This window comes from Mchenga conophoros, linkage group LG17, assembly GCF_057382185.1.
Source record: "Mchenga conophoros isolate Kocher_MC1m ecotype Shallow Benthic linkage group LG17, M_conophoros_male_GT1.1, whole genome shotgun sequence".
NCBI lineage: Eukaryota > Metazoa > Chordata > Actinopteri > Cichliformes > Cichlidae > Mchenga > Mchenga conophoros.
The window spans coordinates 34,438,585-34,510,673 of record NC_140542.1 but is presented as its reverse complement, the minus strand read 5'-3'; the positions used below and the strand labels follow the sequence as shown (position 1 = coordinate 34,510,673).

Genomic DNA, 72,089 nt, shown 5'->3' with positions numbered 1-72,089 from the left:
CATAAAAAATAAATAAACGCTAAGTAAAAGCTAAATTAAAAAGGTGGGTCTTGAGCCTGTTCTTAAAAACATGTACGTTCTCTACGGCCCTGAGCTCCTCCGGCAGGCTGTTCCACAGACGAGGACCATACCACTGAAAAGCTGCCTCTCCGTGAGTATGTGTCCTGACTTTAGGGACAATCAAAAGGCCAGTACCAGAGGACCTCAGGGTCCGCGAGGGTTCGTATGATAAAAGCAGATCTGAGAGATAAGAAGGCCCAAGACCATTAAGACATTTAAAAACCAATAAAAGAACTTTAAAATCGATCCTGAAACACACGGGGAGCCAGTGCAGCGATTCTAAAACCGGTGTAATGTGGGCCCGCCCTCTGGTCTTCGTCAGCACACGAGCTGCCGAGTTTTGCAAAAGTTGTAAAGTTGAAATATTCTTCTTAGGAAGACCAGAGAGCAGGGCATTACAGTAATCAATGCGACTGGTAATAAAAGCGTGCATCAGCATCTCCGTGTTGGCCCGAGAGAGAATAGGGCGGACTCTGGCTATATTTTTTAGATGATAAAATCCAATTTTGGTCACATGTTTAACATGTGGGATAAAACCAAGCTCAGAGTCAAAAATAACACCCAGGTTTTTCACTTGTAGCGAAGGACATAGTGAAAATGCCTCTAATTTAGACAAGAGTTTCTCTCTCTGAGCCTCAGGACCGACAATTAAAACTTCAGTTTTGTCCTGGTTAAGCTGTAAAAAGTTTTCTGCCATCCAAGATCTTATATCCAAGATACAGTTAAAAAGGGCATCCATTGGTCCGGTGTCATCAGGAGACACGGAGATGTACAGCTGCGTGTCATCAGCGTAACTGTGGAAGTTCACTCCATGCCTCCTGATGACACTGCCGAGAGGCAACATATACAAATTAAAAAGTACAGGGCCTAGAACCGACCCTTGAGGCACACCACATGTCATTTTATGGATCTTAGAGGAGCATGTATCCATACTCACCATAAAAGATCTGTCAGAGAGATAGGAAGTGAACCAGTTGTGTACAGCACCAGAGAGGCCCACCATGTGTTTTAGTCTGTTTAAAAGAATAGCGTGGTCTACTGTATCAAAGGCTGCGCTTAGATCCAGTAGCACCAGGACTGAGAGCTTTTGGGCGTCCCAGTTACATCTAAGATCATTTAAAACCTTTAGGAGAGCAGTCTCTGTGCTGTGGTTCACCCTAAATCCAGACTGGAATATCTCCAGGATCTGTCTATCATTGAGAAAATCAGTAATCTGAGTAAAAACAAGTTTTTCTAAGACTTTACTTAAAAATGGTAAGTTGGATACAGGTCTGTAGTTATTAAAATCATTACAATCCAAATTGCTCTTCTTCAGAAGGGGCCTCACCACCGCCGTTTTAAAGGCAGCAGGGAAGACACCCAACTGAAGAGAGCAATTCATCATGTATAAAAGCTCAGCCTCAAAAAATCCATAAAGTGTTTTAAAGAGTGAAGAAGGAATTGGATCTAAAAGACATGTGGTGGGTCTCACTGTGGAGAAAACCTTCTGAAAGTTCTCAGCATTAACCAGGACAAAGCTGTCCAGTGTCTCCTCAGGTACAATCGAGCCCTCAGATGTGTTTACAATCATATCGCGATTAGATAAAATATCAGATCTGATGGCGCTGATTTTTCCCCTGAAGTGGTCTGCAAACTGCTCACAGAGCGAGTCTGTGGGGGTTCTTTTGGAGCTTTTAAAATCAGGGTTAAATAAATGATCTATGGTGGAAAAGAGGACCTTGGGATTATTTTTGTTAATACTGATTATTTTGGCGAAGTATGAATTTCTTGACTTCCTTAATATATTATTGTACATTTTAAGTTGCTCGGAAAATATTTGATGGTTGATATTATTTTTATTTTTCCTCCACCTCCTTTCTGCTGCCCTGCAATTTCTTTTGAGTTTTTTGACTTCTTCGTTTCTCCAGGGTGATGCATGTTTTACGTTAATCTTTTTGGTGGTGAGTGGAGCAACGGAGTCAAGGCTTTTCTTCAGTTTGCTGTTAAAATAACTAAAAATCAAATCGCAGGGTGCAGGTAAAATCACAGGGGGGCATTTGACTAAAACCCTGGTAAAATTTGCAGCCACTTCAGAGGTCAGATAGCGCCTCCTCACAGTTCGCACTGAGGTCTTCCGCTGAATAAAACCGGTGATGTTAAAAAACACACAGTAGTGGTCAGAGACAGCCAAGTCAACAACAGAGGACACGCTAGTGGACAGCCCATGGGTGATGACCAGGTCCAGAGTGTGTCCTCTGTTGTGAGTCGGCTGCGTGACGTGCTGGGTAAAATCCAAACAGTGAAGAATGTTTAAGAATTCTTTTGCTGCAGGGTCAGAAGGATTATCTATGTGCAGGTTAAAATCACCGGTTAAAATTATCATATTATATTTTGAATGTATGTTTGTTAAAAATTCTGAGAATTCCTTGATAAAAGCAGCGCTGTCTTTAGGTGGTCTGTAAACTGTGACAGATAAAACTGGAGGGCTGCTGAAAACAATAGCGTGGAATTCAAAAGTGGTAAAATGATCAAATAAAATTTGTTTGGTGGTGAGTGTGTTGTTGGCTAAAGATGCAGTCCCACCACCTCTCTTACCACTTCTAATAGAAAAAGAGAAATTAAAATTTGGTGGGGAGGCCTCAGTGAGAACAGCTGGTGCATCCGAGCCCAGCCATGTTTCAGTTAAAAATAAACAGTCAAGTTTATTATCTAAAATTAAATCATTAATAATAAAAGACTTGTTCGACAGAGAGCGGACATTTAAAAGTGCCATACTGATTGAGACTGGTGGATTATTGACAATAGAGTTGAATGGATGTTGATATTTTTGAAGAGGCCGGAGGTTATTAATGTTTTTGGGGTTACTGGATTTATGATAATTCTGTTGCTCTCTGTTTGTGATTATGACGGGTATTGTGTTGACTGTGGGAGAGAAAGGTCCTAGTCCAGAGTTTTGTGTATTACTGTTAAAAGTGGAACAAATATAGGAGCTGGGACCAGGGGAACATCAGTCAGTGGCAGACAGTGGCGATGTGCGGGAGTGCTGTATGCCAAATGCCAAATTGGCGGACAGCAAACGGCGTCCCCAGGCGTTGAGGTGGAGCCCGTCTGCCCCAAAAAGATGCCTCCTCTCCCAGAAGGCATCAAAGTTGTTAATAAAACCCACGCCGTGGGAGATACAGGCAGAGGAAAGCCAGGTGTTAAGGCTGAGCAGCCGGCTGAAACGGCCTATCCCTCTGCCACAGGTGGGGGTGGGCCCAGAGATAAAAGCACTCACCTGGAACTGACCAAGGAGGCTGAAGAGTTCGAGAAAGTCCAACTTCAGCAGCTCAGATTGCTGTTTGGGGATGTCATTGGTGCCGATGTGGATGATGAGCCGGTTAACCTGTGGGTGGGATGCCAGAATGTTGGGAATTCTGTCCACTATGTCAACAACAGTGGCTCCCGGGAACGACAGCGTGAACGCCCCCCTCATCCGCACGTTCCTGACGATGGAATCCCCGAGGACCAGCGTGGAGAGAGGAGGTGCCACCGAGGGCTGTTGGCCATCTGAGACGCCCGCGCCGCGACACCGGGGGTGTTCAGATGGAGATGCGCCAGCCGGACTGTGTGAGTGACTCCCAGGTAGCCGCGCCGTGGGTCCTCTTCTCCGAGGAGCCGGGGTAAAGCACAGCTCTCCACGGTGAGTTTGCACCACAGCGTCGGGTTGCCCGCCGCGGCTCCGGGGGCGTAGTGGTGGAGATGGCGCAGACCTCAGCGACACAGCGGGATGGCGAGGGCTAGCGGTCAGAGGAGGAAAGTCCACAGGATCCAGGACATTGAATTTATTCTCCAATACTACCGCACCGGAGGGGGTAGTATTGGAGGGGATCCTCCTGCCCCCTCTGCAGCCACCACGCGTCTCAACCACGGTCCATGGCGCTGGTTGGAGTGGAGTGGAGCTGACCAGAGCCTTGGGTCTGGCCCCTAGCTGAAACCAGGAGTTCTCGTCCTTGGCAGAAGCACCAGCGACGCAAGTTGAGAGCCTGTGTTGACTGTTGGCGGGATCTTGGGACACAGCAGCTGGATGGTGCACTGTGTCGGCTAGCTCAGCGCTAGTAGCGGTGGTTTGAGCTTTGCCAAGGAGGATCGTGTCAAGTTCGCATTCAGCCCCCTGGATTTGGTAGTGTCAATGCTTTCCTCTGACGTATGCAAAGAACAATCAGAGTTTAGCATAACTACTAAGAAAACATTCAGTGAGCCAGACCTTATGCTGCTGCTGATGTTTAAGTGATATCAGATATCAAACAGATAATTGTATACACTGAATCTGGTGGCTGAGTTTGATTGGATGAATAAAACAGGCCCAACTGAAAAGTCTGGGAAAGTTATAGCGATTCATCTCGAGGGGAGCATCGATATCTGCGCTAAACACCATGGCGATTCATCTAATATTTGTTCAGACGTTTCACATTAAGCCACAAATGTCAAAATCACTGTAGTGCGAGAGAACAAATCAGAGGATTTTCAACAATGAACAATGAACTGATCAATGAACTGACAGACCAGTGTCGGCACCCCTTGAAATATGCACCTATTGAATTGCCATTATCAACTGTAATTGCTCCCACAGATAATCCTTGATTGCACTCTGTTGCAGACACAGACACGGACAGGTGGAAACACCAAGGCCGAGCAGTCATTCCTGATATACTTCTTTGAAGTTTGCTGTCTTCAAAGGACCCTTGCACTCACCATACAATAACGTCACTGACCCAGGTGGACTCAAGGCTGCAGGTGCCCTGCTCTAACTAGTCATAAAAAGTGCATTAGCATCCATTCTAAACAGATATTCACTAGCTGGGCCCATGTCCTCATTTTAGGTTTGACAGTGTTTTATTGGTAAAGGTGATGGCTTGGCAATGAATTGAGCTGCGGTTTGGGAAAGGCCAAACCGCAGCTTGGGAAAGGCCTCAAAGAGGACTGGTGGCGGCTCCTGGGCCTGCCAGATCCCCACGTACTAAATAAGCCAATAAAGTTTAAGAATTGAAAAGGGGAGGGAGGGGAACGTAAACGAGCATGAACAGCTTGTAGAACTGGGGGAACCTATATAGATGAGAACCGGAAAGAGCTTGTTTTGAGGTGTGGTCCCGATCCTGAAATTCCAATGTTTAATCTCCAATAACTGAAGCAAAGCAGATTGTGTAGGGGGAAGTTAAGAATAACTGTATGTGTGACTAAGTCAATCAAGAGGCGGAAGGTTAGGAGACCGGCAAAACCATCTTGCAAAAAAAGCACCAGGAAAATACTACCTTAAGCCTACCCTGAGAATCTATGTTTTACTGCAACTAATAAGAGAGACATGTTTTCAAAGTAAGCAAAATATTCGAATGAAATAACTGCGTAAATCAGTTGGTAAGGGGTTTGCAACTGCTGGGAAGAGAAGCAAAACAAAAACTACAAATACCAACAGGTGAATTATTGATAGTATGATAGTAAAACCGGTAGCCCCTGAAGTACATTTAAATATGGAGTGCCCACTCATCTCACCTCACCTTATTTCACCTCAGGTGCAACACTGTTATCCTTCCAACAAACAGAGTGCAGCAATCTAAACTCGTTTCTCAGTGAGTTTAAACACATAACACAAAAAATGTGTGGAGACCATACCAACGATGTTCAAGCTCCCAACAGTACGGCACTCCGTCTCACTGAATAAAAGAGATAAACAGAACAAAAGAATTACAAATAAACAAGCCAGTTGGTTAAACTATAAGGCGAAATAATGAGAAGATGAGCAAACAAGCCGGAAGGCCAAACAAAACAATAAAGAGCAAAGCAGCAGCGGCAAACACACTTGCAGGTGAATCTACAAAAGAGAAAACAGGCATTAACTGGACCCACCATACTGCATACTAAAATTGTACATTTTGATATTGGAAAGCTACACACTAATGCACACAATCACTGAAACTGGGCAGGACAACAGTGGAGTTCCACAAACAATATGCTGAGCCAGAACAGCAGATCAATGCCAAAATGCAAGGCAGTCAACCACGGTACGCAATAAAAACAACACAAACTTGTGCATGTTAAACCATCTCTTTCAACTACATACCCTGAACATCAGACAATACCCGCGACACAAAGGTAAAGACCAGAAGGCACAAAGTATTAAGATAACACTGGCCACAGGTTGCTTGTATAATTCAGTCTTGATTAGGTAAATAGATGAGATTTCCTTTTAAAATGTTTAGTGCAAGCCACACCGTGTCACATGGAATTGATAAACTTGTATGTAGCCTGTACAGTGATAATACCTGCTGATTTGTATGATACAATCCCTCTGCGGTTTCTTTTCATGCTGCATCCTCAGTGCTGCTGGAGGACACATCATACAAACAAGGCTTCTGCAGCCGCAACTCAATTGGACTTTCTTCTTTGTCAGAATACCAAAGATTTTGTTTTCCATATTTACCTCCATCCATGTTGTTGTGTTGTCTCACTGCTGGATGGTTATGTTCAGTTTACAACACTCTTTTATCCCTGCCTGTCTTTGGTTGCAAGATCATTACAATAGCCAAATCTGAACCTTTTTTACCGTACAACACAGAGCCATTGTTGTGAAGTCATGGCCGAACGTGTTCTCACAGTTCTTTCCACATGGGTCATTGTTCAACTTGGACAGTCCAAAAATTGCAGTTTGTGCCTGGCATGGTACAAGTCATGTTTGTGTATTTTACCTGCTCCAGGGGAGTTCCTACATGTTGGAAAGGATTTTTAAAATATAAACTAAGTTACCAAGCAGCACAGAGAAACAGAAGTAAAGAGAGAGTCCATATTAAACTCAATTCCAAATGACAGTTCTCTAGCATAACCACCCATTCTACATACAGTGGGGCAAAAAAGTATTTAGTCAGCCACCGATTGTGCAAGTTCCCCCACTTAAAATGATGACAGAGGTCAGTAATTTGCACCAGAGGTACACTTCAACTGTGAGAGACAGAATGTGAAAAAAAAAATCCATGAATTCACATGGTAGGATTTGTAAAGAATTTATTCGTAAATCAGGGTGGAAAATAAGTATTTGGTCACCTCAAACAAGGAAAATCTCTGGCTCTCACAGACCTGTAATGTCTTCTGTAAGAAGCTTTTCTGTCCCCCACTCGTTACCTGTATGAATGGCACCTGTTTGAACTCATCATCTGTATAAAAGACACCTGTCCACAGCCTCAAACAGTCAGACTCCAAACTCCGCCATGGCCAAGACCAAAGAGCTTTCGAAGGACACCAGGAAAAGTATTGTAGACCTGCACCAGACTGGGAGGAGTGAATCTACAATAGGCAAGCAGCTTGGTGTGAAAAAATCAACTGTGGGAGCAATCATCAGAAAATGGAAGACATACAAGACCACTGATAATCTCCCTCGATCTGCGGCTCCACACAAGATCTCATCCCGTGGGGTCAAAATGATCATGAGAACGGTGAGCAAAGATCCCAGAACCACACGGGGGGACCTGGTGAATGACCTGCAGAGAGCTGGGACCAAAGTAACAAAGGTCACCATCAGTAACACACTACAACGGCAGGGAATCAAATCCCGCAGTGCCAGACGTGTTCCGCTGCTGAAGCCAGTGCATGTCCAGGCCCGTCTGAAGTTTGCCAGAGAGCACATGGATGATACAGCAGAGGATTGGGAGAATGTCATGTGGTCAGATGAAACCAAAGTAGAACTTTTTGGTATAAACTCAACTCGTTGTGTTTGGAGGACGAAGAATACTGAGTTGCATCCCAAGAACACCATACCTACTGTGAAGCATGGGGGTGGAAACATCATGCTATGGGGCTGTTTTTCTGCCAAGGGGACAGGACGACTGATCCGTGTTAAGGACAGAATGAATGGGGCCATGTATCGTGAGATTTTGAGCCAAAACCTCCTTCCATCAGTGAGAACTTTGAAGATGAAACGAGGCTGGGTCTTCCAACATGACAATGATCCAAAACACACCGCCCGGGCAACAAAGGAGTGGCTCTGTAAGAAGCATTTGAAAGTCCTGGAGTGGCCTAGCCAGTCTCCAGACCTCAACCCCATAGAAAATCTGTGGCGGGAGTTGAAAGTCCGTGTTGCTCGGCGACAGCCCCAAAACATCACTGCTCTCGAGAAGATCTGCATGGAGGAATGGGCCAAAATACCAGCTACTGTGTGTGCAAACCTGGTAAAGACCTATAGTAAACGTTTGACCTCTGTTATTGCCAACAAAGGTTATGTTACAAAGTATTGAGTTGTATTTTTGTTATTGACCAAATACTTATTTTCCACCCTGATTTACGAATAAATTCTTTACAAATCCTACCATGTGGATTCATGGATTTTTTTTTCACATTCTGTCTCTCACAGTTGAAGTGTACCTCTGGTGCAAATTACTGACCTCTGTCATCATTTTAAGTGGGGGAACTTGCACAATCGGTGGCTGACTAAATACTTTTTTGCCCCACTGTACTTAAGTGAACTCATTATTAAATAGGTTATTTTTTTTAGTGCAAGTCACAAGAACACATCAAATTAATCAAATTAATATTCAGCAAGGCATGCTGCTTGTGCAAAAAGACCAACCCCTCATTTTTTCCAGGCTTTCTAAAGGTAAAGATTGTTCTGGCTGCTTTTTCACTCATTTTTCAGTCCAGTCCTTATATCTGAATATATTCAGAGGAATGGTTTTTGTTTGTGTGTTGAGCTACTTAAAACTGTCATATGAATTATTGAAGCTTAGAAAAAGGACCTAATCTAACAAAATGCCTGCATCTTCAGGTGTTTTGTTGGTAGCAGCCTGTCACAATAAGATAATTTGTTCCCTTTCATTTAATTGAATCTTTGGAAAATGCCAAAGATAATACAGTTTGACAGATGCAAAGCAATATTTTTTGCTGCAACAAGGTGATCCCCAAACAGCTATTAGAAAAAAAAGGCATGCAATATCTCAGTGCGGTGTGCAGTATGTCCTTAAAAAAAACCTGAGGAAGCTGGACAAGTGGGGGACAAAATAAAAAGTGGCAGTCACTGCAGAAAGAGGGATTCCTGAGGGAAACAGGAAGCAAAGGCTGATATATACCAAATTACACAGGACCAGTCAGTGGAAACAGGTCTTGTGGAGTGATGATCCAACCTTGAAATTTTTTGGCTCAAATCAGTTTGTTTTGAGGCATCTTTTTTCTATTTTTCATTTTTGTCGATTTCGCAGATACAAAAACAACCAGAAAGCATCTGATTGGCTCTGACTGGTTTATTTTAAGCATGAAAATGATCCCAAACACACTGCCAATGCAATAAAAACATACCCGTATAACACAGGAACACTATCAGTCATGGGTTGGCCTTCCCAGAGCAACCCATGACCCAATTTCCTTCGGGGTCAACCTTCAGGATCAATAAAGTTTTATTGAACTGAATTGAATTGAATTGAACATTGTCGAATCGGTGTTGGATCATCTTGACAGCCAACATTCAAAGAAGAGCTTTGAAAGTCCTTCAAGAAGCCTGGAGAAGTATTCCTGAAGACTACTTAAAGAAATTACATGGAAACTGCCTAAGAGAGTTCAGCTTGTATTGAAGAATAAAGGTGGTTATGCCAAATATTTGCCTGCAAGGTCATTCAAATTGTACAAACGCTGTTTTTGCCTTATATACTGTTTTTCTTTTAATGTATGTTTGCACACACTTCAGTAAATCGCTGCATCTATTGGGCATTTTCCTAGCAATATTTAACACTTAATCCCCCGCGGAGTAGTGGGGAATAAGATATTGTGGGGAATAAGATAAGTAGTGGGGAATAAGATAAGAATAAGATATAAGGCAGGGCTGCCCAATCCCAGTCCTCGAGAGCTACTATCCTGCAGCTTTTAGATGCATCCCTACTCCAACACAGCTGAATCAAATGGTTTGATTACCTCTTCAGCATGCCATCATGTTTGGCAAAGGCCTGATAACAAGCCATTCATTTGATTCGGGTGTGTGGGAACAAGGATGCACCTAAAAGCTGCAGGACGGTAGCTCTCGAGGACCGGGATTGGGCACCCCTGATATAAGGGGTGGACCAAGACTTTTGCACAGTACCATGTGAAAGGGGTTTTGAGCCGACACAGTCGGAGACAAAAGTTAATTTACTAGTGCTAGTTATTATAAAGCGCTGACATTCTCTGCTACTTCAAACCCATTTAAGTTGGGTGAAAGGATCGCCAAATGTTCTGCCTCTTCAGCTTCCTCCATTTAGCTCCTCATCCTCCCCCTCCTCCCTCATTATTTTCTCCCATAAGAACTGCAGCTGAGACAGCCCTGTAATTATGCGTTTTAATGGTCCTTAGACCTGCTGCCTTTCACACAGGTCTCTATATGCAGTGCTGCCAGCTCCTTCTGATGCCTTCACGCTGCCTTTGTGACAGCTTCATACAGAGTGATGGGAAAGGAAGAAGAGACAGACATGGGCCAAAGAAACAGACAAACAAGAAACCGCATGTCGTTATAAGAAAGAAAGTGAAACTGTTTCATGTGAATAAGAGTGTGGCCTATCTGTGTTTCTAAAATTGTTTTAGTTTTTTTTTTTTTTAATTTTTGCACTGGGATAAAAAATCGAGGGAGGTGAGGAGGTGCAAACACAGACTTGATGACTTGTGTGTTTTTAGGCATGGTCAATAAGAGAAAGGTTTGCAGTTTTATTGGCATTGATTAGAGCGTTATACCATACATTGTTGCAAGATAATTACATTAACTGGTCTCGCTTAATCGCATTAGGAATGCGAGAGAAGGGAATGGAGTATGTCATATCCTCGCACATACACACATCATAGCCTCGGCCGTTCTGCTTAGTTGGTTTATCTGGCAGGAGGCCAAGCACCTATAAGAGCTGTAGGAAATTTGCTGACTTCACTGACAACTGTGCTTTTTATTTTTTGAAAGGGTAAGGCAACATTTTTAGGGTGATGATTTATGTTGTTTCTCTGTCCTCAATGACTGTGGAGACAACGCCAACCCAGAGATTCTAGTTTCAGCCTATTGTTTGGATCGCTTGGCAGTGACATGCCTTTGTTCCCCAAAAGCCAAAATTGTACCACCTCTTAACTTCGTTCAGAAGTTGTCACAACACCTGACCTCTGGGAAAGAATAATCCCTGAGAGAAAGTGACATACCGCGCCAAAGTAAGGAGCAGTTTTAGTTGAAATGCCTCCTACGCCTCATTGCCCTGTGACCCATTTTATGCAAGCACCTTCGCAGTTTGTGTCCTGTCAGTATCTATAAAAGCCAGTGTTCCTTAGAGGCCAGCTCAGGCTGCTCTTGAGGTTAATTGACCCCAGGCAGTCTACCTCCCTTCACCCAAGTCATGGGGGGACCACTCGGTGTGTGTACAGAAACTAACAAAGCTGCCCTCTGTGAGAGCTTGTGCCTTTTCCATTCTCCTCTTAACCAGAGGCTTTTAACTCTAAATATACTCCCATCCCTGTACCTCTCTCAGTTTATCACTGTATACCCCTCAATGCATAATGAGACATTTCACACCTCAGAGAGACACATTGAGGTCTGCTGCCAAGACCACACCTGTTCACCAGGGGCTCCTGCACCTCCTAGCTGCCCTCATTAGTGCCTGAGTGAACGCTGCTGGTCTGCTTCCATGTTTAGCACACCAGGCAGCAATTAAGGTTGCGTACAGTTAATGAAAATCTGACTCAGTCTGTTACTAGATAAATGATGGGCAGACCGTGCAACGAGCTTGAACGTATTCAAGAAACGCAACAGCTGGAATCAGCAAATTCACATTTTAGCTTCCTGTGCAGAAGGAAAAGCTCCATGAAAGATATTTAAAAAAACAAAACACTCAAAGCACAAAGCTTCTAAAACACTCTAAAGGCTTGGTAAGCAACACAATCGACCATTACAAAACCCATTGCTTTCCCAAACTGATAAATATACGCTCTCAAACACACCGACGACTCGTGGTTTTCTCTTCAGCAGTTAGAGAATTTCAAAAAGACTCATTCTCGCTGTGATAATTACCCAAGCTGCTCTCTGATGGCACATTTGCATAATCATCATCAGCCATTCACAGAGGACACACAAAGGATTATAATGAGGCAACAGAGAAACAAGAAGCATTTCAGGGGGCCATTGAAGACTCACACTGAGAGGGCAGTCGTCGCCTGGTTTTTGCACACAGAACGCCACAAAACAGGAAGAGGATCATCTGTTTAGAGCAGAAATGCTTTGGCCAACGTGCCCCTGACTATTCACGTTGCATAAATGAGAATTTAAGCTGAGGTGAGCCAGAGAGTGGAAAATGGAGAAGAAAAAGCTCCTATCCTTAACAAACTTGCTTTTGCAACAACCACAGTAGGAAGACACAGCAGGAGCTGTCAGTTATACCTGTCTTTAAATCCACAGTTATTTCTTTACACTTTGTTCTACCTTGCTACAGCTTGAGCGCATTTGCAAAGCAGCAGATGTCACATAAACTTTATTTTATCCTACAATGTAGATTAGCATAAGGTCTGCAGAAGATATTGCTTACACAAACACACACACCTTACCTCAGATACACTAAGACTTTTTGACCTGAATGCTGGGTTTTATAACAAAAGTTCTGAAGCAGCAAAAACAAAAGTATATGATATTGTGGTAGACCTAAATGCCAGAAATAAACCATATTAGCAGCAAAAACACTACGATTAGAACAGACGCTGATGCTGATGCATCTTTATAAGGATGGTGCTTTGTCTACATCAACAGCTGTGTGCAGTGGCTCAGGTGTGTTTTGATCTCTCCCGAGGCTCTCAGATCTTATATAGCCTTTTAATGAAAGGGTTGTAAACAAAAAAAGGGCTGAAAAAATTCCTCTTGCAACTAAATAAAAGAAATGGCAGCAATACTGGCTAGTTTATTAGTATTTTGGTATTTAGGCAGCAATTTGAGAACCTATAGGCTAGTCTGCTGACTTTGCCCCTGGGAGCAGTGGCTTGTTCTTAGGGCTTTGTTGTGTATGAATCCAAATACATTTTTTAAAAGGTTAATAAAAAGCTAAACTGCCATAACACAATTGCCAGTGGTTTAGAGATTGGTTTCGACACCTACATTTTACTTTTTTGCACGCAATCAAAAATCGCTCAAACATAGTTAATATCACTTATTACAAAAGGACAACAAACAGTAACCAGAAAGTTTCTAGCTTAAGAATCTTGTTCCTTGGCTACAGAATTTACATATTTATGTGCTGATATCCACATTAGATGCTGTATTAGTAAAATATGCCATAAATTCACTTCTACCCATTTAAATATTTCTAGGTTAACTTGTGTTTTTTCTGTATTTATTAATTAGTTGACAAAGAAATTTAGAGGCCATTTGTAACAAGAGAGCTTAATGTCAAAGGTTCAGACATAGCAACAATAATCAGGTAGGCTGCGGTCTTTAAACTCAGTTACTCACTTGGTACTACAAATCCCAAAGTCTGTCAAAAAAACCCCAAAACAACTCCTCACCAGTCTGAGGAAAAGGCAGGGTGGATCAATGCTTTCATATTGTTTAGACATGATACATTTGTACCATTCAAATGGCCCATCAGAAATTGAGACGCATAAAACCAAGCAATGCTTTTCCAATTTTCTGTTGTCCAATTCTGAGCTCTGTGCAAACTGTAGCTTCAGTTTCCTGTTTTAAATTGACAGGATTGATTTTCTGCTTCTTCTTTGTCGTCGTCTGCTCTGTGTTTCCAGAGATGCTCTTCTGCATACTTGGTTATAACAATTGGTTATTTGAGTTACCTTTACCTCCCTCTCAGCTCAAAACAGTCCAGATATTCAAGGCATTTAAAAAGGCATCTTTGCCCAGACAACTGCCCCTCACTGGACAGTTTCTCTTTTTCTGGTCATTTTCTGTAAACCCTACAAAGGTTGTGTGGGAAAATCCCAGTAGATCAGCAGTGTTTGAAATAATCTGGTTTTTGGTGTCAGGCCATGTTCAAAGTCACTTTAATCAACTTTCTTCCCCATTCTGATGCTCTGTTTGAACTTCAGCAGATTATATTCTGTATTAATCCTACAATATGAATGCGGTATTTGATGACCTTAGAGCACATTTTTAGCCATTTTCCATCTAACATTGTATAACCTGATCAGACCAGCAATACTGGATGATTAGATTATTAATTAATCTTCTCAAGATCAATTTTTCTCTATTACTCCCCCCCCCCCCCCTCTTTCTGTTAAATCCATGCGTAGTAATTAAAATAGTGCTAAAGTTTAAGTTAATAGATAAAGTTTAAAAGTTTCCAGTAAAATACTCGGGAAGGCATACCTTACTTTTTAAATATTGATGTTTAATTAAGACCCTCCAAGGGTTAACTGAGAACAGACCATTATGAATCAATAATTCAGGTAAAGTCAAGAAACAGTGTATGCCTACTGCGTTTGAAGTACCAAAACATTAGCCTTACAGACTATAGCACACAAACTCACTGAAGAACAAACCACGAGTTGTGAAGCAAATGCACACGTCTCAGCAGAAGCCGCCCTTGTCTCTCTTTGACTTGATAAACCCGTGTAGCATGAAGCTGCATGCCCTTCAACTGATGGGTGAGATTTCGTTTATGTAAACAACAAGCAAATTATGCATTCTGCTATCGAGCTGGATGTGAGCAACATCTGCCCACTGAATGAGTTCCATCCCTGAGCTGTTTCTCCTCAAAAAACATCCTGCATGCCTGCTGGTGTCCCTTTCCCCTCCTTCCCGTCTCTCTCTTTCTCTCTCCCCCTCTTTCCCCCCTCTCTGCAGCTCTCTCACTTCACAAAACTCCCCAGTGAAGGGACTTGTCATCTATACACCTCCTCCGTGTCATGTTTTTCCTACCCCTCCTCTTCTCCTCCTCTTCTCATCTCTGTAACTTTCACTTGCTCTTCCTTGGAGCCTGTCCATAGTGACAGTGCTGCCTCTTCCCCTGGATGCTGCCAGGCTGACAGGGAGAGGAGGTGCCCAGAAATGTTCTTGCAAAGATGGGCAGGAAAGAGGCGGGAAAAAGAACAGAAAAGGACACATGAATAGGGAAAGTAGGAAGTGGAGGGAAGTTAAAAGAATTAGAGGTGGGGAGAGAAGGGGACTGCAGAAGGAGACGAGAGAGGTAATTCTTTGAGAGGCAAAGTGGGAGGGAAAGGGGAGAGATACAGGAAGATAAAGCGAAAAGATGACTGATTAAGAAAACAAGATGAAGAAGGTTGCAAGGAGCAGAGATTGTGCAGTCAGGGCTGTGGGGATATGAAACATCCTCGGGCAGTTTTCCTCTGCCTCAGCTCTCTCACGGTGAAAAGACAAAAACTTAGCTTTTATGCCGTAAACTTTGCTGCGTTGTAGACAGGGCTTAGGAGTAAGTGCAGCAGGGTAGGGATGATGAGGAATACAAATGTTAGCTTTTCTGTTACTGCAAAACATGCTCATTATGGTGGGGCATTAAGCTGTTACTTCTGGTTCATGATCTTTCTGATGAGGGAAAACTAGACAACCACTGAGGGTTGTCAGAGAGGCTGAGAGGAATCAGCTTGTGGCTGAGTTGAACCGTTGACATGGACACTATCATTATATCTGCTGCTAGCCAGCAGCTAGCCAGCAGCTAGCCAGCCTGCTCAAGAACTGTCTGCCACGTTAGATGTGATACAACCTGTTGACAGGACCTTTGACAATGTCACAATGCCTTTATTGTGGTTGTGGGCCTGTGTAACTGGGCCTGTGTAACTGGGCCTTTATCAAATGATTACACGGTGTTACTTGTCCAAAATAGCAACCAAGTTAACATTATGTGGTTAGCAGTCATTTGACTGCAAAACTTGAATTGATTTTTATGTTCCACTCCCCCAAAACAGCTACTGTCCTTATCAAAGCTTATCAATTCTAAGTAGCCAGTCTACTTGTTAGGTATGACATAATTAACCACTTCTACTAAAATTCCTAAAAGCAAAAAAATGCTGACGCCTTCCTGAGTGTTTAAAATGAGTCAGATTTATTCGGCTAAAAAAAAAAAAAAGAAGAAATCTGCGTGGCTGTTCTCACAGGTGTTAAACATCCTGGTATCTACAGAATAAAGGATTGATGAAGTCTAGCCTAATTATAATACTGCAGTACGTTAGCTAGCCAGCTGACATCTAAAGGTTCTGGCTCAAGTATTTCTTAAGAAAAGATCTGACATAGCTGTGGATATAAATTCACACAGAAATGTTTTTTGGAAGGTTAGTTAAGTTGGGCTATTTATATATAATAATTGTTAACTTGTGACTAGCTAGAAAGTTATATTTAGGTTAACATAATGTAGAATCAGGGTCAGAATGTTCTCAGTAAAAGTACACGTTGAGGGTTACCAAATATGCAGAGTCAAATTACATCACAGGGAATGAAGAAGACACAAAAAAGAAACAAACTAATGAACAAATAAATAAATAAATAAAAATAATACAATACTTATATAAAATTACTTGCAAGCCCTTGGCTATAGTGTAAACTGTTCTAGTTAAAACCTGTATAAGTGAAAAAGAAGACTAGGCATATATAATTGTTATAATGGCAAGAGCATCAGGTATTTAAGTACTTTAGAAGCTTGGACTACAAAACTGGATCATTACATCATCACATCATTCACTTAATAAGTGAATATAGACAGAGTGTAATTAAGTTCTGCCCACTATGTAGGGGAAAACAAGTTATGGCTCTCTATCTACTTTATATAACATAAAGATATCTATCTGTCAACTCCACCTGTCAAAAAAAACCCCAAAAACAGTGAGGTGGGTTTGCACTTTTTCAAGCTGCCAATCTGAAACAAACAAAAACAAACAAAAACTGAAGACTGACAAGTGAGCAAATGGACAGACTATTCAGTTTGACTAAACCCCAGTCACAGAGACCTAAACATTAGCTAGCAACACTCCGAATCCACCAGCATTTAGGTGTATGTTCTGTGGTTGCTTGAGATTGCTTGTTGCTGCTAGGTAAACTTGATCAAAAGACTTATTTGGTACCTTTCGATTGCTTTGGTCGATAGTAGATTACTGCAAACAGCCACTGTTTATGCAGAAGATGCTGACTTGTCTGCAAACATTCATTAACTACTTACTAAGTGGTAGTGAAACTGAAGAGTGTGATACAAAACAGAACAATTTTGGCTATAGCGGTAAGACAGTGGTTCCCAAACTTTTTTGCTAGGCCCCCCTTTGTTTTACAAGAAAACCAGGGGGACACACTGTGGCAGGATCAGCCTGATATTATTTGTATCCCACCGCAACTTAATTGTATAAAGAGCTAACATCGCCAAAATTTCATTATAAGTAGTGTTTGTGGACTAAAAATCAAGAATATGGGATACTGTTTTTGATTTGGACAGCCCAGCGTCTGCTCCTGACACAGGGGAAACAAATTCTGTCGGGGATACCTACCTTGGCACCGCTATTGTGCAGGTGAAGCCAAAGGCAAGATATGCTTCATCATTTTTTCTATTCTTTGGCTTGGAAGGAAGTTGGTTTGGAAGCATATTGGTGATGGTTCATCTTCTGCTTTGCGTTTGTGTGGGAGCCCCGTCAAAAACCTGTCCATTATGCTAGCAGTGTCCAAGCGTTCTTTTTTTTTTTTTTTTTTTTTACTCATAGTAATTAGATTACATTAGAAATTCTGTTTGGCTAATGCTATAAGCTGTGCGTGTTGCATTATTTTATTTAAAGAAGCTATCCCAGTCAAGTATAGAGATAACTTTCCAAACAAAGTCATATTACATGGTAACACAACAAAACCTATTATCAGTTTTCAACTGCAACTAAAGGTCTCCTTTGTAGATGCACCTTTAATTCTCTCAGTAGCATCACACTGGCAAAAAAGCTTTTACCACCACTCATACTAAAAAAGAGCCATTGTAACATAGTAACTAAAGTTTTCTGAGCATTAATCAGCATGATCAGAACTTGATTTAATCTACTGAAACATGAAATAAGAGACGTATATTTACTTTTATTTAAACCCACTCAAACCCTGATGCTAATCGGACTATCTATGGACCCACATTTGCAGAAGCCTGCAGAACATCCTGAATGAAACTTGAACCACTGAACAACGAGAATGAAAATCGCAACTGACAGAGCAATGGCAGGCGGGGCTTAGCAAACAGTCAATTAGCAGACAAACAGGCCCTCACAAAAAGAGTTTTTGAAGCCATTTCACTTCAATTTCAAAATCTCCTGCATATTGATTGTCTCTTGAAGTACACTCTAGGCTTTTTTTTCTGACCATGTTGGGTAATGGTGCTTTAGGGCTGTGAAGTGTGTTTGTTTCTGTGCGCTTCTGTAGGAGGTTCAGAGAGATGTGTGGGTGCAACTGAAGCATTTTGACTGCTTCAGAAGAACAAGGTCTGTACAGCTAAAATGGCACATCTCTCACTGTCTCACTCATTCTTTTGCTCCTTGTCACTCTTTCTTCTTCTGTCATCATTATAATATAAATTGGCCTGCTGCACAACGATCAGATAGTCTTTTAATGTGAAGTAGGTCATCACATACTGAGGTGTGAGTCATTCAAAATGCTGCATACTGATTCCAGGTCGGTTTTATCAATAGATAGGCCTACTTGCATTTACTATGACCATAAAGCAAACTGATCAGCACTGTCCAAAAGCTTGTTTACTATAATCCATTACATACACAGGTATATCTGATTGATCCTAAATTAGGTCTGCAGCATGAGAGTGACCCCAAACAACCTTCCTGCCAAGTACTTTTAAAAGGCATATTACTCTTAGTTTTTAAGTAGTATTGTATGAAATTATTTTTTTCTGGCTTTTAACCAAAGCACAGCATGCCTGCACTGTCACAGGCAGATGCATTGAGCACAAACCTGCACTGGGGTCTTTACTCTTATTTAAAGAAACACTCATGGGGGCTATTGTTTGATGTCACCATTGTTGTAGTTGGTGTCTAACTATACCTGGAATCAGAGCTAAAGGTGGCTTGAAGAGAATATGATTAGGGCGTCCCTAACAGGCACTTTATCACTGGAGAATACAGATACATTTAAAAAGTTACAATTCTATGTTGCTATATTTGACATCAGATTTCAATTTTCCTAGTTTTCACGGCCGATTGTAATAACACTGTAGAGAGAAATAACTCAGTCTATACCAATCTTTTATACTTACTCTCATAAACAATACGTGTCTGATAAAGTCCCCTTTTAATCTAAATTAAATTGTAGCACAGTGTTTTAAATCTAGGGAGGTTTAAAGGTGCTTCTGTGGGTTGTTGAGTTGTCCCCAAATTGGGTTTACACTAGACCATGTTTCAGCTAAAAACCACAACTTCAGACTTGATGGTGCAAATTTTCATTTCTGCCACTTAATGCTCGGTTGCAAACCCCTCCAGTGCAATCTGGAGGTCATTGCTTCATGAAGATAAGTCACACATCACCCTAATCCTCAGGCCATCAAACACAGACACAGACGACAAACACCCTTTGCCACTTGGCTACACTGAGAAATTTTGTCCACAAAAGTTTATTAAGTGAATCAGTAACTCAGTCCTGTCAGAGTTCAATTTACACCTGGAACAAGTTTGTGGTTTATGTTTATTGTTGTGTGGGGAACAAATAACCCATATCAGCAAACCAGATACCCTATACTCCTGTAACACCCCTCTACAGGACACCTCAAGGAATGCAGCTAAATGCCTTCTCCAAGTCTGCAAAACATGCAAATTGGTTAGGCAAATGCCCACGCACCCTCAAATATCCTTAAGAGGATAAAGAGCTGGCCAATTATTTGACAGCCAGTATGGACTGGTGCTCCTGAATCTGAAATTCAACAAACATATAGACTTTTCTTTTCAGTACAAGAGTCAAGAGTCAAAACCTGTTTCCTGATCCCAAGGCTCAGAGAAACAAGCCACTCATCCACTGGGGACCATCTCAACATCCAGGCATTCAACCAAAGGGATGCGACTATTCGAACCCCTGTTGTAGCTTGAGGCTGTAGCTCAAGTATTAGAGCAGGTTGTCTACCAGTCAGAAATTAAGTGGACTGACCCCCAGCTCCTCCTGCTATTAAGGTATCCTTCGACACATAGATAGGATTGGGTGAAAGGAACTTGAAAGAAAAGTGATTTATGAGTACCAGTGCATTTAATTTTGCCACCTGCCACTGACTGGGGCAACTCCGAAGTGAAACGGAGTCCAGTGCCTCTTTAGGAGACTGATCCTAGACTCTTTGTGCAATAAAGTGATCCCAACTATATTTAGTTGGTATCTCATAACCTCATGCACTAGTTCAGAGTGAGATGGCTTTCCATGTCCCTGTAGCTTGTTTTAAAAACCACAAATTGGACCATTTTCTGAATTGCTCTTAGTTTGGCCCATGACTAATTTGACTTAGGGCAAATTTCCCCTGACAACATAGCTCTTTGAATCACTCAGGCACATAGATCCATCCACCATGATTAGGCATGATTGGCCTCATGCAGGGGGACATAAAACATTATTTTATAACTATAAGTGCTCAGTCTGAATTGACTTTCATTAGATACAACATGAAAGTCACTGAAAGACAATGTCACTTCAGGCTCTGAAGTTGTTTAATGTGCTCTCCAAGTCTGTAGAAAAGTAACATTTTAAAACTTCATTCCAGGGAAAATTGCGAATTAACTGTATTTTTCAACCCGTAGCAGACTAAGGAAAGACATTAGTGCCTTGGGGTGGTTTTGTCAGGGATATGAGTTTTTGCAGCAAAGACAACGATGTCTTTATGAGTGGCTTTTCTCCAGAGACCATTATTTTTCTGGATGTCTCCCCATAGAGTGTCTTAAGTTGTGAATGGAATCAAAGGTTTTTGCAAAACGTATCAAACAATGATAGTGAGCTCAACTGTACGCTATACAGTTATGCAAATATATGTTGTTCAAACTGTGCCTAAGGAGATTTAACATTGTGCTTGGAGACAGATCACAAATAACTGCTTGGGTTTTCCGTGCAAGAACTTTTTCAGGTGCTTTCACTACTTCATCTTCATCTTCGGTTCCATGCGCAATATTTACTTGAATCAAAAGTAAAGTCTATTTGATAAAACTTCGTCCAGTACAAGTGACGGCTGCCATTACTGTTGGCAGTACACAGAACAAGTTTACAGATCTCTACCACCTCAGCAGAGAACAGATCATTTTCTTTATGTCACTTGTAAACGACCCATTTATAACTGTGAAATTCAGTCAATAAATTCTACTGCCCTCTGCAGCCTTTTCTCCCTCCGTGGAACACATCACAAAATGTCACCGCAAAACGCCTTTGGAATGTTCCCCAAACTCTGCAATAAACAAGAATGAGCCAGAGCATTACTCACATTGTAAACACCTCGGGCTTTATTTTTTCCAGGAGGCAGCTCCCCTTCTCAAAATAATATTTTATAATATTAAATTTGATCCACATTTTACACAGGGGCGTGATATTCTGTGTCTTGCCTATGAAAATTCTTGCTTCCTCCTTGACACTGCCAAACTCTTTTGGATGGGGGTTTATGATGTGCTGAGTGCACTCTTGACTGGTTTCATGAGGTGTGAAGTCACCTCAGTCAGCTTCTAGAGGAAAGGTCCAACATAAAGGATTAATAGAAGCCTAAAATGCAGAATCAGCTCGAGGTGTAGTACCTTCAGTGCCCCTTTTTTTTTTTTTTTTTTATTATGGACATCCAAGAAAGTATAGCTTAATTTAGAGGGTATCTTCACGCTGTTTAAAAACATGTTTTTTCAAATTTTCAATTAATGGAAGTTTTATTACTGCAGCTACATATTGTCACAGACAATAAATGTCACTTCCACAATTACATTAACCAAGGTTTTTGATATTTTAAAGGTTTCATAATTTATCCCTTTTATTTATTTTTCAGGAAGCAGCCTGTGAGTGATAGAGAAGAGCAACAAGTGCAAACAGCACATTTAGTTCATAGCACAGTGGTCAATACAGACCAAAGTGAGACATTCTGTTGCCTTTTTCTGTCAGCGATTAATTTGCACCTAAACACAACATTTATGAGAAAATCCTAAAACTGTGAAATGTAAAGAAAGAAAAAAAAATGAACACAACAGAAATAAATGAATAAACTATCATACTCAAAAATTAGAGCTGGAAGATATATTCCACCTCTTTGCTTTGACGGCATCTGAGCAGAGAAAATTACTACTGTCTGTACAGCTCCTCATTCATTCTCTTGCTTCTGTCAGCAGTGAAATTATTAATAAATGCCAGTGTGCCAGTTCCAGTAACAGTCTTACATATTCAAGCCATAACAAAAGCACTACTGTGTTTGGCAGAAGAGAAGGAGCTTTGGGTGAAGAGCTGTTCCTTTTCTTTTTCTTCTTTCCATTATTTTGAAAGGACTTGATTTTTATCTCCTCAGTTCACAGAACTTTGTGCAGGTTTTGCTTATAAAAGCTTCACTTGATTGTTGACAATAAAACATCCCTACATGTCTACATCCTGGATTGCATTTGTGACTGTGCAGACATAAAGGGCTGGATCCCTTCATTCATGCCATTTCTCTAACACTCCTGACAGTGGAGGTTTTTGATACGGGCAACACGGGCGGTTGCCCGGGGCGGCATCGTGGTTGGCATCATGGGCATCGGCAAAAAAAAAAAGAAAAAAAGAAAGAAATGCTCGTACTCATGCAGCCCGTGCCAGTGCATATTGGGAATGGCATAGGCACCGATCGGTTTTCTGCCGCACATTTGCTAGGACTAAGGGCGCCCTCCGTTTGCGAGGTGCTCCTGCTTGCTGCACAGGGAAGAGGGCAGGGTGGCGGGGGATTCTCTGGCTGGCTGGAGCAGCATCTAATAACCAACTCGTGAAATAAAACAAAATAAAAACAAACCAACAAACACGAAAACACCAGACATAATGATACAGTCTTAAAATTTGCACCGATGTTTTTTCGAAATTCTGTATGGGAAAAGTGAGCGCGAGAGCCCTCGGTGCGCCTGCTTGCTGCTGTGCTGAAGTCAAAGTAAACTTTATTGTCATCTCCGCTATATACAGTACAATATATAGAGACGAGATGACAATGCTCCAGTTACAGCAGTGCAAGTAAACAAACATCTACCCATCGGTACATCTACCCATCGGTATGAGAAGAGTAAGAAAATAAATATACACTTTAGGTCTAGGGGTAAAGGGACCAATAACAATTTAAAATTTATAATTCACAGTTTGATGATTTAAAGTCTCACACACATAACCCGTCGAAAGGGGAGGGGGCCAGCTGCTTCCAAATAGAGCGCATTTCATGTATAATGTTGTAAATCCAAGTCCATTATGTATTCATGATTTGAAGCTGGGTTGTGTGAAATCCCAGAAATAAACTCTAGACAAAGTGAATCTGTGAATTAAGGTGTAGGTCTATTACGTTATGTTGTGGTGATCCTCGAGTTGGGGGATTTGTGTTCATACTGGAGTGCAAAATCAAAACCAATGAAAGATGGACAAGAAAGGTTCAAAGTCATCAGGTGCTCAGTTTAGAAAAAAGAGAAAAGTAGAGGAGGAGAAACGAGCAAAAGATACAGGTAAGAAGATGTGTCATTGGAAAATGGCAGGTCATCCTGAAACAATCAGAATACTTTATTAATCCCTAAGGAAATCATGTGGGTTACAGTTGCTCCAAGGAGACATGGTAAAACTAGTAACAGTAACAGACTAAACTCCGAACAACACATTATGTTACAGCTTTTAATATTGTGGTGGCGCGAATGAGGGATAACCGGGGACGATAAATAAGATGTTGACAACGCCACCGGGGGGAGGGAGTTACACTCCAGGAAAGATTTCTCTAGCTAATGTAAGTGTTACACTGGCTACCAAAGCCCACAGACTCGTTATTAACAGCAGAGGTGAGACAGATAAATTTTACAAATCAAAATTGATTAAGAAGAACTACTAAAAGCATAGAATTGTAAAATCAGAAAGGTACCTAAGGTAGCAGGGTTGAGACGGCAAGATAGTTAATTAAAACACTTTATTAACAACCAATGATTAAAATGACCAGACTCCCTACCACGATGGTACCCTAAAATTATGAATTTTTATGAATTATTATGTCAATTTTTTTATGTTTAAGGACAACAGATGGAAATTTGCCTTTGGCTATAATCTGGCATGTTTACATTCATGTAATTTTTTTTTTTTTTTACATTTATGTTCATTAACATGCACTGTCCTAAATAAATAAATAAATAAAACAATCACAGCTTGATTAAAAGAAAAAAACTAACTAAACAAAATAGTGGAGACCGGCCACTTGAGGAGGCAACCTACAGGGAGGAGTGCCCAAGGGTGCCACCAATTACTCACCCGTGTAATTCCACTGCAGACCTCACTGTCACTCACACTGAACTCTAAATGGTGCAACCTACCTATGGCCGGTGTGTACACTCGCTTGCATCGGGGAGGGGATTCCACCTCACGTGCCTAGCCCCTCAACAGGCGGCCGCACCTCCACTAAAGCAATAAAACAAAGCATAAAACGTTAAATTCAGTGTGGTTCCGACAACAGTTTTATGTTAATGTACAATCCTTAATATGTTTTTTTTTGTGTGTGTGTGGGGGGGGGGCAGACAAGGGCCAGAGGGAGTGTTCGCCCAGGGTGCCAAATAGGCTAGGACCGCCACTGACTCCTGAACAAGGCTTGTCATTTTCCCCTTTTCAGTTTCTTTTAGAATAAAGTCAACATTTGATACCAGCTCCCACTGATAGATCTGTTTAATTCTTCATTAGATTAATATAAGGAATAAAGAGTCAGACGTGTAATTGATGAAGATAACGACCACCAACTTCAACTAATTGGAACCTCCAGGTCTATGCTTAGTTTTTTTTGTGTTTTTTTTTTTTATATTTGCAAATGATCTGAGAACACATTGATCTTCACACCAAATATATAAAAAGAATAACTAAGTAATACATTTATTTATTCACTTTTCAAATTAAAGTTTCAAAGTGCTTTAGAGGACAACGTAGGAAGTAAACAACAAATAAAACATTCAAGAAGACAAAAGTGAAAACATATAAAGGATAAGGTGTACTGGAAGCAGAAGGAGACAAAAAGGGAGGGGGCAATTACAAATGAAAAACAGACAAAATTAAAATCAAATAATAAAAAGAAGGAAATAAATTAAAAATAATTTCTAGTGGAAGATGATAAAACAGTAATGAAGGGCAACACTGAAATAATTCAAAGTGGAGAAGAAGAAAAAGCCTGCTTATAAAAACATGTCTTTAAGAGACATTTAAAAGATGATAATGAGCTAGTCTGTCTTGTCTACTCGATTCCAAAGACTATGTGGCCTGAAAGAAAAAGTCAGATTGCCATTGATTCTCAGCTGAGATTTTGGGATGGCCAAAAGAGCCTTGGCTTAGGACCTCAAGTTATGACCATAAGCATACATTAACAGATAATCTAAAATACACTTTGGAGCCCCGTCTTAAAATCAAATATAATATGAATAGATAACAAAGGAAGGGAGGCTAAAGAGGGAGCGATATGCTCCTTTGTGAGGAAAAAAACCATGTATAACAATCTCCAGATTTTTTTTCTATTTTTAATATAATTGAGCTGAGTTTACTGAATCTCCGTAGCTACATAAAACAAGACTGAACAGCTGAACTCACATGCTTATTTAAACTGAGGTGGTTGTTAAAAGTGACACAGAGGCTTTTACAATATTGGCCCAACTTTATAGATGAGGAGCTCAGGTGTGTTGCACTGAGTGTGCTAGATGCATCAAAACTAATAACAATCACTTCTGTTCAGTTTTGTGCTGTCCAGCATATAAAATTTTATTAGCTGTGCAATTTTTTGAGCAAAACTCCGTTGTGAAAATATACTTGTCAGCTTAAATAACCTAAAATGGAAACACAATATATAAGGCAAAGAACAAGCTTGTGGGATGACCACCTTTATTCTAACTCAACACAGTCTGAATTGTCTTTCTTGTAATTCCTTTAAGTAGTCATCAGGAATACTTCTCCAGGTTTCTTGAAGGACATTCAAGGCTCTTCTTTGGATGTTGGCTGCCTTTTGTTTTGTTTTCTGTCATAATCCCACATTGCTTCAATAACATTGAGGTCCGGGCTCTGGGGAGGCCAATCCAATAATGTTACATTATGTGCTTTTCTATCCAGGTATACTTTTACTAGACTGACAATATGTTTGGCATCACTACCATGCTGTAAAATGAAGCCTTTGGTAATGAGATGATTGCATGGTGGATCAAAATCTGATGGTAATTTTCAGTGTTCATCATTTTTGAAAAGATCCCCAACCCACTGGGTGAATTGCAGCCCTAAACCATGACAGAGCCTCCACCATTTATTACAGATTGCTGTAGACACTCACTGTTGTATCTCTCTCCTGACCTCAATGCCAAATGTCAAATCTGGATTCATCACTACAATGCTACAACTTGTCACTGATTTTCATTCCAGTTCTTGTGTACTTTGATATATCTCAGCCTTTTCTCCGAGTTTCCTTTACTGAAGAATGGCTTCTTGACAGCCTTCCTCCACTGAAACTATTTCTGATGAGACTTCAACGAACAGTGGATGGATCAACTGAAGGGCCAGATGCATGTGTCAGGTCTTAACTGGATTTCCTATTTCCTAGCGACATTTCAGACTTTCAGATGCTATTCATTGGGTGTAGATAGCTTTGTGGGTCTCCCACTTCCTCTTTTGTGCTCCACTTGTCCAGTTTTCATCAAATTTTTGAAGGACACGGTGCACACCATGCCGAAATATGCCAAGTTTTTCAGCTAATAGCTCTTAGGAAATTACCTTGTTGTAGCAAAAATACTATTTTCTGCCTGTCAGACTGTTTTATCTTTGGCATTTTGTAGATACAGCTAAAGAAATTGGAACAAATGTGTTTTTGGACAGACTGCTTCTTACATAGGAGTCTAAAAAACTGGTTCTTTGCTTAGTCTTCACTTGTGCGTAGACACAACACAGGTTCCTCTCATTCCTCTGAGTATGGCATGCGGAATGAATCAAGAATGAGTGAAAAAGCAGCCAGTGCCCAAAATACACTTTGAAAGGCCTTCAGAAACCTTGAAAACCACTGTTGAAGACCAAAAATGACAAGAAGGCCTAGCTCCTTGGGAGCAAAAATAAAGAAATCAGGGGTCGCTCATTTGCACAGTATCATAGATATTGATCATATAAGCTATATCACTCTGTGCTGTGAGGCAAGTCGAAGCATCCCTTGGGATTTTCTGTCAATCATATATTATGATTGTGATACAAAATCAAACAAAAGGTAATGACTGAATTTTTAATGTACTATATTAGTATGTTGAAGGCCCTCATTTACCAACACAGTCGCAACATACGCTACATTACAAAAAAACATAAAACCTTCTGTCAAAGAAAACCCGAGTCTGTTTTCATAGTTACCAGATGGTGGAAATTATTACAGAGTGACACATCAAAGGCCCTGGATTGATAGCAAGGAGGATAACAAAATTTGTAAAGGGGTGGATCACTTTTTTGTGTGGAGTAAACAACTAATCAGCAATATGAGTCACCACCCGAGGAAAACAGGGAAAAATGTTGGTAGAAACTATTGGGAAAGCTCCATGTCTTATGGCTTCAGCTGGACTGAGGATGTCCACAGGCCTCAGCATGAATGCGCCATCTGTCAGGAGATGTTGGCTAATGCTAACATGATGGCAAGCAAGCTAAGAAAGCACTAGAAAATCAAACATCCCTTCCGAGAGAAACTAGGCCTACTTCAAAAGAGGACTGCAACTGAACTGAAGGGAGCAGGGCTTTTTGTTGGACTGTGTAAAAGTGTCTGATAAGGTTATGGAAGTGAAGTATTTACTAGTGGAGCTTAGTGGAAGGAAGGAACTGTAGGTGTCATGCAAAGTAAAATCAAATGGGCCTTCATCTAGAAAAAAAATCAATCAAAAGAAGAACCGATGACATGTCAGACGACAAAGAGGCTGTTTCACATAGATATGAATACACCTGAGCCTTGAAAATTTGGTTTGCCCTTGGGCGTAAACTTTGCATTATATATTAATGGTTGTTTACTATTCGTCAGAGGCTTTGAGGCTTCACAACACTACGCCCCCGAATTAAATCCGTATAGGAGTTGTATGGTGTATAGATGAGTGTTCTCTTATCTGCTAGATTTTTTTGATTCATCACTCATCCCGCTGAACAGCAGGGTGTGCACATTTTTGTTTTCTCGTTTTTAAAGTGGAAATGCCACACAGCTGCCCAGGTAACACTTGGTAGCTAGTGTTCAATTACTTTTGAACACTTGTAATCTGGGTACTTTGTGTTAAGAGGGCTCCATCTCATGCACAGTTCTTTAAATATTGGCATAAGCCTGCTTAAATTAAAGCCGAGACCTTGCATTTTAATGTAGTTTTAGCTTGCTTCCAATTAAATGTGCTGAAAGCCAGAAGAAGGCTCGAAGAACAAAAGGTATAATTTTCCAATTTAGTGTGTGTGTGTGTGTGTGTGTGTGTGTGTGTGTGTGTGTGTGTGTGTGTGTGTGTGTGTGTGTGTGTGTGTGTGTGTGATTTTTTTCCCCCCCCCCATCTATAACATAAATTAATAAAGTCAAAAACAGATTCGTTATTAAGTGTGGACACTTATGATTAGCCATGAAAAGTGATCTGTTCTGTCTCTAAAACATAATTACAGACAAGCACAGTCTGATTAGCTAATAACACTTGTGCAGTTGTGGTTTTACATCTTGACTAAATACTGAATAATTCCTAAAAGTGCAGGCTGGAAAAAAGTGAACTCTTGAGTCAGTAACATGTAAACCTTCTTTCAGTGAGCATGAGGGGAGATTTGGGATTTGGGTTGTCGGTATAACAGCCCTCTTAGAGTCACAATATCTATCAGGAGTCCAAAACATGCATACCCCCCCCCCCCCAATCCTTCTTTTACTGATTCACTTGTGTGCTTTAAATTATTGTCTTGCTATGTTATGCTATGTGTTGATGAAGCATGATGCTTCCTCCACTGTGCTTCAGACTGGGGTTTTGAGGCAGTATCTTTTTTCCCCCTCAAAAATAGTGTTGAGCATTTTTCTGAGAATTTTTTTTTCTCCCCTGACTATTTTCTGGTCTCTTCAAAGAACATCCAACTGTTCTTTGCAAACTGGAGTGGTGCTGCAATACTTTTCTTTCTTTTTTTGTTTTCCTTTTCCTTAATCTTATTCCATTTTTTTTCTTTAAAGTGGATGTATGAAAAAAGATTTCACAACTTCTTAAAAATCTGCAACTTCTTTGCTGTTACCTTGGGTTATTTTTTTTTAAACATATTTTCAGGATTGCATATTTAGCTCTTGGTGTTGTTATCTTTGCAGGACATCCACTCCTGGTGAGAGCAGCAACAGTTCGAACTCCTTTCAGTTTGTAAACAGTATTGCTTTATTGTGGACTGATGAACATCCAGATCTTAAGAAATACTTTGTAACCATTGCCAGCTTTGTGAATCTCTGCAACACTTCCTCTAAGGTCCTGTCAAACTTGTGATCAAGGCAAGAGCCGTTAGTCGTCAGTTACCAGACTTTGTATGCATTTATTTGTAGGGAGGGGCCTTCTACAAACCACACTTCCCACGCCTGACTCCAGACACCTTTTGGAGAAGTCAGAGGTGACTTTTTCCAGCCTGCACTGTGAGTAAATAATTAGCAAGTACGACTGCATGAGTGTTATTTATGTACTTAGGTAGTGTTTGCCGATCATTTTGACTTCGATGAAGATGAGAGAACATTGTGAAGAAGAAATGTAGAAATTCCAAACAGTTTACCATCCAGTGACAACACTTTTATGCTTCATAATTGTAGAGATGAATATGTTAACAAAACAATGTCTGATCCCATCAATGAACATGAGAAAAATACAAACAAATAAGAACATAAGAAACTAGCTTCTCTCAAGGTTCACCATTGTTACTTGTTGTAAATTAAAATGAGTCTGGTGTTGTTTTCCTCCTATCATTATACATGCTAATGTTTCTTGAAAAGGGGATTTGTACCATTATCGCAGGTGGTGGGTGGTTTCCAAATTCAAAAGGTGCAGATTTCTCAACTACTATCATTACAAATGCTGAATTAACAGTAAACGGAGAAATGGGGGATAAAAATGCACAATTACTCGAGTTTGAGTAAGCCGCACCTTTGGCACAATGGGATCTTCTGCATTCTGTTAAATTAAAAACCGTCTAAATAGTCCCATGGCATAATATTTCTTCATAAAGGTTATGCATTTGTAAGTAAACTTTCGTAATAAATTATTTTGTGCAATTTGCATTAAATTTGAATATTTTTACTTAAAATTTAAAAGAGAATATTGGGGATATTGACCCAGCAAAACCTCCTCCAAGCAAAAGTCCCTGAGGCTTTACAGAAATGTAATTGACACGCCAACGGATATAAGAACACCATAATGTGCAGCACAGTTGTATATATAAGGATGTAGACCCAGTGAAACCAGGCACAGCTGTTGTGAAAACATCCTCCAGTAGTACGGTTTCTTGGATCAGAACCCTTTCGGCTGACAGATGAAGTGTGTCTCTTTCTCAGAGTCTGTGGATAACCCTGTCCGACCTCCAGAAACATCAGTTTGTAGAACATTGTGTTAGAAAATCCTCCTGGGATGTGAGTCGGGGAGCTCTGGAGCTAATAGGTACAGATATCCATTTTCTTCCCTGCCTGCACTTTCTTCTTCATTCGGCTGCACTGCAAAAAATGTCCATCTCAAACGTACTTGCACAAATAAAGTGGCAGCTGCTGGCCAGGGCTGAAATGGTTTGAAATGAATGGCACTGTACTGCAGCCAAAATAAATTAATGGCTCACTCACACTGCAGTAACAACAGGACGGCAACTTCCTTGCAACTACAAAAAAATGAGTATTTGCCCGGTGATTATTTTAATTTAATTTAATTTTTTTGCTGTGGGACACAGATTGCAAGCAGTTTTAGTGACTAACTGGTCACCCTGTGTTTAAGTATTCAGCATCTTCAACCTCCGCATGACCACTTTGGATCATATGGCAACACAATTTTTTTAAAATTTAAAACTTGTGTATATGTAAAAATTGTGTATGTTTCTGTTCTGTGTCTTGTGTACTGTTTGTTTGTATATGTGTCTTTCTTGCTGCTGTTACACCCAAATTTCCCCTTGTGGGACAATTAAAGGATTATTCTATTCTATTCTAACTGCACATGTCACCTGGTGAAATGCTACATGTCTCCAAAACAACTGACTGACTGCAGTCACTCTCAGACAGACTGGCAAAGGTTGGCAAATAACGGCCACCTAATTTATAAATGCGACCAGGTTTCCAACATGTTGCAATCAACGTGTTGAATCAAGCTGCATCTCATCTGCAACATATCTCTTTGCAATATGGGTCTTCAATCCTTTGGTTGCCAGTGATTGTATACGTGTTATATTCCTATACAAAAGTAACATTGCCAAGTGCCTATTTCATTTTGCAGTTAACTCGCTGTGCCACAGCTTCATTATTTTTTGGAGGAAATTCTGTTTTAAGTCTGTGGATTTCTGGCTGGACTCTGGATGAAGGTAGTTAATTCTGTAGTTAAGTAGTTAAGTTCTGTTTAATGTGACTTTCTGTGTCTGTAGACAGCAACAGATTTTCAACAGACGGCAAAGGATTTGTGATTTTTTTACAGACTTATTGCAGTTTTATTGGCATACTATTACAGACAGATTGCATATAATTGCTAACTTTGCCCCATTCAGTCACAAACGGATAACAGACTGACTCTGTCTTATTGCAGTTTATCAAGTTGCTTGGAAGACAGCAGCAACTGTGAGTCGTTGCACATCTGGTGCCTGTCTTTGAGGAGGCTTTTTCAAATGCAGTGAGATCACAAGTCCACTGCACACAGTTGCACGGTCAGTTTTGGTTGTAACACAGTCTCCAACCATTTTTCCCTGGTCTGACATTGGTATATGGGGAGTTGCTGTAATATATGACTTTATGAATACACACACAAAAACAGACTAGCATGTGGCAGTGACTTACGGAATGCCAAGGAAATTCAGCAAGCTATAGTGATGACACATGCAAAGCAGGTCAAAGCTCGTCAATTTTGAGGTGAGCCATTAACAAGACTACCAGTAAGAGCTAAGAAAACTCCTGACTTGAATGTAATTTTAAGATATCCACAATGATGGTGATGAGCTAATTTTGAGAACAGTTCACCAAATGATTGGAAGCCAGTTGTGGCTGAGCAAAAACTTTAAATGAATCCATATTCATGGATTCTAAGTCTTCAGCAAAGGAGAGACAGCGTGTGCATTTTGTTTTAGTATTATATATGCGTATTTGTATATATGTGTGTGTGTATTTTGCCATAGTTTAAATTTTCTTCTATGTAATTGAAAATATAAACTAAAAGTGCTCATAGAGTGACAGAATTAGTTTGTGTGTCAAAGATGGTGTTTTTTGGCTGATTATTGTAAATTACTGTCCGTTACTTTTTATGTTACCACAGGAAATAACACACATGTACAAATCTTTGACATAAAAGGAACCAAAAATGCCTGTTAGCAGTTACAAATTAATGAATCTTTATGAAAGCTACTCTTTTGAGTTTAGCAAGTCTGAGGAGGAATGTTGCAAAGTATATAAATTTAGTGGTTGAGGTACAAAGACTGATAAAATTTCTGCTCTTGGTACTCTATAAATGGCGCACACTACAATTCAGTGAGAAGTTTCTTACTGCAGTTACCTTTGTTATACATCAGTGAATGCTTTTTGATATGATTGCACATTTAGGTTTCTAAACATTACCAATTCATTCAAATATTCTCTCAGATTTAAAATGGAAACGTGGTTCTGCATTTGTGCTCTATTGCGGATAGAGGGAATCAACCAGTGTGGTAAATGGTAAATGGCCTGTATTTGTATAGCGCTTTTACTAGTCCCCCCTAGGGACCCCAAAGCGCTTTACACACCCAGTCATCCACCCATTCACACACACATTCAAACACTGGTGGAGGCAAGCTACAGTTGTAGCCACAGCTGCCCTGGGGCAGACTGACAGAAGCGAGGCTGCCATTTCGCGCCATCGGCCCTTCTGGCCAACACCAGTAGGCGGTAGGTGAAGTGTCTTGCCCAATGACACAACGACCGAGACTGTCCCGGCTCGGACAGACACAACAACGGAAGGTTTGACAGGCATTCCGATTACAAGGCGAACTCCTAACTCTTGAGCCACGATCGCCCTGTGGTGGCTACAGAGACACAATCCCAGTCAGTTGGCTTGTAAAAGAAAGAAGGACAAAAATGGTGGGAAAAGGGGTCAAAGATTAAATAAAGAATTGATGAGAAGCACAAACAGCAGCTTCTGATCCTGCATGACGTCTGTCTTCTCTGAGCATCAGGAGCTGAGCAAAAGGACCAACAACAGCACAAAAATGAACCTCACAACAACACAAGACCAGCTCTTGCACATATTTCCCCCCACATAGCTACAACATATAGACACAGATCTCTTGAGTTCTCTGTGGCACCTGTGAGCTCCCAGAGCAGCACCTTGCCCAGACCTTAAGTGGTGTTTACTACCAGACACAAAAATAAAGTAGCTATAACTTCAAAAATTATTGCCATTAAATTTGAGTTGTCATTGGAGGATAGTTATGAGTGTAGGGGACCTCATATACTTGATCAGTCACAGCACAATCATGAGATTTTCCTCTGTTTTGAGGGATCTTTGCAAGGACTACAAACTATCTTAAACGGATGCCGGTAGGTGGCCTTATTTTGAAATAATGAGCCTTTTCTGTTTTAGACAGCACTTCAGCTCTCATCGCTGGCCTGCGTGACTCGTTAATTTGGATATTTTTTGCAGCGCGCTTCACCTCTAACAGAAAAAGACAGAGACGAGAACAGGCTTCTGGGAGATGACTGACGGCTGCTCTCGGCCAACCAGAGCAGGGATGCTGCGCGCACCTCGCCTGCTTCTCTGACGCTATTGGCTCCTCTCTGGAGAGTCGGGGGTTTGTTCTAATATTAATGACTGCCGAGGAGACGGCGGCGCATCTATGTGGTCCGCCTGACACTTGATCGAGAGGGAGAGATGCGTTCGTAACAGCCGCTGTTAAGACGAAGGGAAGGGAAGGAAGGGAAGGGCACGAGGATCACACGAATCTTTCTCCGTTCCTTCGCCACACTGCTTTTGGACTTTGCCGTTTCGCCTCATGCAGAAACCCGTGCGTTTTCCCGGGGAATAGAGACCACAACTGATTCCTCATCAGCTGCGTGAGAACAAGAAGACCACACATTGTTGACTGGCTTTATGTTGCGCGCTGGGGCTCTCTCCCGTCATCGGAGGGGCGCACTTGATGGGAATACAGACACAAAACTGCTTTGTATCCGAGGGTGATGAAACCCGGTAAGTTTACTCTGTTTGCTGCTCTAATTTATATTTGTCGTTTTCGTCCGTGTCGCGCGATTGCGTCTGCGCAACGGCTCACAAGTTCACAAAAAAAAACCCGAACGAAATTGAGCGATTCCTGTGTTTTTTGTCGCACACACAGAGGAAAAAATACACATCAGGTTGCTTCCTAAATGTCAGTCACTCATGTGCCGATTGCAGAAATTAGGGACAAATACTACTGGATAACGAATCTTGTGACTGGCCTCGAATCTCCCTGTTTGGATGTAGGGACGCGCTTTTGCGCAACTATGCAGGATGCGCCTTTTAACCGGACCGGATTTTGGCTGTGTTTGGATTAAGAAGGAAAATCAGTTAAAGACAAGAAAAAGACAAGCCCCCGTGGTTGTGTGTGTGTGCGTGCGGGTACGCTTCTATGTTTGTGTGTTGGTGGATGGAGTGATTGGCTGGCAGCTTCATGTCCTCGGGTGCTGCTTAGTGAGCACACACCAGACACGTCTCTAAGAAACCCACAGAATGTCCCCCCCCCCTCCTCCTCCCCTCACTCTCCCCCTCTTTGTTAAACCTTCCTGTTGCAAACACAGAAGTCGATACCCACACATGCCACGAGAGTACACGTCCACTGGCTTTATTTTTCAAACCCCACGCTCCTCAAATTGCTTCCTCCGCGGCTGTGCCATACACCGGATCCAGGGCTTTTACTTTGTGATTAACGCATCTACCGGAAAGCACCTTCTTGCGCATTCACCATCACCATCATCATCCCTTCACCTGCTCGTGCCTGTACACCCACACATCCAGGGATCCGGCTGGAGAAAGAGAGGGTGGCATTCAGTAATCCCTTAACTGCATTGGGGCGTCTTTCTCTAACCCCCCCCCCCCCCCCCCCTCAAAATTCTGCCCCTCACAGCCTCTCCCCTCTGTCCAAAATGTATTCCACTCAGCAGATTTATTATTCCTGAATAATTTGGATAAACAGATAATGGCCGATAATGACGAATGTGGATTTTCACCAAAGCAGGCTATCCAATTCTGATTGCTGTAATCTTCTGTTCAAATGTGTTCTGTGTGCGCACACACGTGTGTGTTTGTGTGTCCGCTTGCTTGTTCCAAGTGATGGATACAATAGATTTTGGCCTCCACAGTGCGAATGACTCACCCAAAACAGTTGCTCCATGTGAACCACACAATGAAATGCCACACGAGAGCCATCGTGCCCTCACATCCGACACCATGCCACACTGAGAAAACCTTAGCCCTTCACATGTGAAGTATGTGGCTGGCTACCCACAAAGCAATGTATTATAGCATTCGACCACCAGTGTTTGACAAGCAAACCCCGCAACATATTTATCAAGTGAGCGAGCAGTGGCAGCTGAGATTTAATGTGATGCAAGATAGAGCCGCAAACTTTGTGAAGCTCAAAATCAAGTATAGACTCCTAACATGGCAGCCACTTTGCAGTTTCTCCCCCAAGTAGTAACAAAAGCAGTAAAACAAACCCGTATTGGTTTTCTTCATTAATTCAGGCACACTTGTTCAAAACAAATCAATATTACATGTCCACCAACAAGTCATACGCTTAAATTGTGTGGCTTTGTGAATTGCCTATTGATCTGCGTGAGAAGCAGAGGTGGGGTGGGAAAGGTACTGCGCCTGCAGTGGCCTTGTGGAGGCTTTGAGAGCATGATCGGCAGCACGGTGTGGGTGTTCCATATTAATTTTTCTCTATAGTCAGAGGGCAGCAGGTTGCAGCGAGGTGAGAATTATGTGTGGGTGCCAAATGCTACTATTGGTTTGAAATGGAGTTCAGAAAGCTCCAAGTGTAAGTGCCATCACAATCAAGTTCTTCCTTTTTTTTGTTTTTTCTTTGATGGCGATAACAAGATGCAGAAGTATCCATCAGGGGACTCCTCAGTGAAATCCATGTAAACATATTCACAAGACGGCTGCGGGGGATCAGCCCGTGCAGCCAAGCATAGGCTCTCTGGTAGCATCTCCATTCCCAAACAAACACAGGCACCCGTTAAAATGGAATAAGCAGAGGCAGAGGGAAAAAAGGAACAGTGGGGAAGAGAATGGTGTGCATGTTTGTTTCGGAGCTAGTGGGTGGACTTGAAAGAAACAAAGAAAAAAGAGCTGTGGATCAAAACATGCCACGATGGAAACATCCATGACATTTTACAATTTTTCAGTCCGTATCAAAGGTCAAAACAGGATGTGACACTTCCTTTGTATCCACTGACATTTACTTCTTGGATTTGGACTTTTTGGTACTTAACTTGGGCACATTTCTGGTGGGAGTGGATTTAAGGATTTAGGAGTGCCAGAGCACGGCTTTACCAAAAAAAAAGGTGCACTCAAAACCAGACCGTGTGTTAACAGCAAAATGCCAGGCCTGTGAGAATCTAGGACTGATGCTCACAATAAAAATCAAAGCTGCTAACCGCTAATTAAGCTGCTCTTCGGCAGACTCACATCAGAGCGGTACACGTTAGCGACATATGCCCATATTGCAGTTTAAAATGCGAGCAGAGACGAAGGAGGACATCTGAAGGGCCACTGCTGTGCGGTCCATCTGCTCTGCATTCTGACTGATACGTATAGGCCCTTAGTGTGCTGACGGAAATGGTAGTGATGCTGCATCCCTAGAACAAACCCAGCTGAACTGTTGTTGAGCTGCCCTGACCGATGCACAAGCACACATGCTCAGTTGAACGTATGTGCCAAAATGAGCATGTATACAGAGAATATCTGCCCGCAGACACAGAGCATTTTGAAAGAACCCCGTCTTTGGTCTTTTTGGGCGAAGAAAGAGTAGCTGGGAATGAAAACAGAAAAGAGAAAGCCCATATCAAACCCCATGAAATCATAATAAAGAGGCCCAAGCCAGCGATAAATGCATTTCAGTGGCATATAATGATTGATTCCATCTTCTGTGGGAACCTATTCTCTGCAGGCTTGTGGCCCCTTGACCAGCCATATATTATTCATATAAATATAGATAGGTGCGCATCTTAGAGGGAGCTCGCATGCCACATTTGCACCTGCAGATTCAATTTGGCTCTGACTTTGAGGGATATGCCGCTGGCTCCATTTCCCCTGCCTTCCCCCTCCACCCCACCCCACACCTTCCTCTTTCATTCTAGCTAGCAGCTATACATGGAACATTATGCAGATTTTTGTCAAGAGTGAGTGCGATTATGTTTGGGGAGAAATGAGTGTTGGAATGTTCGCTACGCCTTTGACCTTATCAGCGGCAGCCTTAAGCTGGATACCTTGGCTTAATTTTAATAGATGCAGCACTATGCGAATTAGACAAGGGGACCTAGCTGTGCTTTTTCACCGTGTGGCGCATTCTGCATGCATTATGCGAATGAGCCCCTGCGTGTTTGGGTTCTATTTTTTTTTTTCTGCGAGGACGCAGTCTGCTACGTTACATGCCGGCAAATGCACAGATCTCTTTTTCTCATGTATTTGCATGTGTTCCTGTCTGCTGTGTGCATGCGCGAGGCAGGTGGGTGCGTTATATAGTGTTCAATAGTCCACCTTGTGTGTGTGTGTTCTCCCTCACTCAGCCCAAGGGCATGTCTTGTCCAGAAAAGAGCTGAAAAACCAGAGATAGGGGGTCCTGTGGTTAATTTGGAACATTGATTCTACATTAAGAGTCGACTTGCCACTGATTCATGGCTATTCAAGTGCAGATGTAAGGGGAAAGGTTTCCATCTGCTCCCCCATGGATGCACACACGTACACATACATATAAGTACAGGAAGCTTCATTATGCATACACACATAGAAGGTTCTCTTTAATGGACTCTCTCTTGCCTTGGAGAAAGTATAATAGTAAATCAATGAGGTGAAGGGCAGAAGGAGGGACAGTTAAGCCTTCTGAAGGCCTCCACCCAATATGAGGCTTAACCAGAATGTATAAAGGACTCGTTGTGATTGCAACATGACCGTGCTGCATGTTCACCACAGGTCCAAGTGCTGCATCTCTGAAAAGAAACACATCTTGAAAAGTTGTGTTTATACAGTAGAGCAGCAGCAGATAAACTATAGCTTTCCAATAATGCAAAGTGGCTGCATGTATTAAGTACATAAAACCACAATCTTAGTCTTAACACATCGCTAATATATTTATTACTCGTGTGGGTGACACTTGAGAAATACTGCCGTCAGTAAATAATAAAATTACAGTTAATGAAACTTTAGTAGTCATCTTACACAAAGTCAAGCTATTTAATCATCATTGGTAATTTTCTAACTTATTATTTATGCCATTAAGTTCTGTGATAAAAGATATTTAGGAATTCGGTAGTATCTCATTCCCCTGGAGTCAAATGCTGCCATTCAGTTGCTGGCATACCAGAAATGTGTACAAGGTCTTTTATTGGTGGCTCCAAAATGCACTTTGAGAGTGCTCTCACATACATCTTGTCATATTTTAACTCAAATCATGATCATTTCGTAAACCTAATCCAGTCGTTTGATTGGATTTAGCTGATGGCTAGTAAGAACAACAGTGGACACAGCAGGACACGAACCGTGTCTCTGTTATTTGAAACACAAGTAACACTTGATTACTTAAAACAAGCACTTAAATTTTTTATAACAATCATCTAAATACGGTTTGTAGGAACACTGCATAGCATTTGTGATCATCTCAGAGCTGTTTTAAAAAGATCAGTCGCAGCTTTCCACGAAAGCATCCACTAAATTTTCATAGATATTTTACAAACCAAATTTACAAAATGTACAACATTTTACAAAATTTCAATCAAGTGTTACCCCTCACATTACAGTTGGTAATTAGAAAATAGGAGCCATATGGTAAGACATGTATGCACAAGACATAGCATGGGAGGGGTGAAGAGTCTTGGGAAGGCAATTAGGCCAAAAGCAGACACTATGCAGGATAGGCATAGAAATATATAGTGAGACACGATGACATGCTGTCATTCTCCACAGCCCAATGGCTGGGCAGATGATGATGCAAACAGACAACATAAGGAGAAAAATTTCTCAATAAGGACGAGCAGAGAAAAATGTGAGAAGAGCAGGTTTATAAAAAGAGATATTTGGCTTGTATTATCATGAGAAAAAGGGAATGACAGAGTGAATAGAGAAAGAAAAGAGCCCGAGCTAGGGAGAGGGTGATGGGTGAAGAAAGCCTTGCAAGGCTTATTACCAGTGGATCAAAATTCCCAGTGAACCGTTTCTACAATACACAGGCTATTCTCCTGAAAGAGGAGGCAATTCGACTGCGCCCTACTTTCCACTTACGTCTGACCTTTATGTCTTCCACCCAGTTTTACCACAGTAAGTTTAATGTCTACCTCTCAGCAGATGCAATACTGCCTTGTTACCACTTAAACCATGCAGGCCTCATAATCATCTCCCCGAGGGCCAATATGCTTCCCACAAAAAGAAAAAAACTTACGTCTTGATCTCGCAAATTTTTCTCCGCCATTCCTGCCGTTGCATGCAGAACTTGTGTTTTGTATAATAAATGATTGCATTTTCTTTCTTAGGTCAACTTGTCTCCACACAGGGCACTGATGAGCACCCAACCTGTGACAAAGCAATCACCTCTCTTTCCCCGCTTCGCTAAATCCCATCCAAGCCCTGTGAAGCGAGCGGGAGGATTTATAATAACTCATTTCAATAAACAGAATAAAACAAACAGTTCTGCCCGGCTGTTTGGCCGCCCGACGACTTGAGTCAGGGTTTCCTGAATTAGCGCCGCAGAGCCACTTGGACCACCGCTTTCTGGCCCTCCTGTGCATACTCATTAATTTCAAGTGGTCATATCTCACTGGTCTCTAATCAAACTGTATTTGTGCCATTACTATCCTGTGCAGCCACAGTGTTAAGATAATGTAGATGGTCTGGTGGGAAAGTAAGCGAGGTGTTGCCAAGATGTGAATGAAAAAGCTTTTCACCTTGACAGCGCGTGAACCTCTTAACCGAAGCCTTGTCCTAATTCGCCCGGTGCCATTTGCAGATTACAGGAAATCTCTAAACACTATGAAACATATAAAATAATCTATAAATTACAGAATCAGATTCATATTTAAAAAACAAAAAGCAAAAAAAAAAAACAGGGCAGCAACATGTCAGCGTAAATATGCAGCATTTTAATGAGGAGAGATTCGAAGGCTTTCAGTTGTGTCAAAGGTCATTCTAATTAAGAGTGAAATGTGCGGCTAACAAGGTCTAAAGCCATAGCGGTTCATAAAGGTGACGCAATCACGCTGTCATTTCTGAACAGCATCTTTATTGGAATATGTCAATAACTACAGAAGCTCCTTACTCTAAGTGATGATGCAATAACTCTGCTAAATAAAAGCATCTTAGGCGCCTACACAGAATTTCTGTTCTTGTCAAACATGTGCAAATGAGACGCAGAGGTGAAAAAGTGCACATTGCAAAAAACATTTACACTGAGGTGATGTGGAAACCAGTGATAAAATATATATATATATAAATAAACCATGATGTACCTGAAGCATGAAGCATGTTTGGGAGCAACCTGCCTGAGGAGATAAGGCTGATTCATTGACGTCCTTTGAAAGGATTCTAAAAACACATTTTTTTAGAGCTGTATGTATGTTTGTGTGAAGTCTTTTTTAAATCACTGTTTGTGTGTCTTGCTTGTTTTTATCATATTCTGTACTTATTATGTCATTATGTTAAGTTTTTATTAGAGGCTGACCAATATATCAGCGGGTCTGATGTATTGACTGATAATAGTTCCCTGTGATGGATACACGGACACATTATTTGCAGATATTGCTGGTACTTGTAAGGATTCAGTACACATAATAAATGTTAGGGAAATCTGTTTATGTTTCAAGTGTCTGAAAGAAAAAATATCACCCGATACATTGGATCTTTAAAATCACCAACTATCAGTATATGGATCAGTCTTATAAATCCTATATAAGTCTAATTTTTTCTTTTACTTAATTCTTACTAAATTACACAACGTTAATCAAATTTGTTTTTGTGTAACCTCACAGTTTGGCTTACCAGTCTTATATCTGTTCATATTATTATTATTAACTATTAACTACAAATTTATGTGGTACACAGTTTCTAAAAGTACTGCATTCATGAATTTGCAGATATATCGAAACCTTTGGCTACTAAGAAGCATCAACTGAATGGCTGTGTTAAATTTCAAGACGATCTCGTGTAGTGACAAACCCACAAATAACAAACCACCTGACTCTGCAGCTGTCTTTAGCGCAGCAGAGCTGTATAGCATCTTTCAGGTCATAGCGTATATTTCAGCTGCAGCAGGCAGCTGTTTCCTGCAGCACGCTATCAGCCCAGCATCAAACAGCAGACAGTCAAAGTTCTGCCTGGTGAATATATCGTAGGATTTTGTTTCTCTTGATTTTTGTGCTTGAACGCAAAAGAGCTAAACAGAGACTGAATTTTGGACTTGCGTACCTCAGACGGATTGAAGTAAAACCCCAAATTGGGCGATAATGTTTAACCACACAAGCTCAGCCTGTTAATAGGTATCAGATCTTTCATTTAACTGTTATAAGATTATAATGTGTCAGTGTCTCTTCAGGCTTTCACCTAGGAGATGGAGAGCAGTGTTGGTAATGAAACCCAGTGGTGGTAAACAAACCCGTATTTCACCCAGCTAAGGCAGTCTTGAAACGAGGCAGATACAAGCAGCTTGTTTTGCTGCGATACTCCCAGCCAGGATTAACACTGCTGAAAGTGGAAAGCCCATGGGCTACACTGCCAGCCTCCCACTGTAATGGAGCTGCTTGCCCACCACTCTCTTTCTCCTCTGACACCTTGGAACTTGTGCTCCATGAGTGAACACCTTAGCCTGACCTATAAAAGGTCCCCTGAACAAATGTCAAAGCTTTGGCTTAATGCGTTAGCGCAGGTAGACATTAGGTTGCTGGAGATCCCATTACAAGCTTTCCGTGTTCTGTTCTAAGGTGTTGATTTTGTACCTCAGTACTCAGGATTTAGTAAAGCTTTTCCACACACAGATTACCAGCATCCATCTTTGAATTCAATTTACCCCAGCCATATTAAGCACATTTCTCTATGTCCAGCAGTTATGTAATGTTTTTTCTTGTTTCTTTCTTTTTTCGACTTTGACTAGAATTTGACTGGATCAAGCTAAGATTAATATTTCTTGCAACGACAGCATTACAAGGGTCAGTAGAGGTTAATAGCTCAATGCCACAACAGAAACGAAGACGTTTCTCCTCTGGCAAGTCACTTTGTCCTCCAGATCTCTTCTTTCCCTTCTCCCTCCACTCACGCTCTGCCTCAATTACCAGCAACTGAGCAGTGGACTGTGGGAATTAGCTCTGTATAGTAGCTGTGTGTGTGTGTCTGTGTGTGTGTGGGGGGGATGTGGTTCGGTAACTTGACTGGATTTTTACTAATAGGTTTGTACAAGTGGTAGTCATGGTGCAAGGCCTTCAGAATATAGACTGCCTGTTCAGTGGGCTCCGCATTATTCAGTCGCACGATACCAATTTATGTGATCAACTGCCTGTAGATGATTAGGATAGTGCACTTAAAATAATGCAAGTATGGGACAATATTCCAACCTTAAGCGTATTGAAACTCTATTAGGGATGGGCATTTCAAGCAAAAGTACTGCTTGTATTCACTGGGAGGTATTTGGATATCCCTCAAAGAGCATTTCAATTGAGGCTCTGTCGTTGAAAGCTTTACTGTTGTAACATCTTCCGTTTGTCCATTTTCTGCAAGACACACACTGTTGGCCACAACCATATCTAAGATCTGCATTTTTATGAACCACATGTTGGATTATCATTAATAGAATTTCATCCTCATTAATCAGCAGGGAAATATGTTCTTCTTGCTGGCCTCATCATCATGCACATTGTCCTGTAAAGCCTTCCTAATCCAGTCCTTGATTTTTGATGGAAAAGCAAGCATTAGCGTCCGCCAAACCAAAAGAAATCCCTCTCTCAATCTGTCCCTATTTCCAAAACCTCTTTAGTGTCCACGATGTCATCCTCACATCCATCCTCGCCAGAATCTAATGGAGAAGCAGTGTGCTGTGAAAATAGGGCAGTGCTGTGTCTTACAGCACACCAATTCCCTTAGCAGGAAATATTGATTGAAACATTAATTAGTCCGAGAGTGTTCCCTCTGACGTAACTAGCTGGTAAAACAAATAACAGCAGCCCGTATTGGAACCACCTGCAGCGAATTCACAGTAAAGCTAAGCCATAACAGTTAACCTGACCACATTATGCTGCTGGTAATTGTGATTACTAAGGAGAAAAAGCCAGGGCGAGCAGAGGTGAGAACTAAATGCGGTAGGCTGTATTACAAAGTCTGTCCTGTGCTTCCAGGATATGGATCAACTGCATAGCCCACGATGGAGAGCCGGTGCTGAGGGAGAGAGGCTAAGTCCTGTTTATCAGAATTCTCTGGGTGTAGAAGCTTATTAAAGTGCCAGGTGCTTTTGAAAAATAATACCCCCCCTTTCCCCCCACACACACCACCATCCCCACCTTCTCCCTCTTTCACAACCTTACTGTCTGCCGTCCCGAACCAAACCACGCTCTAGCCAGTGATGGCACACAGGTTGAGGAATGAACCCTCGGCTTGGCTCCACCAGCCGGCAAACTCCAGCATTTCTGCTTCCTTCAGAAGTTCTTATTCATTTAGTTATTTATTTATTTCACCCACCACCACCACCACCACCACATCTCCCCCGTGGTGGAAACAGCGAAGGTGATGAAATGAAATCATTTCTCTTCCCTTGTTTTCACTTTCCAGCCACCGTCACAGTTCTCCTCTTGATTCTTTCTATTTCATCCGCTGTCTCTTCTGACTTTTCTCATGATGTGGCGCCTGATCTCATAGGCCCCAAAATATCACAAGCACCATCAAACCCATCTGTTCAGTAAGAGGCAGTCACATATGACAAATTACATACACTTCAACTGTGGAGCTTCTGCCACGTCAGGATGTGATGGAGACACTAATCATACAACGGTGCGAGAGACAGTAGATAGAAAAGATGTGTGAGTCACATGAAGGAGGAAGCATCTAAGCTATACCCATATGGAAAAGAAATAGAAAAAACTTATAAAAGACTTGCATCAGCTTTAGCTTGCTTCATATAGTGAATCATATAAGGCTTATATGATTCACTCATGAAAGTGGCCACTTTCTCATTACTTTCATATATTGTTTTACGGAGTATCAAAAACATACAAGTTTCATTTATATAATTTTTCAAGGGATCTTATATCTGTTTTCACTCTTGTATGCTTTTCATACAAGTTTCACACAAGACAGATACAAACTTTATAAGATTTATATATATTTTTTCCATATGGGTAGTTATATATCTACAATGCTTATAAATGGAAATAATCATACAATAGTCTTTGTTACATAAGAATATTGAACAAACTTACAAAGGCCAAATATTGTTACAGGTGAAATTGTTTGCCTTTTACTTTGAAACGACCGAAATCTGCCTACATTTCCCAGAATTCCATTTTAGGAACATCTGTAAATACCGTATCACTCTTTAGAAATAGTCAGCGGCACAAACATATGCGTTTTTAACAGTTAAAAAAGACCCTGAGAGCAAATATGTTGACCTACAAATGAAGTAAAATATGCACAATAGCCTTGAGCTTTCACTCAAATCAGACTGTCTAAAATCAGTGCAATGGATTTTACCCATTGCCTTTAATTTAAATGTCTCAGAGAAATTAATGGATAATTTACTAGCCTAAAAAAATCCCAGAATAAAATGGAAATGTCAGAGAAGTGTGCAACACTTTCTGCTAACAGCACTGTACTGCATTTTATAGTTCCTGTTGAGCCCATGAGAGTACATGACCTTGAACTGTCTTGTATGAAGTGTAATGAAAGGGTGAACAAAGGCAGACAATTCAGACAAATACTAACTGCACTGGGTAGATAATTGAATTTTAATTTATAGTATTTGCTTCAATTTATTATTCAGACAGGATCATCAAAATGAAAACACTTATTGTGCCATGCCGTGTTTGGTAATGATGTTTTTGTTTTACTTTTCAATGCACCCATTTCCTTTATTACAACCCTGTTCATTTATGTACTTATAGATGCAGCCGAATGACAATGAAACGTCAATGAAATGCATTTTTTCAGTTCAGTAAGACCACAGATATTACATAAAACTACTAAACAATCGTGACACTAATCACCGACCTAAATGACTGTGATCATTCTCAAATTTTAAATGAAAAAGAACATAGATTTAGCTGATGATCTTCGATCTGTGACTATTTTATCTATTATTCAAATATCCATGTTCAAGACAATACCATAATAATCACTTATTTTCTTCACTTCAGGCACCTTTTAGTAATCTGTGTCCATTGGTAAACTGCATGACCTGTTTTTCCAGAAATGCTAAATCCTATTAGCATACAGATGTGCTGATTGCTAAAAAGATTAATTACGTCAACACGTTAATGCATTTTAATTTTCATGGCAGTCGGTTGTTTCGTCTCCTAACAAACAGGTGCAAACTGCATCTAGGTCAACTGTTTAGTTTGCATTTACAGCCTAACCGTCTCACTCCATTGTGTATTACTGGCTGCCCATTTACTTGTTGCTATAGTGACTGACATATTCTAGCGTCTTTGAGTAGCTTGCCCTAAAGCGTAACGCTTAAGCCCTAGGATGTCTGCCATTTAAGAATCTTAATGAAGCCTTCTCTTTAACCAATAATAGACTCATACTGCTAGCATCAAGATTTAGTGCTATATAGTAGTGGTACATATGGTACATCCTCAGAGTGAAGTCTAGAAGGTCAAGCAGATATAAATCCATTGTTCTACGTCTTGAAGGGAGCGTGTATAAATGTCAACATGCATCAGTGTGCCTATAACAAATGTCAATATGTCCAAATCCTTTTCTTATGACATTCTCTGACCATGCCCATTATCTGGTAATACTCACATGTTTCTCTCTGTCTTGTTTGTTTTACGCAGGTAGGAATGGACTGGGCTGTGGATTCTGGAAGCTAGTAAAGACAATCAGTGAGGACGGTTATCTTTAAAGAAAGAAGTTGTTTTATGGATACCTATAAAGGTTCTTAATATAAGTCTTTTGAGGTGTAATATTGGTCCAGGCTTTTTTCTTTTTTCCGCCTCCCACCTATTTTTGGCTCGCCTGATTGCACCCTTGGCCTCAAACCCTGACACCAGCATTGAGTGAATCAAGGGCATCTACATAGGAAGACAATAAAACACTAGGAAGCCCTGTGGCAGTTGCGGCAGGGCTGATGAGTCAGTTGCCACAGCGGCTGCAACAAATGAGTAATTATTTGTAAAGTTAATAGCTGAGACCAATCAATCTACAAGGACCAATTTCTGACTGGAGGAAATCGGTCCAATATGAAGGACTTGTCATTTGTGGATCATCTCTTTGTTGGCTTGGCCATGGCCTCTTTTGTTGTGGCCACTGAGCTGAGGCCTGATTGCCCAAAGCTTTGTGTGTGTGAGATTAGACCCTGGTTTTCCCCTACTTCTGTCTACATGGAGGCGCAGACAGTTGACTGCAATGATTTGGGACTCTTTAGCCTGCCAGAAAAATTACCAGTGGGCACGCAAGTACTGTTACTGCAAACAAACAACGTCGAGAGGATTGACAGACCTTTGGATTACATGCCCAATATTACAGAGATTGATTTATCGCAAAACAACTTATCCTCAATCAGCAACGTCCACCTTGGGAATCTTACTCAGCTGCTCTCCCTTCACTTAGAAGAGAACTGGATACGAGAGCTTCCTGAGCAATGCCTGTCAGAAGTGGCGAACCTTCAGGAGCTCTACATGAATCACAATCTCATCTCTTCTATCGCTCCGCTGGCTTTCCAGGGTCTAAGCAACCTTGTGCGACTCCATCTCAATTCTAACAAGCTGAGTGTCATTAAAAGAGAGTGGTTTGAACCTTTGCCAAATCTGGAGATCCTAATGATTGGTGAAAATCCAGTTCTTTCTATTGATAACATGAACTTCAAACCTCTAAGTAACCTCCACAGTCTTGTTCTTACCAGAATGAACCTGTCCCAGCTTCCTGATGATTCACTGGCTGGTCTTGATAACTTGGAGAGCATCTCTTTCTATGATAATATTTTTCCCGAGGTTCCTCACTCTGCCCTGAGAAATGTCAAGAATCTTAAGTTTTTGGATCTAAATAAAAACCCCATTACTAGAATACAAAGAGGGGACTTTGTGGATATGCTTCATTTGAAAGAACTAGGGATTAACAGCATGCCAGAGCTAGTTTCCATTGACAGCTTTGCCCTCAATAACCTCCCTGAGCTGACCAAAATCGAAGCAACCAACAATCCTAAACTCTCTTATATCCATCCTAATGCTTTCTACAAACTCCCACGGCTGGAAACCCTTATGTTAAACGGCAATGCTCTCAGTGCCCTCCACAGGATTACTGTCGAATCTCTTCCAAATCTGAGGGAGGTAAGCATGCACAGTAACCCAATCCGCTGTGACTGCGTAGTCCGCTGGATGAACATGAACAAGACCAACATCCGTTTCATGGAGCCTGACTCATTATACTGCGTAGAGCCTCCGGAGTATGAGGGCCAGCATGTCCGGCAGGTGCACTTCAGGGAGATGATGGAGATTTGCCTGCCACTGATATCACCCGAAAGCATGCCAGGGCACATTAAAGCACAGAGCGGGTGCTCAGTGTCACTTCATTGTCGGGCTTTTGCCGAACCAGAGCCGGACATCTACTGGATCACCCCATCTGGCACAAGGGTTCTGCCTAACACTGTATCTGACAAGTTCTACATGCACCCAGAGGGAACCTTTGACATCTACGATATAACAGAAAATGAAGCCGGTGTTTACACCTGTGTTGCCCATAATTTGGTCGGTGCTGATCTTAAATCCGTCTCTGTAGAGGTAAACGGATATTTTCCTCAACCTGTCAATGGTTCTCTGAATGTTGAAGTCAAATCAGTGGAGACACACTCCATTCTGGTCTCATGGAAGGCTGGCCCTGGCACTTTGGCTCCCAACATTAAATGGTACACTGTTTCAGATGCCAACCATCCCACCATGACTTTTACCACCAGGGTTCCCTCAGATGTCCAGGTGCACAACCTTACCCATCTCAGCCCCGCCACTCACTACAAAGTCTGTGTGGATATCCGCAACATCCACTACAACCATGACACCAAATGTGTCACTGTCACCACTAAGGGATTAGAGTTGGCAGCCAAGGACACAGAAAAATGGGATGCAGCAGTAATCACTGTCTTTGGTGTGCTCCTGGCTGTGATTTCAGTGGCCTGCCTGTTTATTTATGTGTCTCTGAGGAACCACCACCTTTATGGGGATATAAGGAAATGGGACTCTAAAGCTTCACTGATACCAGTGGAAGCTCCCGGTATGCACTCATCTTTCTTTACAAAGCTGTGGGTTACGGGTAAGGGACTGCCAAGTGGAGTGGAAGTGAAAGCCACAGTCATAAATGTATCTGACAATGCCTTTTAAGAACCACAGCTTTGTAGAGCACCACACACCTACAGCAAATGGACAAGGCCACTGGGCAGGGGTGGACGATGATATACTGTTTTCAAAGGCATACCCATTGCCCGTTCCCAGCTCAGATACACTGGGAGAACTATTAATGGAAGGGGATGGAACGGTTTAAATTGACTACATGCTATCCCAGTTTCAACCCTAGTTGAAGTGGTGGCTTTGTAACCATCAAACCAAGCTAACATCAACAGGAAGGGGTATTTACTGCAAAAAAAATTCGATTACAGTACCATTCATACAGAAATGCAGGCAGAGAAAAGAAAGTGGATGTGTTGAAGGTCAGCTCTCTTGTAATTGACTGTTAAATGTGTTCAGAGTTGTGGAACTGTCCGTGTGGTCCCAAGCAATACCGTCTGTGCTTTGTCAAACATCCATAGACGAGTTAGAGATACAGTAATAACACCTGTCTATTATGGGAAGGGAGATTTATTAGAGTAGACAAAAAACAGTGACTATGGTGTAAGCCTTTTGATGAAATATACCCCCCCTTTTCTATTTAAAAACGGATTCTTGATTTTTCATGGAAATATTGTTATATATTCTATTATGTTGATGTAATGACAAATCCTCTGTATGTGAACAATTTAAATGGGTTTTAAATGAAGGCAAGGAGCAGACTACTTTTGATTACAACATCACATTAAGCTTAATGAAATTCAGCGACAAAATGGGTATCTAGAGAGGATATTTGCCAAATGGCTGTTTATGCTTTGTAGTTCTCATTGCAATGGTGACTGGCAAAAACACTGGACTCAAACAAATATATCGAGTTGTTTAAAACTAAAACAAGTGATGTTTTATCTCCTCAAGAGGTGGTTTGTTAATGCCCTGGTAAGTGCCTACAACAAGAGCTACGTGAGGTAAACGGAGAGGAAACTGAAGAAATTCATCAGCCACAGCAAAACACAGTCATGTCATCATTGCAGTCACAAGCTATTCTCCAGTACTTTTAGTGGAAATACTTTCTCAGTATTTTTAGCATACATATTTTAAGAAAACATTTTGTTGTTGCTTTGGGTGTCAAGTTAAAAAGCCATTTTTATATTACCTGTATTATATGTGATCAATGGGCACAACAGACTAATTAAGAAAAGCGCTAAGAAAAAAAAAATAAATGTCATTGTTTCTTTTACAAACAATTGCCTACTTTCTCTCATTTTATTCTCATATTTATAACAACAGCAAAAGGGACCTGTTATTTTCATTTTCATCTCTTTTTTTGGGCTCTACTTGAATAACTTTGCACGAGTTACGGTCCTAAATAACGATTATTTGTGTATAAATAACCCCTAATTTATACATTGGGCCTTGGTGCAACCTCTGCTGCCTGAAACAAGCCCTTATAGAGCCCTTCCTCCCCCTTGAAGCCAACTTTCCTCTTATTGGCTGCCCCTAATAAACCATATTCAGAATATCCTCTGTCAGTGAGATCATACAGAGGCAAAGGCAGAAAATATTGTCCGAGTATAAAAGCAGTCTGATGGCTGAACTTTTGGCTGTGATTTATTGCCAGGACGATGTTATCGGCCCATATTAACTATTTCCGATTTATTGGTATCGACATTTGTAATTTGACCATAAACAAACATTAAACAGAAATAGATAAAGTCTGGGAGAAACACCCTTCAACCATGTTACAGCTATTGATGTTGCACAGTGTGGTCCACCACAACTTTACCCTTGGCAACTGTTTTTGAATATGCTTTGAACACCACAAACTCAACAAGCAGCTGATCCAAGCAGAGTCGGACTAATCTACTACATGTTTGACAATAAAACAAGTTTATATTTAAAACTCATTATCATAATATCTTAGTGCTGACTCACACATAACTACACATAACAAATGTTAGGGAAATCTTTTTATGTTTGTCTGAAAGATACTAAATATTGGCTGATATATCAGATTTCCCCCCAAATATCAGTATTGATATCGGAAGCCATTTTGCTTATATTTTATTGTTATTTGTCATGCATAATGACATTCTCACATTTACATTTTTGCTTTTTAACCTTACTGTTGTTTTAAGTCTTAGTTAATTTGCCTTTGTTTATATGCATCAGAATATCGGAATCTTTACTCTATCAGTTTTAAAAATTCCTAAATCGGGATCTAATTACCTGGACATACATTAACCTCTTTGTTCTAAACTTTGGTCTTGTTTAAAAGGCACACCCATGATTGTACAACAGTAGAAAGATGACAAACAATAACAAAAAGCATAGTAAATCCCCTTTAGTAAATATACTCATGTCATCATCTTGTAATGGTGTACAGTGAAATGTGCCTTGACTTTTATATGACATTTCAACTGCAAGAATGTAAAACAGAGTATTGATAATGAGCAAATGGTACAGAAGAAAAAAAGTCTTTTGAATCAGACCACAGGGGATGAGTCAAGGGACTTCAGCTGAATGGCTGAGTGGTCGTCCTGACCCTGGGAAGAAAAAGAAGAAGAAAAAAAACAGCAACAAAGAGCAGAACTCATTAGTCGCCTCATTAAGAACATGTTCGTCCTTCAGCTGGTCTGAATATAGTCACTGTGTTGCAGCTACAGCTGCTGCTGCTCGTGCTCAGACGGGAACACAACGTCCCTACGACACCGAGATAAAGTACAGTATACCAAAAAGTCATGTGGAGTGGCACGGAGCTGAGTCGAAACTTCACATTTTATTTGTCTTACTGAATTATCCAGCACATAGAACATTTCACATGAGAAAGCCAAGCATGATGAATGGCTGTCAGAGGCAGAGTGACATGGTGGATTTATCAAACAGGGCCTAACACTCATACATCAGGCCAGCCTTCAGCACCACGGACAGAAGCTTTTAGAGCTGAGCCATCTGTCAAAGACAAAGGGAGTTAAAATATGACATGCCGTGCTCCTCAGGTATCGCTCAGGTCAGACTAGGCCTGCCTCTTTGCAAGCACAGATGCACAAATGAAGCTTGGCAGAGCTCAATGCCACATGCTTATGTTCTTACATAGATAAAGAAAAGCAATTCAAGGTCACTCGCTGACACAGAGGGACTCCAGAAGAAAACAAAAACACTTATAGGCACAAACAGTTAAGCTCTGAATCATCCAGTCACTCATACCTGAAGTGCTGCAGTTCAGTCCTGACAGTCAGAGGCAATACTAAATGAGTTCACTGATCAAACATGTTCTTTGAGATTAAAGTAGCCCAGAGACATTAGCCTTATTGCCTTTAAAAATATTTCATTATAGTTTTTACACCTTCTGATGTGATTACATATGTTGTAGTTGAGTGAATACACTGAATGTAACCAGGAAACTCATCTCTCCTGCTGTCGCTCCCAATTTCATGCATTTCCACGATCTCTTTGTTTTATCCCCCTCCGCTAGCCGCTGACAGTTTGGGAGATAGCTTCCCCCCCCCTTCCTCTTTCCTTTTGTATGAATTTGTACATTCAAAGGAAGCCATATTAGAAAAAAAACTGTGGCTTTAACTTAAATCCCACATGAAAAGAACTAGTGAGCTGTCACCATTTAATCCGCAGTGAGGACGAAAAAATTATGTTTCTCGCTGAATCTTCAAATATTTCAAATATTAAAACCCACCTTGTTCTATTCAAAGAAAGCCATCTGCATCATGGCAGATATTAAAGCATTCTCTGTGAAGGCTTATGGATGGGTGTTCCTACTGGTTACATATTCATTTTAATTTTGTAAGGATCATTGTCAGCCTGTCTGAGATTTGATGCAGCAAACCACCAATGGGAGGTACAAGTTCAATAGTGTATTTATTTATTCTACTTTTAAGTCAGTGGCTAGAAGGTAATTTTCCTTATATGTTATCAGATTACATTTTATAGTGTTAGTCTGTTGATCCTCACTTACTACTACAACAGTGTACGTATAGAAGCATCACCAAAATGAGAATGTAGGAAGGTGCTATTTAAACACTTTTTAGTCCATAATTCTCCAAATAGGTTGTATTCATAACAGTTTTATCCATACAACAGCCTGAATAAATGCTTTTTTTCTATACTGAAAGCTACAATTAAATATTGAATTCCCTCGCTGTCCGAGATAAAATTAAAGAAAAAACTATAACACAGCAAAAGGCTGCAGAAAGCAAACAATGTTCACAGCGCTACAGGCATTTTTATACGTTTGAATTATCAGCTTATTAAAGTTACAAACTTCCACATAGGTCAGTCAGTGTAGCTACGGGCAACCACGTTCCAATGAAAAGTGAAATGTCAACATGCATTTACAATCCTGCTGCTAACACTATATTTAATGCCACTGCTTGCTTTTAAGAGGCCTTTATAGGCAGCCATTGGAGAAACAACCAGATGACCTATGGACTGCAATAACAACGCACTGATTGCTTGTAAGTCTGAATAAAAAGGGATTTGCCTTTGGAGGCAGGTAAAGTGCTTCTATATCATGAGCGGAGGGAGGTCTTTGTTAATGGATTTTTTAAATTATTATTATTATTTTCTTTTAAGCAGCGTGAATTGTTTAACTCTTCACAGGCTTTTTGATGGGTTTTACATGTGTATCTTCAGTGAGCCTAGATTTGTCCAATGCATCGTCCTTCTGATCATGCACTGCTGTATATTTCCTGAAGAGTAGATGCACAGTGTCAAAGCAGATTTGGTACGACTCGTCGACGGGTGAGCAGTCAAAAGCTATTTGTGTGAGTGCATTTCGGCTCTGCCTGGCCTCTTCCTGTCGACGTTTCCATAACTGTCCATCACTCACAGCGTGTCCCACCGAACAAATGTTGTGCTTTTTTTAATCCTCTGGTTGTTTGCACACATTTACACTTGCATGAATACTAAGAAACGCAGACCCAACAACACAGTAATTATTAAGTACTTCAATTTTAGATGTTTCCTGGCTCACAGGAAAGAATTCACAAGGCCATGCAAATTGGAGGTTTCTTAACATAAGTGAAGTGTCATATTGATAAATACACAACCATAAGTCTTCCTGGGGCTACTGTTAAGAATCAGCCTGAGCTGAATGTAGGAATGACACGACTCCACAGAGAGCTTTCTAACTAATTGGATGACCCATTTTCAAACAGTTGATTAGTTTCCTGGGCTCCTGATTGATCACTGCCTCTCTTTGTCTCACTGTTCACCTCCATGACGTGGACACAGAACCTGTGCCTGTCAGATCGATACAGGGGCTAATAAGTTACTCGCATGCATTTGCTCACATTAATAATGTATTGCAAATTAGGGGAGGAAGGAAAAAAATGGGAGGCCCAAAGTACCTAACAAGCAAACATGTCAGGAGATGCAGGGGCACTTTTCTTCTGGTTTTAAACAAGCACGGTCAGCCTCGTGGCACAGATGCACCACCGCTCCCATTAGATTAGTGCTGCAGACGCATCGATATTCCAGTTAGACCACATTAATCATTACTGAACATCAGGGTGAAGTTGTGAAATGGTGGGAAAGCCAGCTACAGTTAAAGACCTCGTAAAAAAGAAATGTTTGTTCCGCAAGCCTATTAATGTAAGGCTTCCATCTGCAGACAGGTCTGCTGCAGATTTTGTTTCCCACTGGTAGGTTTGAAGACGAGTTGGATAATGACTGGTTACAGTTGAGGTTGAGTAGACCAATTTCTATTACTTTTGTGGCTTAATAATAATGAATACCCCAAAAAGCTTTTTTATTTTTTCAGGATAAATACCAGTTCACTCTCTGATAATATGCATCCACGAAACAGATAAAGCATGTGGGATAAGTGTCACCATTTTTCACTTAACCATGGGAAGCATCCAAGAGGTGGAAATAATGGGGAGTTATAAAATCTCATTGGTTCAGCTTTTGTGTGTGTCATATATCAGTTAATTTTTTTAAAATAATAATAAGAATAAAATAAATAAATTAAAAAACACAACAATTTTTCTGTGAATAAAGTCAGAGCTGTGCTTTGGATAAAGCATCCTTTTCTGTGTCAGCGTTGGTGTTTTTCTGAGCTCCCGTGGTCTGCTGGCGACAGGTCTGCCAGTGAAGGACTGTGCAGGTTCAAACAGAAATATACAGGACTCAGCAGAAATTGAAGTGCAGCGCAAAGTGCAAATTTGGAACAATAACCATATATTCAGCCACAGCCTCAGCCATCACGGCCAGGCGGAGCAGCAGCAGCTGCGCTCACATCTAGTAACCAAACCCTGTCACAATTCAGCCTGTTAAAATGAGTAATAAGTGCTAAATGCATCATAAAGTTTCACACCTCCTTTCGGCAGTGTCTGCAGGGTTTTTCCCTTAACAAGCGGTGTGTAATTGGACTGGACCGACACAACCTCAGCTGTTTATACGGAGATAGAATGTATAGTATAATAAGGGAAATAAAGATTTTGTTGCCCACTGTATTATATTGTACAAGAATGTGAAGGAAAGAAGTAATCCTTGAATCCTGCACTATTATAATATTAAAAGGACTGGACTACCCAACCTGCTCATCTCATCAGTAAATACCATTATTTTTATGCATTATTATGAATTGTGAGTGTGGTCAGAGGTCAGATAGGAGGACCAAGGAGGTCAAGAGGAGATCAGACTATTTCTTAAAATGAAAACATATAGACTTACAATACATGTGGTGCGCTTTCTTTCATGAATACAGTAAGGATAATGGCCCAAAACATTGAAAACATTCATTTTAATGGCAAACAGTATCATTTCCTTGGATCCACAGCACCATAAAACCTACTGAAAAGCTGGGGAAAGCAATACAATAGTGACAAAATGCTTAACGGGGGGAGGGGGGGCGGGGGTTGGGGAAGCAAGTATCGGTGATGCTTAGACACAATAACAGGATAAAAGTACAGTTTTGTTTTTAGATTGCTGGCTTTGTGATGTTGTGCTTGTGCTGACTTGTGTGAAGTGTCAACACTGGCTGACAGCAACAACTGCAAAAATAAGAAGCAAGTTGAGATTAAAAAACATTTAGAATCTACTGTGCTGGGCTGTAATGACTCAGACATGTAATTTAGTTCTTCTTGGCACAGCCCAAGGTTTAATGTTACATGGGTTCTACAACAGCTCTTATTTTGAAATGAAGTTAAGGTAGATAATTGGTCACTGGAAGATGCCCATGCGATAGTATTATTAGACGTTTTTTTGCTGATGGCTGACTAATTAAAATGATGCAACGCTTGATGACATGTTGACTTAGGCAACATGCCTCCATGCAACTAGGCAACATGATGATGTTATAATATATCTTGTATAAATCAGATTTTGTGCATATGGGAGATGCTATTTTGTGAAATTAAAATGATAGGATCCCTGCATAAAGTGTGTTAGGTGCACAAGGGCAAAAAAACTGGTAATTTTAGCCTGTTGCTAGGTGGTTACCAGGCAACCTGATAGTGTCCTAATATGTCATGCAAAACTGAAGTATTGTGGGTATAAATTAGATGTTATTGTTGTGAAGTCAAAAAAGATTAATTGGTGGCTGCTAGGCATCAAGATGACATCATAACATCAGATATAGATAAGAACCTTCAGGAGCAAAAGATGTCCCCTTGTGACAAGGTTGGTTGTTCAACTCCTGATAGTGTAGGAGGAGAAACAACAAAAACACAGACATACAGTTTGTGTATTATGAAGCACTGTAGATTGTATGCTTGGATTGAGCGGTCTGCTTTGTCATGCCGTAGACCCAAAACACTGCTATATTCTAATAAGGCCATTAATTTAAACCTAATAATTGCTTTCATGTAATGAATTTAAGGCAGTTTTAAAAGACCTGGATGCATTTACAGATGTTTTTCTTCAATATTATCACCTGTATTTCTACCATTAATTACTCCTTTTGAGGTATTCATTCTTTATTGACACGGAACTTGAGAAATTGTGGTTGTTTCTGTGTTTTATTTTATTATTATTGCCTGTACTTAACTGGTGTATTGATTTTGGTGTGTGTGTGTGTGTCTCTGTGTGTGTATGAGCTACTAATTGCAACTCATGATTATACTGCTGTCTTTCTTGGCCAGAACACTCTTGTAAAATAGATTTTTAATCTCAAGAGTCTTATTTTTTGGGTTAAATAAAAGTTAAATAAAAGCAAAACTAAAAATTCATATTTGTATTTGCTGATCAGTAAAACGTGCAAATACATTTCGGTGAAGCTAGTAAAAACAAAATCATTATCAGACAATAGCCAAGGGTTATCAGCTTTTCTGCACATGCCAAACCTCTTTTTTGCTTTCCAAACAGACAGTTTACCTGCATGGAAACACCTGCCTGATTGGTCGACAGCACTCAGACTACAAGTGGACCACAAACAGAAAACATTAAGCTTCCAGCCTCTTTCCCATATATTATCAAATTCATACAGAAAGTGGTTGTAGAGCTTCTGATCCAGCTAACTTGATCATAAATGTGAACATACCAGGTGTTGTAATCTAATCGAGCTAGTAAGAATGGGTGTATTTTCTTAATCTCCAAAAACTGCAAATAAAATATCCCAAATGGGTTTTAAAAAAAGTTAGATTAATTACTATATTACAAACCTCCCATAAGGGGGAAACATCTTATTCTCACCATGTAATCATACTAGTATTACTTATATCCCTTATATGTCTTTAATCTTGCTGTCTGTAATCGAAAATTGATTAAACTATTGCACCACAGGGCTTTGATAAGCTCCAAATAAATGTTATGTTGTTTGGGCCTATGGCCTAAATAAAGTGATTCTGTTTGTGTGTGTGTCTTCCATCATAACTGGTGGCCTTATTCTTTGATGTAATGACGGCAGTGTTGGGTGGATTTTATTAGATGGGGGCCGAGGCTCATGAGAACCATTGAGCCGAAGAACACCTGCAGCTGAAGCACTCTGCGGTGCTTCTCAACCACGTGCGCCTCAAATTATACCTGACTGCACAACAAGCATATTTCTACACAAGATACTCATCTGTTTTGTTCCTTGCTCGAGTTTTAATACTAATCAAGCATCCCTGCTCCCTGCTGTCTGTCAGGAGTGTTTACACCATTTTTTTTTTTAAACTAACTCCCAAAATGAACACAGAAGTGGCTGCAGTCCGCCATCAATCACTCTCCCGGCCCACCGGGGTGTGTGGATGGCAGCTCAGTGTGATTCCGTACACTGTGCGGCTGCATGTGGCTCGCAGTAAGGTTATACAAAATAACCATATTCCTTCAGTTCATTACACGCTTCCCTGGAAACTAGAACAACAATAACCAAGGCCGTGTCTTTGATCTTCATTATCTTTTTGATAAATTCTCCTTTACTCGCTCTGTCCTTGCTTGTTGTTGATATTTATACTGTTCTCTTCTCTCCAATGTGTTCCCCCTCATCTACAGATAAGACAAATCCACTACTTTAGACTGTGTCATGGCAAAACCGAGTGACCGTTTCATATTGATGATAATTGTGTTGCACATAAATTTCCCGTCCAGATTATTTGCAATTGAAATGAAGGGAACGGAGGTAGTTAACAGTCTGGCAATCTGCTCTCCTCCATAATGTACGCAACCCGAATGATGTCTCTACTGACTGAAAGCTGTTCATCTATGAAATAAAAGAAACCGAGTGACCTATTAAATTGCATTATGTTAATGGCGGAATTAGCAGCAGACTGTGGAAAACCATCACATTTATTATTGTCCCAATAACAAATTGTTCTCTCTGGAGGGCATGTTAAAACATTTGCCTCTCACTAGGGAATGAAGAGCACTTGCATAGTTTGGCGAGGGGGCTCGCTGCTGAATTTTTTGCCATCGCTAAAGAAAAAAAAATGTGTCAAGAAAAGCTCTAAAAAATGAATGAACGTGACTAAAAGCCCTTTATTTATGTGCTCTCTGTGCGACGAGCTGTAGAGATTTCTGCCATTTGTAAACTCTGTGTCAGTTCTGTCAAAAGAGAAAGCTTTCCTCGGTCCTCTGAAGTGCATCCAAAAGAACAAGGGTGATAACAAGGGCCTGGCTTCTCTCTCTCTTCGTCCAGCAAGCCATTAGTGGGAAAGGCCTTTTTTTCTGGATCTCGATTCTAAGAAACAACTATTTCTGTCTCTGCTGGCTTTTCTTTTAAGTCGGTAGGGCCTTATTGCTGAGTCCTCCCCGCTGGCATCAAACAAGGGTGTAAAGATTGAGCAAGTGCCATCAATTGCAAACCTGGCACAGGATTAGCAAGGTGAGAAAATGTGAGAAGGGTTATTGAGCCTCATCAGAATCAAAGGGAAGCCAAGGTAATGAGGGGGATTCAATCAAAGAAATGGGACCGCTCTTAGAACACAGAGGTTTTAAGCCCACAGCAGTGAGGAGACAGATACTCTATATATAACTCGACCAAAGCCACATTAGCGTGGGATTCAGGTAGGCTGCCAAATCAATGGATACCATTTTATTGTGAAACACTGATGGGGATGTTCCCTGGTGGCCCGAGGGTCATTTTGGCCTGTCATGAACAGTCAACTTAAACAGCGGTAATACAATAACAAGCACTGAATGAACCGACAGACCTCTGAGAATCCGTGCCACAAGACGGACTTTCTTGCTTTTGTCATAGACTTGTGGGAGGGAGGGTCACACAGCGTGCAGCTGTGCACACTAAAGAGTCACGCAGTCTCTCTTGGCAAGCCATGCAACATCTACCTGCTTTTCTTCCAATAGCATTTAAGTTCCAAGGAAAGGACATTCTGACGAATGAACCAAATGAACACCTCGAAAAAGGATTAAATAGTACTAATATGTTAATTTGACACATAACACAAATGTTACTTCACGTATGGTTACAGGCTCTTTATACATTTTTACAATACAATTTTTAAGCACACGTGATTTTGCCAAAAAAATGAAAACATAAAATAACACATGAAAACACATTTTTATAGATATTGCAGTTCTGTTGTCTATTATTACCTGTAACAAGAAGGTTATATTTTTGTTAACGTTCGTCTATTTGCCATTCTGTATCTAAACACTATAGACTGAAATGATTTGAATGAATACTGTTTAAATGCACAATAACTTGAATACATGTACAATGTTCCTGAATTAATATTATTGTTTAACCAAAATGAGATTGTGATCGAAAACTTTTTCACTGGATATTTAATACAAATAAACAAAATCTTCATAAATTAAAAAATACAAGAATAATTACACTAAAAATTATGTCAAGCATGTTAAAATGGGTTACAGGCAAGTAACAAAAACCTGCACTCTCCACTTATTTCTTCTGCACTACAAACATTAGGTTAAAAAAAAGTTAAAGAAAACTATAGAATACTGTTCCCTTAAGAGTACATACATACTGCTCAGAGAGTGAGCAGCCTTGGCGGACATTTTTATGCACTGAGAGTGCTTCTTGTTTTCCATCCTTTTTTTATTATGTTCATATAAAGCAGATTTTTCTTTCTCATTGTGATTTCTCTGATGGTGAAATTGATGTGTTTTTGTTTTGTGAGTCTTGTAGAAACAATTTTGAGAGGCCAGTTTTTTTCTTCACATTACACGCTTAGCAGTGGAGAATCTTTGCCAGGTGATTGTTCTGATTATTGAGAGTGAGGCCTGTGATCCTGGAGGGGCTGCAGTGCCGGTGCTCTTCCAGTGATTATCATAGAGAACGAGAGGTGTTTGGACAATAATATAGAGGAGCTTGGTGAGTTGATTAAGACTCAGAGGGAGCATCATGAGCTGAGTTTGATGTGCTTTGAGGAGCGTTAGAGTGACATGTTGACACACACGCACACTTCCTGGATGATTCTGACCGTACCTGGCTTGAGGACTTTTCAGGTAGACAGTGACTTTAATTTGAGACGAAAGGTGGACGGATTGCACTAGTTGTGATTGAAAAGTTGTGTAATCCTGGTCACATTACTGCAATTTAACTGTTTTTTTTTTTTTTTTTTGCATGTTTCTGAATATTAAAGGTGTTGGCTGTTGGAATGTACCCGTATTACTTGCAGAGGGAAATCATCATTGCTGTCTGAATCCCCTTTGAATCAACACACTGCTTAGATTACTCTGAAGCAGCTAATGCAAAGGTCATTCAAATGATCGTCACCGTGGTGAATGTCTATAGATAATTCATGGATCCTGACAACTTTGTGTGACACTTAGTGAACATGCAATTGATTTTCTTTTTTCTGTGGACACATACACAATATCTTTACCCCCTTATTGTATCATATAAAAATCTACACTATTTTCTTATATTGTGGAGGAATTTTGGCTCACTCTTCTTTACAACATTGCTTCAGTTCATTGAGGTTTGCAGGGTTATGCAACAGAATGCATTGCAATACCTTCATTCTGTCATTTTTCAACTCTCAGACAGATGGCTTCACATTTGACTCGAGAATACTTTGGTATAGAGAGGAGGCTACGTGGCTACGAAACAAGCTCAAATCATCAGCGCTTCTCCACTACACTTAACAGTTGGTAAGGCTGGTCTTTTTCTGTTCTGTCAGGAAATTTTACGTTTAACATGTTGAGGCCAGAGTCTGAGATGGTCTTGGAATTTTTCAAAATTTATCTGAGCTTAGCCTGCTCTGATCTTGGGGAGAATTGGGAATTTGGTTGGGATGTCCCCCCTGGTAACACTTTGTCATTGTGTTCACACACCCCTGTACAGGGAGTGCAGAATTATTAGGCAAGTTGTTCAATAATAAAATTATTCCTCAAAAATACAACAACCATGTTCTCAATGAACCCAAAAAACACATTAATATCAAAGCTGAATGTTTTTGGAAGTAGTTTTTAGTTTGTTTTTAGTTTTAGCTATTTTAGGGGGATATCTGTGTGTGCAGGTGACTATTACTGTGCATAATTATTAGGCAACTTAACAAAAAACAAATATATACCCATTTCAATTATTTATTTTTACCAGTGAAACCAATATAACATCTCCACATTCACAAATATACATTTCTGACATTCAAAAACAAAACAAAAACAAATCAGCGACCAATATAGCCACCTTTCTTTGCAAGGACACTCAAAAGCCTGCCATCCATGGATTCTGTCAGTGTTTTGATCTGTTCACCATCAACATTGCGTGCAGCAGCAACCACAGCCTCCCAGACACTGTTCAGAGAGGTGTACTGTTTTCCCTCCTTGTAAATCTCACATTTGATGATGGACCACAGGTTCTCAATGGGGTTCAGATCAGGTGAACAAGGTGGCCATGTCATTAGTTTTTCTTCTTTTATACCCTTTCTTGCCAGCCACGCTGTGGAGTACTTGGACGCGTGTGATGGAGCATTGTCCTGCATGAAAATCATGTTTTTCTTGAAGGATGCAGACTTCTTCCTGTACCACTGCTTGAAGAAGGTGTCTTCCAGAAACTGGCAGTAGGACTGGGAGTTGAGCTTGACTCCATCCTCAACCCGAAAAGGCCCCACAAGCTCATCTTTGATGATACCAGCCCAAACCAGTACTCCACCTCCACCTTGCTGGCGTCTGAGTCGGACTGGAGCTCTCTGCCCTTTACCAATCCAGCCACGGGCCCATCCATCTGGCCCATCAAGACTCACTCTCATTTCATCAGTCCATAAAACCTTAGAAAAATCAGTCTTGAGATATTTCTTGGCCCAGTCTTGACGTTTCAGCTTGTGTATCTTGTTCAGTGGTGGTCGTCTTTCAGCCTTTCTTACCTTGGCCATGTCTCTGAGTATTGCACACCTTGTGCTTTTGGGCACTCCAGTGATGTTGCAGCTCTGAAATATGGCCAAACTGGTGGCAAGTGGCATCTTGGCAGCTCATGGGCAGTTATTTTGCGCCTTGGTTTTTCCACACGCTTCTTGCGACCCTGTTGACTATTTTGAATGAAACGCTTGATTGTTCGATGATCACGCTTCAGAAGCTTTGCAATTTTGAGACTGCTGCATCCCTCTGCAAGATATCTCACTATTTTTGACTTTTCTGAGCCTGTCAAGTCCTTCTTTTGACCCATTTTGCCAAAGGAAAGGACGTTGCCTAATAATTATGCACACCTGATATAGGGTGTTGATGTCATTAGACCACACCCCTTCTCATTACAGGGATGCACATCACCTAATATGCTTAATTGGTAGTAGGCTTTCGAGCCTATACAGCTTGGAGTAAGACAACATGCATGAAGAGGATGATGTGGACAAAATACTCATTTGCCTAATAATTCTGCACTCCCTGTATGCTGTGGACCAGTGAACCACCAATAATTCTGCTTTTCTACAGAGATGCTTACACTTATTGATGAGTAGCTAACCAAGTGAATCTGATTATCAGCACATGGTAAAAACTCTCGTTTTTACATGACTGTATTGTTTTATATTTTTGTTTGTTGTAATTCACTAGTTTGTTAATATTTGTGATGGATAAAACATTTCATGTCTTCTTTTGAAGTTAATTATTAACTATATAATAAAAATGGGATATATTGTTAGCCATAATAAACAAATAGTTTAAGCTACAAAATCAGCAGTCTGGTGTTCTTGAACAGAGATGGAGTCCTGGCCTGAATTACTGTTTGGTCTGCCCCGGCTACTTATTTGTTTTCTTCAGATTGAAACATCCATGTTTTTTCCCTCTCATGAGAAGAAAAATCACACCCCAACATAAATTGTTTCACCCCAAACCAGTGCTTATGCTCATCACTCATACAGCTGGTTGCATTTCTTGTCATCCTCCTCCTCTTGCTTGTGCAGTGTATTTTCATAGTTCAGTAGTCCACATTGGATATTGTTTATGATGCATGATATTGAAAAGAGACAGACTCCGGAGGGACCGGCGACAGTCTCGTCAACTGACTGAACAAGCTAGCAAACAGATCCAAGTGATTTTTTTGTTGACGCTCGGAGACACACACCTCCCTGAGCACAACAAAGGTACATTCATTCTATATTTATGCCACCACTGAAGTGTCAGAAATATTGATGACCCTGGGCAGAAATTAGCCTGCTTGTCAAAACAGAATAGTGCAAATGCAGTTATTTTTTCTGCTTTTCATCCAGTGCGGCGCTCGCAGCCTCTCATCACGTAACCAGAAAATGTGACTGAACAAGCACAAAGCCCTGACACGCTGGATCATTGTCAGTCTAAATTTAAACTAACGCACATCTGTCACTTTGTCTCAATAAAGCACGAAAATGCTCCAAGGTTATGGAAGTTACTTGCTTAATTGAAGTGAGACAAGTTGTTTTCTGTTGTTGCCATTAGGGAATTTCAATATCAGCGTGAATCTGTCATTAAATGCAAATGTGGGAATAAGTAAGACTGAGTAGGTGCTTTAAAGATGACTATTGAGGAGGAACACGCCCTCTTTTGTTTACGTTTACTTTGCTAACTGAGTTAGGGAACTTTAATTCAAAAATCACTTTTCACACACACCCAGACTTGTAAGTAACAGATGAAAACATTGATTCCTGCCTTGGATCGATTCCTTTATTTCCTTGACTCAAAGTTCACCATCAAACTCTTAACCACAGAGAGCCATGCCAGGAAGAGAAAACAATCAAAAAATAACACCACAAAAAAACAACAACAACCAAAAAAAAAAGATCAGCACCCACAGAAGACAATGGCAATTGATCAGGCATTCGGCGAGAGAGGAGGCATCTCTCCTATCAGATTCATTAGTTTTCCGGCCGCTCTGACATTTCCATTTGCACACTCCAATTGACAAAATAAAATACCCGTTTGGCTCTCATCCCTCAGCTCTGCGCCCGGTAATCACTCCTCAGCCGCACCATACATTCAACCCCCCCAAACCCCCCTCTCTTCTGCCATCTCTCCAGCGTAGCCTCGTCATGACAGCATATAAAACATAAACACAACGCATGCCCTTTTTTTGGCTTGAGTTTAAGGAAGAGGCATGCCACTGAGCAATCTGAGGTCACTTGCGCAAATCACCTCGGGGAAGGGCACATTTCAGCTTTTCATTTTCCTCCCATCACCACCTCTTGTTTCTCGCTCCCTCTGTGCGCCTCCCTTGCTCTGCCTGCATACCTAAACAACTCCTCCGAAGTGCAGCCTTCTCCTGGAATCACCATCAGCGTCTCCCTGCCAGGCTATCGACTGGCAGCGCACACAGAGAGTCCCTCAGCCATCTATTTCATTTAGACGCAACTTTTTGAATCCACCACATGAGGGGTCAAACGGCCTCTTTTCAAAACAGACTCAGAACAGAGGTAAATTACACAAATTGAGTGGCAGGAGGGAAGGGAGCGTGGCTGAGCCTCGACAGCGCCGTGAACCCAGGCGACCTCGGGTTTTCTTAATTATGTCTTTGCCAACCCAGACGGAGACACATCGGATGATTATGCCGCAGATGGAGCAGAAATCTCTCAGTCTTTTCCTTTCTAAACCCCCTCCTCCTAAACCACTTCTACCCCATCCATCACGCTGATGCTTTCCTCTTTCCCCTCCATTCTCCCCTGCCTCCTCCTTTCCATCTTTCTCCATTCCACTATGCATCCATCCTTCTCCTCACTCCCTCCCCTCCACTATACATTTATCTTCCCACTCTGAGACTTTCTTAAGAACTCCACCCGTTTGGAGCAGTGGCAACATGCTGAGAGACTTTGGTCAAATCTGATGATGCTCTCTTCCACCAGTGGCATTTAATCAATTGAAATCTTATTTTGGGGATGAGCAGAGAGGAAGCTGTTTTTTTCATGAGCTGCACTATAATAGAATAACACAGCCAGAAGGCCAGGTCCCTCATCACTGGGGACTCCATAGATTAAGGTGATCGAGTTGTTCGAGGATGAATTTTGAATACTGCCTATGCCGGCTGGCAGGCTGTGCGCCACTGTAACTTGAAATTCAGTAATAGCATGTAAAAATGTCAATAGCAATTGTGAAAGGAAACACAAGGTCTTGTACTGCTGAAGAGCATCCACAAAACTCGGTTTGAAACATGCAAAAAAGACCATAATTAACAGTCACACTAACAATAACATCTTGGAAGCATGTTAAATTTTACTGCAAGGGCAGTCATCTCAGCACAGTTTTCGAAAACACAAAGGAAACCCTCTTAAGTTCTCTTGCAAAAGAGCAGCCTACAAAAGCCAAGAAGGTAGACTTAGTGGCCAGCAACAAACTCAAATGACCTCAAGTCTAAAGACAAATGTTTGGGCCCTAGTCACGCAGGCCTCGTGCCCAGTCAGTGACCCCACTGAATCCGGTCATTGCTAGAGAAAAGTGTATTTGGTGACGGGTTTGTGAGAGATTGCTGACAGGCACTACCTTGAAATTGGTTACAAAAAGGTATAGGGCACGGCAGACAAATCGGTATCTTCCATGCAAACTACAAAGATGCTAGCGACAGCACTACTTGCCAACTGGTGGGGGGGAAATACACATTTTTCTGTAGCAATTAGAAGTTGCCAGGGGATTACCAACCAGTCTCTAGGCCTGTGTGACTAAAACGTAAGACACTAAAACTACGTAGAACTGTTTAGACAACAAAACAACGTTATTAGGATTAGTAACTAAGACTAGGTGACCACGTTTAGGTTAAAATATAAGCCTTCAAAACAAAAAAAAAATATCATAAAAGGTCAACTTTCACTGTCTTCAACAAGTTACCATGGCATTTCTTTGCTTGCTTGTGTTTATTTTTGACATTGAGGGGCACCTTTTGAACTACTGGCCAAACCTGGACAACATTTACACTGCAGGGATACCCAGCGTATTACACCTACCTTATGAAGGCAACATACTACCAACATCTAATGTTTTCACTCTTGTGTCAGCTCTTCCTAGCTGTAACTCAGCTCTTTCCCAGTGCTCTAGAAACTCTGTGTGCCAGCCAGCCTCTTCCAACCTGCCAGCTTCTTGCCACAGCACGACAAATGTCTGCCTGCTTTCTACTGGCAACTCAGCGACTCTCTTCTATCAACCTCACCTCTTAGCCATCCTTGGGGGACATCATTATTTATCAGTGCCTTGCAAAATCGGTCGAAACCATCATTGCACACATAAAAACACACTCTGTCTGACATCTGTGTAGCTAGAAATGTCAAGATAATTTAAAAATTGCTTGTAATATAACAATTACTTCTATTGAAAATCAAAATATCAACTTGGCTATGGTGATGACTTTCCACTCTCTGAAAACTGATGCTGATATTTTTACTTGTCTCTCTATAGAACCAAGGATGATGCATTTTGAATTGAGTCTCACTTCATAATTTCATGTTGGTGATATTTTCATATAAAGAACTGTTTGCAGCACTAATTGGCTATTGATATAACACAGTATTGATTCCACCTACACACAGTTCATTAAAGCTTTGACATTTGCTGTTTTAAACCAGCAGAAACAAGTCAGTGTGCCTCCAGCCAGGAAGAGAAATAAGCAATGCCATGCAAGATTTGAAAGATTTCGATTGTGCATGTGCAACTTTAAAGGATGTGTTGCAAAGTGATATTTGATTTTATTCCAAAAATAGAAAAATCATTATGGAACAGATATGCCCTTTGCCCTTCGTACCTCAACTGTTCTTTTGAAAAAAAAAGTTGCTACAGAAGAGGAAAAGTTTCCACAACTTCTCGCTGGCTCCACTCATGAGCATGCTGGAGCTGTGAGACTGCAGGATATGAGCCCTGCATCAGATCCGCCATCTGAGAGAAGACCGAGCCTGTGAAAGCTTCCACAACAGATGGAGCGATGAATGGTGGTCAGGTGTCATGCACACACAAACACAGGCCTCCTCACACACTCACAGACAAGCAGGTGATATGCCTTCGCTCACAAAGCATGCATCGTGCAAGTATGCATGTAAGGACTTATTTTTTTAAGCAGTTCTGATTGCATTTTGTATTATATATACATGTAGTCTGAGTTCCATTTACAAATCATATCCACACAGGTGAGGAGTGCATGTGGAGAGGGACTGGATTCACCAAAATGATGCCAAAAAATTATGACTTACCTTCTTATTAACGTTTCATAATTCACACGAAACTGATGGAAAGAACAGGAAGTCTTATGTAGAAATATCTGCTATCTACAACTAAACCCATTCAGAAATCCTATCTGATTGGTTCCCAGAATAGCAAAAGAAAAAAAGACAATGGGGTCAAAGGACAGAAATTGCAGCGCTCATTATTGCTCAGTGGCAATAGAGTAAAAATAAATGGCAACCTTGTTGCGATTGGTAAAAATCAGTGGTTGCCCAGTGATTGAATTGAATATTTTTTATTGTGACAGATTGCAAGTAGCTGCAATGATCACCTTCAATCACAAGGTGATTGCTCAGGTTGCCTGGTGGGAGGCAACCTGTCTCCAATCAGTTGCAGTCCATTTTGGGCTGACTGCAATCACCGTCAGACAAACTTACAAAAGTTTGCTAATAATTGGCATCTAATTTTAAAACACAGACAGACTGCTAACATGTCGCCTTCAATATGAGTCAGACTGCACCAATGTCTGTCTTCACAACACTTGACTCAACTGGTTGCAAACTGGTTGGATTGTTGTTGCAATCCTATATTAAAGCAAGGTTGCAGAGCACCTGTGTCAATTTGAGGTTAGAGTTACCATCCTGTTGCAACAATGTCACCATTTATGAAAGAATTTCTGAAAATTCTGTTTTAAATCTATCAGTTTCTGCCTTAATATGAATTTATATGAATGTTCACAGCAACAGATTTGCAATGCTGTCACCAGTGTTGGTCAAGTTACTTGAAAAAAGTAATCAGTAACTAATTACTGATTATTTCCCCAAAAAAGTAATCCCGTTACTTTACTGATTACTTATTTTCAAAAGTAATTAATTACTTAGTTACTTTTCAAAAACCCAATTTACAACCTGAATAGGTAATAAAGTGATAGATCTTTCAGCCCAATTCTACTTTTTCTGCATAATCCATCATACAAAATGTAATCAAATGGAAAAGTCTCTTTTTAAAACTTGTTTTATTCGTTTTAATCTTTTAACTTTATGCATCAAGCAAAAATTTAATTATATGTAACATTCTCTGACTGGAAGAAATTTGTTTAATATTTAAACCTATTTTCTGCACATTCCAGCACATAAAATAAAATATTTTTTTGTGTTTACACTCACTCTTTCAAATAGATGCAAGTAAAACACAGCAGAAAATAAATCAAATCAAAGACTCAGCGGTCCTGTTGCTCTATTTTCACCTGTAAAGCAGGAGTTGGGTAGGCGGAGGTTTGCCCTGGTGCAGGTGAGCCGCAGCGGTCAGTTGAAGAATCTGTGAGTTTCTCTGTGAAATTCCTCCTATGTCATAGCGCACTCGGTGCTTGCTTGGAAGTTTAGGGGTTTTTTTTCACGGTAAAAAGAAGTTTTCTTCCCACGCAGTGAACAGTGGACGCTAATGTTTTTGTCACTTTTTATGGAATCAAACTTAAAGTAAGGTCAGTACTTCCACGCTTTAAACACTGCACGCTCATACTCTCTCCCGCACTCGATATATTATCCATTGTTGATCTGCACACAGCTGTTGCCACGAATGTCGCACTCACTTACGTCACAGTCATGAGACATTCTCGCAAAAAAATCATGGTTTTAGTAACCCAGTAACGCAGTGTTCCTACGGGAAAGTAAGGATAATCTAATTACCCTTTTTGCAATAGTAATCCCTTACTTTACTCGTTACTTGAAAAAAGTAATTGGATTACAGTAACGCGTCACTGCCCATCTCTGGCTGTCAAGATGCAAAAAAGTCAATTTGAAAATGGCAACTGACAGCGAGAGGTTGCAGACCTGGCTTCTGTCTCCAAAAGATCTATGTCAGTGGTGAGAGATTGGAAGCTAATTGACCACAGTCACAATAACTTTGGTCATGATGCTGTCTCAAACCACTTTTTCCCTGGTGGGACTGTGAATTTAGGTATAAGTGAATCCTGCTAGCACCCTTGAGCTCACAAAAGAGTCTATTCAGCTTTGCCACTGCTCCTAAATCGACCTCAAATCCTGCAACAACATAAACAAGGCACAGGAAACTTATGCCTGTTATCAGGAACACACACATACACAAACAGATTCACACAGAGGCTGATGCAAGTTTGAGTGATGGTGATGATGATGACATGACACTTGGCAGGTCACACACACAGATGGTGGACACCTAGCGATCTCACTGGCTCACTGCAGCGTGTTAGATTTGGAACTGAAGCCTGACATTCATGCTGTGTCCTCAGCAATCACAAGTTCAGAGTGAAAGGGAGAAAGCCTGGGCCCCTCGCATTAACAGAGCAGATGTTCTCACCTCCTCCATCACTGGAAAGATGGCCAACACTGACTGCAGAGAAAGGTTGGCTTAAGTTTGGACTTGAGTGACAGCAGCACAATGACTGCAGCTTGTCTGTGACTGTGTGAATCTTTATCTAGATGGAGCTCCTTTGAATTCTGGGTCTCAATTTAGTAGCACTCACTCTCAGAAGGGATCTTTCAGGCTGGCAGGAAGCCACCTAATAAACACCAAACCATTATACTCCTCTCACTTTTTACTGTATCTTTTAATGGATCAAAATAAGATAAGTAAACATGTGCATGACATTAGCGGCAACCCATCTGCGCCCTCTTTTCAGTGATATGATTCCACAGAGGGAGAAGTTTATGTTGTGTGTATTTTGTCGGTACAGAGCACGTACAGTAAAAAGAGAGAATAGGCTTGGCTATGATTGGAATAGCAATGACCTTTGTTGTATTGATTTTGGCTAGTGTTGCTCTAGGACAAGCAAAGGCTTTGTATGCGTCTCTGAGTAACAGTGAAATTTGTAGCTTGGCATTTTCTTGGAATACAAACATTCCTTCATTATGTCCCAATTAGGGTCCTCACCGACTGACAACAAGAGCTGCTCAGGCTTCCACTCATGTTCCAAGATAGTACAGATAGTAGTAAACCCGAGGACACGATGTACCTACTGAATATGTAAACTATATGTTGTGCCTTAGACGCCACTTCTTAAAAAGACACAGGTGCTTCTATGAGAAGTGCCTTTTTCTAACTTTGCCCTTTGTCTATCATTGATATTAACATCCATCCATCTATCCATCTTTCAATCTAACCAAATCATTTCTTTATCCAGTGGATAGCCCTATAAATATCTCTTAATATATAATTTAAAACCATGACCCAAATGGAGACACAACAATTGAAAGAGACAAGAAAAGCAAACAAAAGGTAAGTTGAATAAAGCGATGAATAACAGAAGGCACTGCAGGGTTAGGCTGGTGAAATCCACACCCTTTTGATTTCATCTTAAACCACAGACTATGTAGAAAAAGATGGATGCAATTATTATGATGTCACCTTTTTATTCTGGACTCCACATTATGAGACACCAACATTCGTATAGTTGGGGTTTTTGGAGCCAGAAGTGGTCATATTTTAAAGTGGGTGGAGTTAACTAATTCTACCAACCTTGGTTAGTAAACTTTCTCCATAACTGCTAATTAGTGCTATGTAACAGAATAAGAAAATGCTAGCAAGTAGCAAGTAACAGAAGAGCATACATTGTGTTAGATAATCCATTTTTTTAAAAAGGGTCCAAAAGCACAAACTTTGTCATGACTCCAGCTCAGTGATTCATAAAAATGGATGGCATGCCTAACAAACAGCTGTTGCCACATTTATTAAAATGGCCACACCTTAACAGATGAATAGGAAAAAAGACTGTTTTTCTTCTTGTTTAGATAGCTCTGTGCCCCAGGCATTCTCACCATTCATATAAAGTGTGTGACAAATTTTTCTTTCCTTTGTTATTTATTTATTTTTTTACCAAGGACATAATAAAAAATGAAATAAAAGATATAATAAAATAAAAACAATACAAGCAACCTCTTAAACTGATCACATGCATAACATTAAAGCATTATAATTCACCCTCTAAAAAAAGTTTGAAAAAGAAGTTAGGTATATTAACATAGGAGTCTACAGGAATTCAGTCACTTTTGGAGCTAGCCTCAAGTGGACATTCAGATTTTGGCATTTGTGGTTCAATTTTTGTTTTCCTAAAAGGTTGTGGCAGGGAGAAAAAAACAAATAAAAAAA

The 72,089-nt window shown here is 40.8% G+C and overlaps 1 protein-coding gene across 2 annotated transcripts; it reads left to right on the top strand.

The window, feature by feature from the left end:
• The first annotated feature begins 34,138 nt into the window (after positions 1-34,138).
• On the top strand, positions 34,139-50,254 carry lrrn3b (leucine rich repeat neuronal 3b). Of its 2 annotated transcripts, none has more exons than XM_085252124.1 (2): positions 34,139-34,500; positions 46,537-50,254. In XM_085252124.1, the coding sequence occupies exon 2, from the start codon at positions 46,938-46,940 to the stop codon at positions 49,065-49,067; it is 2,130 nt and encodes a 709-aa protein (XP_085108250.1). In that variant the 5' UTR covers positions 34,139-34,500; positions 46,537-46,937; the 3' UTR covers positions 49,068-50,254. The 2 variants fall into 2 exon arrangements, with proteins under 2 accessions (XP_085108250.1, XP_085108249.1); XM_085252123.1 differs by having other exon boundaries at positions 46,533-50,254.
• The last annotated feature ends 21,835 nt before the right edge of the window (positions 50,255-72,089 follow it).

Coding starts and splice junctions, on each gene's coding strand:
- lrrn3b (XM_085252124.1), top strand. CDS start 46,938: ATGAAGGACTTGTCATTTGTGGATCATCTCTTTGTTGGCTTGGCCATG.